Below are 61,075 nucleotides of genomic sequence, written 5' to 3'. Positions count from 1 at the left end.
CTTTTTTTTTTTTTTTTTTTTGGTTTTTGCCAGGCAATGGGGTTAAGTGACTTGCCCAAAGCTACACAGCTAGGTAATTATTAAGTGTCTGAGGATGGATTTGAACTCAGGCACTCCTGACTCCAGGGCTGGTGCTCTATCCACTGCACCACCTAGCCGCCCCAGTCATCTGACTGCTATTTTACTTGTATCTAATTTGACTTTTTTGGTGACAATAAGAAGTTCTGACTATTTTATTTTTATTTTTTAAATCTAAGTCACTTCTGACAAAGGACTCATTTCTAAAATATACAGAGAACTGAGTCATATTTAAAAAAAAAGCCATTCCCCAGTTGACAAATGGTCAAAGGATATGCAAAGGCAATTTACAGATGAGGAGATCAAAGCAATCCATAGTCATATGAAAAATTTCTCTAAATCATTACTTATTAGAGAAATGCAAATTAAATCTTCTCTGAGGTACCACCTCACACCTCTCAGACTGGTCAATATGACCAGAAAGGATAATGATCATTGTTGGAAGGGTTGTAGGAAATCTGGGACACTATTACATTGTTGGTGGAGCTGTGAACTCATCCAACCTTTCTGGAGAGCAATTTGGAACTAAGCCCAAAGGGCAACAAAAATGTGCATACCTACCCTTTGATCCAGCAATACCACTGCTGGGTCTATACCCTGAAGAGATGATGAAAAAGGGTAAAACCATCACTTGTACAAAAATATTCATAGCAGCCCTGTTTATGGTGGCAAAGAATTAGAAATCAAGTTTGGGGAATGGCTTAGCAAACTGTGGTATATGTATGTCATGGAACACTATTGTTCTTTTTTTTTTAAATTTATTTTTATTAAAGATATTATTTGAGTTTTACAATTTTCCCCCCAATCTTACTTCCTTCCCCCCACCCCCACCCACAGAAAGCAATCTGTCAGTCTTTACTTTGTTTCCATGTTGTACCTTGATCCAAATTGAGTGTGATGAGAGAGAAATCATATCCTTAAAGAAGAGACAAGAAATCTAAGAGGTAACAAGATGAGACAATAAGATACCTGTTTTTTTCTAAATTAAAGGAAATAGTCCTTGAACTTTGTTCAAACTCCACAGCTCCTTATCTGTATACAGATGGCACTCTCCTTTGCAGACAGCCCAAAATTGTTCCCGATTGTTGCACTGATGGAATGAGCGAGTCCTTCAGGGTTGATCATCACTCCCATGTTGCTGTTAGGGTGTATAGTGTTTTGCTTCTGTTCATTTCACTCAGCATCAGTCCATGAAAATCCCTCCAGGCTTCCCTGAATTCCCATCCCTCCTGGTTTCTAATAGAACAATAGTGTTCCATGACATACATATACCACAGTTTTCTAAGTCATTCCCCAATTGAAGGACATTTACTTGATTTCCAATTCTTTGTCACCACAAACAGGGCTGTTATGAATATTTTTGTACAAGTGAATTTTTTACCCTTTTTCATCATCTCTTCAGTGTATAGACCCAGTAGTAGTATTGCTGGATCAAAGGGTATGCACATTTTTGCTGCCCTTTGGGTGTAATTCCAAATAGCTCTCCAGAAAGGTTGGATGAGTTCACAGCTCCACCAACAATGTAATAGTATCCCAGATTTCCTACAACCCTTCCAACAATGATCATTATCCTTTCTGGTCATATTGACCAGTCTGAGAGGTGTGAGGTGGTACCTCAGAGAAGATTTAATTTGCATTTCTCTAATAAGTAATGATTTAGAGAAATTTTTCATATGACTATGGATTGCTTTGATCTCCTCATCTGTAAATTGCCTTTGCATATCCTTTGACCATTTGTCAACTGGGGAATGGCTTTTTTTTTAAATATGACTCAGTTCTCTGTATATTTTAGAAATGAGTTCTTTGTCAGAAACATTAGTTGTAAGGATTGTTCCAGTTTAATGTACATTAATTTCTACAAAAACAATATATGATACAGAATTAGAAGAGAACATACAAACTTAAAGGTTTACCTAGTAAAATATACAGATTCTTAGCATAGAGCATGTGATAGTTTTAAAAAAATGGCAATAGTTGTAAATCTTTTTTATTCTTTTTACATGTTGTTGGAACCTCACAAAATTTTTGATAAATAACTTACAAAATTGTATAAAAAGTAAAAAATGAATGATATATAAATTCTGCATTTTTCCAAAAAAGAATTTTACAACATGTAATTTTTGGGCGGAGCCAAGATGGCGGCATGAAGGCAGCATTTCCTGTTAACTCCTTCCCCCCAAAACTCCAACAAATTATGACTCTAGCCAAAATTTTAGAGGGTCAGAACTCACCGAATGACTGAGTGATACATTTTCCCAGTCCAAGATAACTCGGAGGTTCCGCAGGAAAGGTGTGTTTTACTGAGCAGCACAACCCCAGAACAGCTTAAAGGGGTGGGAAAAGAATTCTACTACATCAAAATGAGTGTAGAGTGAGGAACACAGGCTGCAGAATCTGCAGCAAGAATGCAGAAAGCAGCCTGCACCTCCAGAACAAAGCCCACACATGGTAAGGGGGTCAGGGAAGACTGCAGAGATTTCTCTGCTCTCCCTCAGGATAGGACTTTGCTGCTAGCCCACACTCAGATACAGGTTGTAGTTTGGGCTTCCATGCTAAGTAGCCAAGCAGGACTCCTCCTTACAGCTCCAGGGAAGAGGGAAGTGGGGGGGGGGTCATCTACATATCAAAGCACAGGCAAGAGAGCATAAGATCTTGGAGGAGTGAAGGTCCCAGTGGGGTGTCCCCCCAAAAAACAACCCCCCAAAGCCCAACATGCAATTCTTAAGGCAGCATTTTTTTTTCTTTTTAGGTTGTTTTGCAAGGCAGTGGGGTTAAGTGGCTTGCCCAAGGCCACACAACTAGATATTTATTAGGTGTCTGAGGCCGGATTTGAACTCAGGTACTGCTGACTCCAGGGTTGGTGTTCTTTCCACTACGCCACCTAGCTGCCCCCTATGCCACCTAGCTGCCCCAAGGCAGCATTTTTATTAAAAGAAAAAGTATCCTTTTTCACATCAAAAAATCTGCTGCTACAAATAGTCTAAGGAAGCCTGGTTTCTTCCATTAACACCTTTTGTCTTTACAGTCTGTTTTAAGGTCTCTTTCACTTCTTGAAAATCTTTTCTATGACCAACTACTTTCTGATATAGATTTTTTTCAGTCAGACTGTGAACTCTTATACTTTGATCCTTTTGTATCTCTACTATTACCATTTTAAGACTTGTGATTGTGATTTCTTTCTAGTCTTGGTGTATCCTCCACTTCTGATTCACACTCCTACTGGATTTTCTATCCCTGTTATGATGACTCCTACTCTCACTGTCACTACTGTTACTACTACTGTCTCTGCTGCTGTTCCATTAGTGTTAGTACTGCTCCTGAAATCATTCTGACTGCTACTGCTGCTACTACTGGAGCTGCTGCCACTACCACTATTGGTTGAACTTGAGATGCTACAGCTACTGCTATGACTTCTACTCTTGCTAGTTTTGTTTCTGGCTTGACTCCTACTTCTACTCTTTTTTTTTTTTTTTGTTTTGGTTTTCCTCTCTGAAGTCACTGTCATGACTGGCTCTAGTTGCACCTCAGGAAGTTTGACAGATTCCATGGCAAACTCTTTCCTTTTGGTTAGATGCCTTGGTTCCTGTGTGATCTGAGGTGGGGGCTTTATAAATGTAAGGGCTAAGTCTCAGACTGAGGGTAGAGTTGGAAGGAGGGCAGGGGAAGGGACTGGGACTGAGGTTGAATCACAAAATATTATTGGAACTCAGATTCTCTCTTGTTTCTCTTCAGATTCATTTTCATTTTCTGGAAAATTAACATTCTTCACAGGAGAAATAAGATTATAATCTTAGTTTGGCTGAGTCTCACCTTCTATCTCTGGTCCTATTTCTTTGCTATTCTCATTTTCTTAAGGCCTTACACTTTCAACTTTATAAGAATCTATTTCTTCTGGTTCTGTATTTACATTTTTGACATTTCATCCTTTGTTTTAACATTCATAACTTCTTCAGACTGGCTATCCTGTAACTTTTCTTTTTTCCTCACCTCATTCACCTCCTCCATTCTAACCTCCATTGCGTTTTTATGCTCCTCATCCTGTTATTTCTTGGTATCACTATGAACTGCACCTACTTCTTTTTCCTCTTCTTCTTTTGAATCCTCTATTCTACATCATTGGGTTGATTACCTGTCTGCTCCATCTCTTCCTCATGCTGACTTACCTTACTCTCTTATTATTCCATCTTCTGTTCTTTCATTATGTACTACCTGAGGTACTTTTTCTTTCACTGATTGTCTTCTAAACCTAGACTCCATTTTATTTATTTGTTCTGTCCCCTGGAAATAGTCTGTGGGCTCTTCAGTGACTTTTAGCTTTTGGAAGGAGGTGATTTCTGGGGGGGGGGGTCACTTTCACTACAATGACCTCTATGTTCTCCTTTCTGAGGTTTGTGGATCTTTTTTTTTTTGTCTTTCACCTTGTAAAATATATTTTACTTAGTAAAATATACAGATTCTTAGTGTAGAGCATGGGATATTTTTAAAAGATGACAAAGGTTGTAAATCTTTTTTATCTTTTTTGCTTGTTTTTAGAACTTGAATGCTGAAGTCAACTGTGGGAGATAGGATAGGGACCTTCGATTCCCAAAGACTTGCCTTTGGAATGGACTTTGAGCAAGTGGGTAAATTTGGAGCAGGTGAGTTCCAATAGAAGCACTTTTATCTTACCCTTATAATGCCACCTGACCTCAACATACCCTGAATGACCAGGAGAAACAGAAAAATTAAATAGGCCTCAAAATCAAACTATTATTCTAAAATTGACAATATTTGGCTTCCACAATAACCAGTAGACAGATATTGCTTACATTCTAATTTTTATAGTTCCTTCTCCCCCTTTCCCTTGGCAGAAGGCTCAGTATTAGGGAAGAGCAGCTCCGAGTGGGAAACTTCTTAGAAAATCCCACTCCCCTCTAGGTAGAAGCAGGGAACTACAAAAAAACCCTGAATTTAGCATCCTCCAACCCACACCTATTCTTTAGCTCATCCCAATGAACTTGAACTCTATCCCAAGAGTTGGAAGATACAAACATTCCAATCTCTATTTGCATTGCAGTACAACTGAATTCTTTTTGCCTAGCCTCAACACTATTTACAATTCCATGAGAGATTGTCAGTCCTGCAGGTATGCACATGATTGACAAAATCTAATACCTAAGCTGGCATAGGAGTCTTTTCAGTGCTGATTAAAAAAAGTCTCTGTATGTCTATGTGTGTTTCTTGAGTATGGATGACCACCTTCTCCTTACCCCAGCTTTTTCCCTCCAGTTTTACTTGTATAAAGTGGTTTTGGTGACAATGAGAAATTGCCACTTTCAAAGGGTAAGTCTGTCCTCTTTGAATCCTGTTACTGGAAATTTTCCTCCATCCCTCTTGTTCTTCCAACAATTTTTTTCTCAAAGAAAAAGAATCCAAAAGGCAGTTCAGATTCTGTGTAATCTAAAGCCCACTCCATTCTAGAATCATACCAGAAACCTTCTCAAGGTGATTTGAGAAAGGGGAAAAGGTATAATGATTAAGTTTCTTATTTTAAAGTCACTCAAATTAATACCAAACATTGATTACTGCAAATGTATTTTACTATAATTTATATAAGGTTTCTATTAATTTTCTATTAATATTAATCTTTTAATGTGAATTAAATTAACATGAAATTAATATGAATTTCTATGAATCTTAAAGAAAGATTTTGCTACTTATACAATTAAGAAAGTAGCTTGAATATGTTTTGTTGCTATTTTTGTAAGTTTCAGATTTGTAAGGTTAAAAACATCTGCAAAGAATTTATATTTGTTTATTTTTAAGAAATATTTGAATTGTGACAAATTAAGAAAAAGACTTGTGGTATGATAAGAAAAGTCATATATTAACAAAATGGTCGCTATATGTCTATATTATATAACCATGAAAATAAGGTTTTTAAAAAAGTCATTTGATCTGGTGAAGAATTTGAACTACATGTAGTAAAATAAGAAAAGGAAATATTCATTGGAATTAATATTGTCTGAAATATGGTTAAACAGTATACTAAGGGAAAGGACAATTGTATAGAATGAGTTAAGGGTTTGAGAAAAAAATTAAAAGGCTATGAGGTAAAATGAAAATGTATAAAAAGAGGCAGGTTTTTTTTGATCCATACGTGTGACCTATATAATATGAATTGAAACCTCCACCCACTAAAGGAATATGAGTAGATTTGACTTTTGTATAAGTAAAAGAATTGATCTTGGAAGTTTTGAAAATTGATTTGAAAATCAGTGTAAAAAGAGAAAAGAGTTTAGAGGGTTATTAATCAATTGGTGAACTATAGAATTTCTTCTGGGATTGCAGAACTCAGATTTGTAGCAAATTGAAATGGGCTCTTAAATATGATTGGTATAGTTTAAAAATTTAACTTTGGACTGCTGCTTTTGCAATCTCCATCAGTGAATTGGATAAAAATGAAATGTTTGGAATATATAGTACTTGTTTTAAACATAGCACTACATTATTAAATTAAAAATTGGAATTTTGTATAAAATCATTTGGAATATAGATTCAGGTGTAATTGAATTTAGTTTGGTCACAATTTAGGTTAAATAAGTCTCTCCTGATTTGATGTTTAATATGAATCAGAATGTATTGTACTATTTTACATTAAAAATTTAGAAGCTAAGACTGCAAAGAAAGTTTCCTCTATTTTAGTTTACTATTCTGTTTACTAATCTGAGAATGCATTTAACTAAATCATGAAATTTTCAGGCTTCTTGATGTTTGGGTAAGGACAAATTCTTTCATAAACTAGAACACTGGAAAATTAGAATTTTACTATTGAAAATAAGAATGGGGGCAACTAGGTGGAGCAGTGGATAGAGCACTGGCCCCGGAGTCAGGAGTACTTGGGTTCAAATCTGGCCTCAGACACTTACAGGTTTTGAAAGGAAAATCATTCAAGATTATTTGGGGTATGCTTTTTGGAATTTCTAATATTGTTAACTGAGTTACAGTGAAGATCTTGAAGGCAAAAGGGATTTTTAGAAACATTCAGTCATAGATTTTTATCAAGAATTTTCTATGCTGCAGAATTTCTATTGAATAAAAAAGGAAGATCTTTGCACAAGAATGGGGTGTAATTTACTTAATATTTGATATTTGACAACAAGACAAAATGGAAAGTGTACACTTGGATTTGAAATTTGTTAACTAGTGACTTGAAGCTAGTTATCTTAACTCTATGTGATGGTAAACTGCCTACCATTAGGCAAGCATTGTATTTTAACTGTTATTAGTTTTACCTTAATTAAGAATAAGTACTTCACACTTGAAAACTTTATATGATTTTTTAAAATGCGAACAATATATCATGATGCTAATGGACACAACAGCCCTAATTTTACATATATTTGATTATATTGGAGCCATCTTAAAAGTTTGTTTCAAGTTCAAGTTTAATAATTTTTGATTAGAATGTAAAAATCGACACTGTTGTCTAAGCATGTTCTTGCAACTTGGATATAATTTTAGACTGTGGGCTTTAAAAAAAACAAAAAAAAATCAGTGGAGAAAAATTTTAAATCGACTTGATTATTTTGTCAGCCCCCCCTTTTTTAAAAAAAGAATTGGATAATTTTTTCACCTTAGCATAAAATTATCTTAATTTTATAAGTTATATCTACAACTATTTGTTCTCACTTATGAATATGTAAATTGTTTTAACTGATTGTTAAAAATGTTGAAACCTATTGCAGGAGAGATGGATAGGCAGGCAGATTTAACAAACCGAGGTCCCTTCTCTGTTATACCTGTTGGTCTGGTCTGGGCAAAGTCAATCAGCCCTGAGAAATGGACCAACTTTTAGACATAGAATTTCTTAACAGTGAATCTGGCCAGCAATAGATCAGCAAGTTTCTGACAAATATAGAAATAATTTCTAATGATTTAGTTTTTACATCAGTACAAAATCAAATAGAAAAACAAGTGATGAATTCTAAGTGAAATCTGTTATTCATGTATGAACTAGTTCATTCTTTATTGCAAACTCATGAGAGAACAACTAGACCTAGCCCTAAGCTGTGATTAGTAAAACTGTTATTTAGGATGAAAGCCTTTGGAGCTATGATTGTTTTTTGCTCTGGGGTTTGACTGTAAGTATTCTTTTTTTTTATTTTTATTTATTTATTTTTTTTTTTAGTTTTTTTGTAAGGCAATGGGGTTGTCTGAGGCCAGATTTGAACTCAGGTACTCCTGACTCCAGGGCCGGTGCTCTATCCATTGTGCCACCTAGTCACCCTGACTGTAGGTATTCTTGTCTAATGAATCATTAAGTCAGTAATCCACTATTAGGAAGAACTGCCACATACTAATGCCACAAGTAAATAACTCAGAGATGAATGTGATTCTAAACTGTGACAGGTGGATGTCAGTTCAGGGAAAAAGGCCAGAGGGATGATCTTTGGTCTCAGTCTAAGGTAGATCCTGTCTGGCTCAATTTCTCCACTGTGTTCCTTTGAAAAGGAGTGTTTTCCACCTGATTATTCTTGAGCCTGGCTATGAGTTTGAATGATTGATTATGAATAATGACTGTTACATGAAGTCAAATAAACCTAAGGATGTTTGATCCTAAGATACACACATATGTGTGTATGTATATGTATATATATGTATATGTATAGCTATTAAGAACTAATTTGAAGTTGTTTTTATCATATCCCAGCTTTTTTTTCTCTTTAGCAATTTTCAACATTCAGAGAAAATAGTCAATACTGAAAAGACAAATGCTAACTGAATTGAACTGCCACAGGATATATACTAGATATAGTGACTCAACAACCAATTCCTAAGGTCATACAATACTATTTTGTTATCTACAATACCCTGTATTGCTGTTCTCCCATGTATTACTGTATGTATATTATCACCTCCTAAAAGGTTGAATAGTGGATTAATTATATCATGGAAAAATTGCAAGGGTGAAGAAGGTCCCATGAGAATCTTATCTCCCAAAGATTCTCTCCTATGTGGGAATCCTGGTTTTTCTCCTTTCTGATTCTGATATTCACACCATTCCTGATCATTCTTGTTTTCATAACCTGTCTTTTAAACCCTTTTTAGAGTCTTTCTCCTTTAGTCTACAAGGTCATACATTTTGAACTAGTGACTGGAGCTCGATACCCTCATCTGCACAATCCAGACATCGGTGACTACCTGTCGCTGCCTCAACCATCTCCTGAATGTATCTCAAGTCCCCAATAGCTTTATGTTTATTTTCAACCAGAAGCTGCTCCAGAAGCTGTATCTTTTCCTTGCTACTAGCAACTGGCTACTAGCCTCCAAATAAAAAGAAGTGGGGAATGATAGGGGTTGACAGAAATCCTTAACTTAGACTCTGAATTGAAAGGGTTAACTGTGACATTATAGCACATAACTTTGTGTGGAGAGAAGAGAGATGTAGTTACTGTTCTTCTTGTCTGTGTTCTAGTTTTTAGCCAGGAAGAGCCCCTTCTTCCTTGTAGCACCAAACCAAGCTCCATTTGGCCCTAGAACTGTGACAAAGGTCCTTACCTTGTGACTGACCAGAATGCCGCTCTCTGCCCTGAAATTCCAACCTAAAGCTGTTCATGGGCAGTAGAGCTGCAAGTCAGTGTCAGCTGTACCCAGGACTAGCAATATGTCTCCCGAAATATGTGTGACCCTTTGTCCAACCCTCTTACCATCTCTGGATTGAGAGTTCCCAAAGCTGCTGGCTGCTGCTGCCATTGGGTGTTTGTACCCTGGATAGATGTCCCACCCTGGAGTCACTGAAGTCATCTATTGATGTTCCAAGTTTTCTTATGTCAGAAAAATATCCATTCTGACCTTTTTTCTGGACGTGCCATTCCAAAATTTGATACGAAGTGTTATTTTAAAGTTGTTTGGGGGGGAATGCTAAGAGGGTTCATTAAGCTAGATACTTACTCCTAACCTGCCATTTTGGAGCCAACCTCTTGAATTCACAGAGGGGCTCCCAAGGCTTAAAATGTCCATCTCAGGATCATCATTTGGTCATCTATGTTTAGGAAAGAAATTCAAAGCAGAAGTGGCAATTTGAGATTCAATTTCAAGCTCATATAGGCCAATATTTGCACTAGCTGGTGTTTGAGCAATTTGTCATTCCTACTGGTTTGGAGAGACTATCCTTCCATTGAGAAGAATGAAGAATCCAGAGGAGAATTATTATTCTTGTTTTAAATATATATATGTATTTATATAGCTAATTGGATTGAGTATATATTATATATTGAGTATATATTATATATGATAAATAATATAGTATAAAACATAAAGCATAAAAAATTGTAGCTAGAATTTATATGTCTTAAGGTTTGCAAAGCATTTCTGAAAATTATCTTAATTTATCTTCACATCAATCCTGAGAAGCAGGTGCTATCATTATACTCATTTTATAGGTGTGGAAATGAGAAAGACAGAAGAAATTTTCAAAGGGTCGTACAGCTAGTTAGTCAGCATTTGAACTGAGGTCTTCTTTACTCCAGGTTTAATGTCCTATCAATCCATCTTAGCTAGGGGCATAGTGGATAGGGAAGTTTCTGGGCCTGGAGTAAGGAAGATTAAGTTCAAATATAGCCTCAGACACTGACAAGCATATGACCCTGGACAATTCAGTTAATCTCTTCCTGTCATATTTTCTTTAACTATAGAATGAGGATGATGATTATGATCTCATTTACTTCTCAGTCTTATTGTGAGGATCCAATGGGATAATATATGCAAAGATCTTAGCACGGTGCCTCACACACAGTGGGCTCCTAACCAATGCTCATTTCTCCTCCTTCCCTACTTTACCATCCAACTGACACAGAGAATGGGATAGTTTTCTTCAAAAACTGCTTCAATTTGCCTCCTACCAGGCAATTGGATAAAATCTCTTTTGTACTAAACCCTGACATTTCCTAAGAATTGACTCAAAACCTCAGCTGAGTCACTTATCCTTTTATCTGGGCTCTGACCCTCACTTGGGTAACCTCCTTGTTCAGTTCCATTCAGCTTCATGTCCTCTTTGCCTGACTGCTTGTCTTTCTGGCTTCATTTAGTCTGGTTTTAGTTGGGCAGCTTGCATTGGATTAGGTCTCCTCCTGGTGGTGAAGGTTTTGGATATTGTAAGATTTGTGTTTTTCTGGCCACAATTAAACTTGGAGTTCAGGAATTTTCCTTTATTCAGTCAGAAAAGTATGTATGAAGTGTCTACACAGTGTTAGGCACCAGGGATACCTTCAAGGCATCTGTTTAATAGTTTTCCTTTTTGTTCTCTTCTCTTCTAGAATCTCTTCTGGTTCCTCCTTCTCTTTCCTTCTCCTCATTCCCTTAACCAGCATCTCTCCTTTCTCCAAACATAAAATTTCTGCTCCCTTAAGGGTCAAGGGAATTAAAGAGTTCACTGGCTTCTGTTAGCAGTCATAGGATGGCCTATATTTTTATGGTGAATCAGCAGTGGAATTCTCCCAGTATTGGAGGCCTATAGTATTCCTGAGAATGAAGACAGAGCTGAAACCTACAGTCTCAGAGCAATTAACTGACCCCTCTTCTTCTCCCTAGCTCTTTAATTCATGCAGCTAAATCTGATGATCCTGGAATGTTCCTCAGGATGAAAGAAGGGCTCAATAAATCAAAGGCTGAACCTGATAATAGATTAAGAGTCAGAAGTATAGAACTTATCAGATAGGGGTACTGGGATTCTGAAACAAATTTTCAGAGTACCTAATCTCTCTCTCTCTCTCTCTCTCTTTTTAGTTTTTGCAAGGCATTGGGGTTAAGTGGCTTGCCCAAGGCCACACAGCTAGGTAATTATTAAGTGTCTGAGGTTGCATTTGAACTCAGGTCCTCCTGACTCCAGGGCTAGTGCTCTATCCACTATGCCACTAGCTGTCCCCCTAGTGTCAAGATAGTGGAAGGCTCAAGTTCTCCTCCTCCCCCTCCCCCTCCCCCTCCCCTCCCCCCTCCTCCCCCTTGGTCCATCCAAGTAGAATAATACAATTGTTCTGAAGAACTATGAAAATGGCTAAATTAATCATATTGGAGGTACCCTTCTATTCTACTTGGTACAGTTCAGGTTATACTGATTCACTTCACTTAACACAGGCAAGTACAGTTCATGGAAAGAATGTAGGACTTGTGGACTGATGGATGACTCCTGATACTTTGTTTTCACTGTTTTCCCAGGCTCAGAGTCTACTTGTGAAATAGATTTCTAGAAACTAAATGATTATTTATGAGGTTTGGAAGTGTTTCTTTGTGTGATATGTAGAGAATTACATGACTCAGAATGTCTCCAAAGCAAACAAGGGACATTTATTTGGGGATGGGGGGATGTAACACTTCCCAGAAGACTCTGCTCCCCAGGGAAAGTAGGGTGCTGAGTAGGGTAAAACTTGGGATTTTAATGGGGTAAAAAAAATTCTGTATTCTGACAGAATATATTTACAGGGAAGAGATTTGTTGCTATGAGGAAACACATAGCTTTGATGAAACTGTGCATGTGGTTACCCAGAATTCATAGAGAAAAGTCCAGCAAGGGGGTTACTAATGTAAGATAATAATATTATAATGAACTGATGCACTTTAAGGTAAACCAAAATGATTAGTGCACAGACTCTGCTCTAGTGAAAGTCCCTTTTGTAATTTCTGTTGCCAACATCCTATATTGGGGAGGGGAGCCTTTTATCTGGAAAGGCTATTTGAATATTTATAAAATCATTTGTGGGCCATACAACAACCTAAAAATTAGTCTGCTCCATTTGGTCAAACATTTAATTAATTCACCCCTAAAACCTCCTATATTTATTGAATTTTGAGTTCAGCCTGCAGTTGCTGTGGCACTACCAGATTAAATGATTTCACAGGTTTTATATGGCCCAACATAAGCCAGACATTCCCTACCTCTCTCCTATATGTATGATGCATTGATTGGTTAAAATATGTTTATCTAAGGGCAATAGATGGTTCTTCATTGTCTAACAATTACTGCTAACAAATGTTGCTAAACTAAATGATTGCTTAATGACATTGCTGCCCCATCAATTATTATTAAGTTCATTAATATTATTATTTATTACCATATTATATCATATTAATTAATATCAAAACCATCATACTCTTTACAGTGTAATGCCACTGGTTTAATGGTGACATGATCTCCTGAACTTTCCTTGTATAATTATTGTTTTCAATATATATTGACCTCAATATATATTCCAACACATAGCGAAGTGAAGGATAGAGGATGGAGGATGGAGAGGGTCATCTTTTATTCTTCTAAAGACTTGAGGGGATACTTCAAGTATCAGAGTGCTTAACTCTCTCCATTGTTATATTCAATTCTTAGATGAAAAATCTTCCCTTGAAAAGAACAATATTCTTTGTAGGCCTTACCATTCCTTAGGAGAGTGGTATTAAATTGATGACATTTAAAAATTTGTACTGGTCGAAAGAATTAAGACTCAAACCCTCTCTGGAACCAGGCAATGATATTTTTTTCTAAATTTTATTTTATTTTATTTTTCCTGGTACTATGCAAAAACAAGTTTCAACATTCACTTTTAAAATCTTGAATTCTGAATTCTCTCCCTTTCTCCTACTTTAATTCCCACTCATTGAGAAAGCAAGTTATTTGATATAGGTTAGAAATGTGCGGTCATGAAAAATAAAACCACAATAATCATATTGTAAGAGTAAACATAACCCCCCCCCCCAAAAAAAGAGAAACCTCAAGAAAAATACAATTAAAAAAAAGTATGAAAGTATGTATCTGAGTGGAAAATTCCCTCTTAAGAGTTAATATTCTGGGGCAGCTAGGTGGCACAGTGGGTATAGCACCGGCCCTGGAGTCAGGAGTACCTGAGTTCAAATCCGATCTCAGACACTTAATAATCACCTAGCTGTGTGGCCTTGGGCAAGTCACTTAACCCCATTTACCTTGCAAAAACCTTAAAAAGAAGAGTTCATATTCCTAGTGAAGTCCTCTCAGGGTTAAAAATCATTAAAACAAAGACAACTATTTCTCTTAGACTATTCTTAGAAGAAAGAGGGAAAGAGACCTTACATTCTAAGTCAGACACCCTCCTGATTCTGTTAGGTTGGAAGAGAGAGGGCTGGGGGGGGGGGGGGGATTGGGTTAGGCCATATAATCTTTTTTTTTTTTTTTTTTGCAAGGCAAATGGGGTTAAGTGGCTTGCCCAAGGCCACACAGCTAGATGATTATTAAGTGTCTGAGACCGGATTTGAACCCAGGTACTCCTGGACTCCAGGGCCGGTGCTCTATCCACTATGCCACCTAGCTGCCCCCAGGCCATATAATCTTGCTTGAATGTCAGTTCGGGGCAGCCCTTTGATCTTCACTACCTTTGTGAGACTTGGAGTGTGCCCTTTTCTTGAGAAAGGCCAAAATAAACTTTCTTTTTTGTTCAGAGGAATCTCTATAATTTTTTAAGTGAATTTTTTTTAGGTTTTTTTTGCAAGGCAAATGGGGTTAAGTGGCTTGCCCAAGGCCACACAGCTAGGTAATTATTAAGTGTCTGAGACCAGATTTGAACCCAGGTACTCCTGACTCCAAGGCTGGTGCTCTATCCACTATGCCACCTAGCTGCCCCCTTTTAAATGGATTTTTACCCCACACACATCCATTTGTTTCAGACACCATCAGCTCTGTCTTTGGGATAGTAAAATGCAGAGTTGTTTTTGTGTGTGATAAAAATACACTGAACAAAATCTTCAGGGACTACTCTGAGCAAAAGAAAGTTTTAAATTTACTTTTCTCAAGAGAAGGGTACACTTCAAGTCTCACAAAGGTAGTGAAGATCAAGGAACTGCCCCGAATTGACAGTCAAGTAAGATTATATTGCCTAAGGTGATCCCCTCCTCCTCCCTATCCTCTCTCTGTCGACCCATTGGTTAGTCTTCAGTTACATTCTACTCATGAAAATCTACCCCAGCCAGGAAGAAAAGAATGAAAAGTTTTCATAAAATATTACCTCACTATCCAGATGGTGAGAATAACCTTGTAACTTGTCTTGGAATGCAAGGTCTAGGGACAGTCTACTATCCTCCCAGGTCCTTATCGAGAAAACAGGTGACATTACTAGTCTCATTTGGAATGCAAGATCTTTCTTCTAAGAATAATCTTAAGAATAATGGTTTGGGGGCGGCTAGGTGGCATAGTCGATAGAGCACCGGCCCTGGAGTCAGGAGTACCTGAATTCAAATTTGGCCTCAGACACTTAATAATTACCTAGCTGTGTGGCCCTGGGCAAGCCACTTAATGCCATTGCCTTGCAAAAAAAAAGAATAATGTTTTTTGTTTTCTTAATATTTCTTATCCCTGAGAGGACTTCACTAGGAATATTAACCCTAAGAAGGTTTTATTGGGGAATATTCCATTCATTTTGTATCACAGCATTACTAAGGTAAGTCATTCACAGCTGCTCATGCTACAACATTGCTGTTACTTTGTATATAATACATTTCCCATTGCATCTGTTCATATAAGATTTTTACTGAAAGTATCCTGTTTACCACTTATTATTACAGAATAGCAAGCAATGATATTTATTAATGATCACTGGGCTAGACTCCTTCCATGAAAAGTTAGCAATTCAGTAAAGCAAGGGTTTTTAACTGGTCATCAGGTATTGTTTTCAACATGTAGCACAGAAGAGGTTTGTTTTTATGAGGGGACCTCATAGCCTTGGTGGAACTACCCCTGATTTTACCCATAATATGTGTAGGAAAGTCCACATACTGGATATTAATGTATGAAAATTATATTATATTTGGTTTGACTTTGTCATATTTTTACCAAAGGAGAGCAAAGAAGGTTAGAGCTGTTCTAGAGAAAGTCCTTTCTTTGATTTATGGTCCAAGGTTCTTGTGGTACTGATTTTATTATTGACTGGCCTAAATAGGAGTGAGGTAATGTTGTGCTTGCTGTTCTATTCTAATGGGTACTATTGAGGGGGTAGGGTATATATTCTTATAGATTGGTCTAAGCAGGAGTTAGGTCTTCTGTTCTAACGGAGTCCTGTGGGAGAGTAAGGGAATTGAGGGTACATCCCATCAAAATGGTTGGCCAGGCAAGATTCCAATCATTGATAGACCCTTTGGTCTCCTTTGCCTGGTTTGTACTTAGTTGGCACCAGGTCAGTTGAGATGCAGCTACTTCTGGAACTGGAAACTTATAAAGTTGATTACTACCCACCACATATATACTAAGATGTAGAAGGAGAGGTAAAGGTGTCTAGGTGGTAAAGTAGATAGAACACTGCACCTTGACTTAGGGAGACCTGAGTTCAAATCTAACCTCAGACTTTTACTAACTGTGTGATCCTAGACAAGTCATTCAAACTCTTTCTGTAAAGTGGGGATAATAACAGCACTTATTTTCCTCATGAGGATTAAATGAATAGCATTTGTGACACTCTTAGCACAGTGCCTGATCAGGGTTTAATAAATACTTATTTCCTTGTGGAGAGAAGACACCTATAAAGGACCTCCTTTAGACACTTCCTTTCCACATGAAGACATGGGGTCAAATCCTACCTTCGGTATAAACAAGACCCCCTTTGTCCAACCTTCAGTGATTTCCTCCCCCCGCCCCCAGCTCCAACAGTTCTCTCTTCTTGTCCTAGACCCAAGTGTGCTGAATAAATGGTGGAATGAGACCAGAGAAGCCTCCTAGACTGGGCCCTTTTCCTCCTCTAATGGGGTGAGATCTTTTTGGGAAGGGAATTGCTGCTGATCAGAAAAAAAAAAGTTTAGATGGACACCTTTGGTGGGGGAGGCAGGTTTGGTAGAGAGGCAAAGCAAGATCCCCACCCTTTAGATCATAAAACCTAATCACATCTGGGCCTTTCTTTGTTTAGCTGAGTAAAACAGATAGCATGACAATGGGAGCTCCTTTCCAGCGGGACCCTTGTTCTTTTCTCTTTCAGTCTACAACACTCCAGTTCCAAAAGAGGTTGCAGCAACACCTTTTTCAATGAAGAAGCTAGGTGATCAATCTTGTTAGATGGGGAGGGAGGGGCCTTCTCCTCCTCTCTCTATTACTCCCTCTTGTCACCTCCCCCCTTTTAATCTTCCTCCTCTTCTCCCTTCCTTTCCTTCTTCTCAGGCAGTAATATAAGACCCAGGAGAAAAGAACATAGGAGAGAGGCAGCTGAACCCAGCAAAGAGCTAACCCCCTACACTAATTCCATTTTTACTTTATCTCCTTCTTGCTCCCAACTTCCCATTTTAATAAAGTGAATACTTAAAGAAAATACAAGTAGGGGAGGGGTTGGGGGCAGGGGTGACAGAAGGAGATCACAATCTCCAAGGGAAAATGGCATGGCAGGGTACACTTAGCTCTGAGGATTAGGAAATCAGTAGAATTTTGAGAGGAACTGGGATTGAGAAGGGAACCCAGGTCTGAAACTCAACCAATAATCAGAGGTTGAGGTCGGGGGTCATTAATAGAGGACAGGGTGTTCTGGGTATAGAGGATCTTTATGATCCTATTGGAGGCCATGAGTCTGAGGGTCTTGCCATCTGTGGTCTGAGGAGGGAATAAGGAAGATGATATCAGGGGCTGAGGAAATGAGTAAAGAGAAAAAAAGGAACCTGATCATAGAAAATTACTTTGGTCCCATGGAGGATCAAAACACACACTCAGAAGATGACAAAGTCCAAGTTTCTGTGTCTAAAGCCTCCAAGAAAAATAGGAGTTGGACTCAGGCTATGGAAGAGCTCAAAAAAGATTTTGAAAATCAAGTAAGGGAGGTAGAGGAAAAATTGGGAAGAGAAATGAGAGAGATACAGGAAAAAAACATGAAAACCAGGTCAGCAGCTTAGTCAAAGAGATCCAAAAAATGCTGAAGAAAACAACATGTTAAAAACCAATTTAGGTCAAATGAAAAAAAAGCAGTCCAAAAAGTTAATGAGGAGAATGCCTTAAAAAGCAGAATTCACCAGATGGAAAAGGAGATGAGAAAGCTCTCTGAAGAAAACAACTCCTTCAAATGCAGAATGGAGCTAAAGGAAGCTTATGACTTTTAGAGGAATCAAGAAACAATAATACAATACCAAAAGAATGAAAAACTAGAAAAAAACGTGAAATATCTGATTGAAAAAACAACTGATCTGAAAAACAAATCCAGAAGAGAAAATTTAAAAATTATTGGGCCACCTGAAAATCAAGATCAGGAAAAGAGCCTTGACTTCATTTTTAAAGAATTTCTACAGGAAAATTGCCCTGATATTATAGAAGCAGAGGGCAAAATAGAAATTGAGAGAATGAAAGACAAACATTTATTCTGGTTAATTATCTCTGCATGTGGGGTAGCACCTTCCTTCCATTCTAAGATAGACAACAAAGTACAGATATTGTCTTTCCTCATCCCTACCCCTCAATCTCCCCCTCCTTCACTCAAGAAAAAGACCTTCTGACCATTTGACTCAGGTCCACTGTTTAACCTTTCTCTACTTTCCCTTAGACAATTAACTTGATCTGGCTAAATTGTCTCTGGCTTCATCTTTGTCAATAAAGAAGTTTGGCTGCAACAGAATCCTTTGGTTCTGTGTGTGCTCTCTTATGAGACCAACACTGGACCAAGGTAACCACAGACTTTCTGGGGAGACTGCCCAGAACCCCTGTGGGTCCTTCTTAAATATCTCTCTAGAAATTCTGCATCATTTGGTGACAAAACCTAGCTGACACTGGGGAACTGGAATTCCTTTTGTGTATCTGGGGATCTTCTAGTCAAAGGAAGTATATGCTTTCCCATGACTTTCCTCTCTTCCCTTCTTTGTCTCCTCTACCCATACAACTGGGGTCACTTGTAGACCCCAGGATTCTGTATTTCTGTTGTACTGGCTTCTTCCCCTTCCCATTCCCCAGTCTCTTCCTTTGACCAGTCTCACTCAGATATTAATCAAAATTATTTTTCTCTCACAGGTAATTACTCTGGAGGAGGAAAGACTTCACCTCATCCCTAGATCAATCATCCAACCTTTAATTCTGGCTTGGAAGCATCCTCCCTTTCCTTTCTCCTCCTCCTCCAGGGCAGAAGTGCTTCATGCCTGGTGAGAGTTTCCCCTCCAGGATGACTTGGTCCCCTGGACATACAATCTTTTATTCTCCAATGGCGAAGCATCTTTTGGGGAACTGATTGCTGTGGGGATCTTTTGCCACAATATCCTCTGTATAAAGGGGAACAATCCTTTCTGGGGTTCATGAGTTTTTTCCCACTTTCATCTGTTAACCATAATTTTCTGACAATAACCATAATTTTCATCTGTTAACCATAATTTTCTTAGGCTGAAAATGAAATAACAAAGTTAGTTTTATAAATGAAGTTTTATTCTTTAGGATCTTACCAAAACCCATGGGTAGATGGTATCCTTATGAATGTTAATACTGATACAAAATTCTGGGGGCATTTTATATAAAAAGGATAAAATAATGAAAATTGAGTTAAGTAACTAATGTGATTTCTTTTTTTTGCAAGACAATGGGATTCAGCGACTTGCCCAAGGTCACACATTTAATTATTAAGTCTCTGAGTCCAAAAGAAAGAAAGATGACCTTTTAACTTTACATTTCTTCAGAGGATATGAGGTGTAGTTCATTTAAATATTCCTCATTTGATCATGGAACTTACACATTTTCTATCCTATGCAATATGATTATAGATGTCATTATCTTATTTTCCACATTAGTACAATATTTAGGAATTTCATAAGTTTATTCTCTTTTATCCAATATACTTATATCAATTTTTTTTAATGGTTTTTTTGTAAGGCAAATGGGGTTAAGTGGCTTGCCCAAGGCCACACAGCTAGGTAATTATTAAGTGTCTGAGACCGGATTTGAACCCAGGTACTCCTGACTCCAGGGCTGGTGCTCTATCTACTCCACCACCTAGGTGCCCTTGATGTTAACATTCTTGATGTTAAAAAGGACAATACATTAATTATGAACTCATAAAATGATGGACAGCTCTTTTATTCAGTCTTAAATAAAAAAATTTGAAATTGAAATTTATCAAACCTAATTTGGTATAAAATTTATTTTTAGGTATTAAAAATTAATCCCACAAAGTTCTTTACAGGCAATAAATCCTAATTACCACAGAACTTCTAAGTACCACCTTCCTTGAACTCAAGGGTATGTACAAAAGGAAGGGTCTATTGGTTTAAGACATGGGGAAATATATCTAACTAAATTACTCTTACAAACAACCTTAAATCAAATTCCTTTCAAATATTGACTTTATGTGGTTTGTCAAATATTGACAAATATGTGACATCACATAGTTAACTCATTCATTGACTATTAATTTAATTAAAATTACTAAAATCAGGTGACTAAAATTGTTAAATGCTCATCAGACATCCTTACAGAAAATTTTTGATAAAGATTTATAACTTTATGGTTCTAAATATTCTTCTTCTTTACGATTACAAGATTTTCTTTGTATTAACAATCTTATGAAATTCATGAGTCAAATGTCAAAAATTGGTTATAATAAGCAACAATAATACATAAGAGATTTAGTTTTTCTTAATTCATTATTATGTTTGTTAATAGCAAATTTTAAACTCCCAATTATTGAGCAATATTTCTTAATATTAGAATATTCAGGAGCATCACAATATCATAAATCAAATTATGTATTTTTCAACTTAAAAAAACTTCTCAAGTTAAACAATGTATATACTTAGTAATGCACAGAAAATCAACCCATGAATGGTTAGCTCATTAAAAAGGTGATCAGATAGTTTTAAAACATTTCTTATTTTATACAGTTCTGTTCCCTTTCCCTTCAGAACTAAATTTTGGATTAAATCAAACCAAAATCTGGATTTATAAGTCCTTAATTTCTGCTACATACATTCTTCTTTTTTTAAAAAAAATTTGTTCATGTACACATACCAAGAAATATTAGAAACTATAGTCTTACTTGATTATAATAAGGAACTCTCCATATTGGTACTAATTGTTCTTCCTATTTTCATGGCATCTTTTCTCTATGACTTTTTCCTCTCTTTTCTTTTTTTTTATTGGAATCATTAAATAGTTATGGAAATTAGTAATAGGCAACTAGGTGGCATAGTAGATGAGCACTGGCCTTGAAATCAGGAAGACTCATCTTCTTGAGTTCAAATCTGGCCTCAGCTATTTAGTAGCTCTGTTTCCCTGGCTAAGTCAATTAATATAGTTTGCTCAGTTATCTGTAAAATGAACTGACAAAGGAAATGGCAAACTATTCCAGTGATGATTCAGTAACTCCCTTGGGAAGGAAGGACAGTCCAGGTGTATTGGCATCCTTCCCAAGTAAAAGCAAAAAAAAAAATGAGCTTTCAGTGATAACTCAGGATTGAAAAGAAAGTACTATAGTGATCAACCACCAGGAAATAAGTAGCCCAGGGTGGCTCAAGGTTAAACAGAGTGTAGAGATTTGGGAGTAGAGATGTTCAAGGCATTACAATAATATTATCTACTCTGAGTTCATGTACAAGGTTTATGGACTGGAAAAATGACCTTATTCACGGGGGAATTTCAGGGAATAATAATGCCCTTAGATAGACAGGCATTGATAAAGGGTTCAACTCCCTCAACAGCTTCAGAGTTGAGTGGGTTTTGAGATATAGATGGTGAGAGTAAGGCTGGATCCAGTTGCACAAGAAAAGATGAAGTGCTACTAAATGAACTGCTGTCAGTGGCATTTGAAGCCCATAAACTGGAGGGAATTTTCATGAGATATATATATTCAGAAAGGTCTAAGGAAAAGAATCTTTTTTTAAAATTTCAAAAATTTATTTATTTATTTACCTTTGGCAAGACAATGGGTTAAGTGACTTGCCTAAGAAAAAGAATCTTAAGAGAATTGGGGTACTTCCAAGGGTATCAAGGGCAAAAGACACAAGGAAGTTGTCTCCCAACCCAGGTCAAAAGAAATGGTGGGCTCTAATACATGAAGCAGGTTGCCTCCTAGTGAGTGTCTAGGGATCTCAGGAACCAGGACAAAATAATGAAAAACAGAGTGGTTCTGAGATATAGACCGACATAGTCTTTTTTAGCAATCCCACAACTGAGATTCTCTCTTGACTTCCAGGGTGGTGGTGGTGTTGGTGGTGGTGGGGTGGTGGAGTGGGAAAGGTAGACGTGTTTAAAACTGAGTGTGGCACCAGTGTCAACTAGAGCAGACACCTTTTGCCCCTGTATAAGCAGGGAACCATTTCCATTAGGAATCTTGGGGATATCAAGCAGTATATTCTCCTCTTTTTGCCATCCCTGAGGCCAGCTCTCCATTGAGCCTAATGATAAGTGATAGGGATTGCAGGGAGAGTCCTTCATTACCTCCTGGGGGGTGAGGGGGGGTTCTCTTTTTTTCTCTTACACTTCTACCATAGTTCCTTTTTTACAATCTTTCTTCCACTGGTCAGGTTTACTTCAAATAAAGCAAAATCTTGCCATGTTTGATTTTGGTGGTACAGGGGTAAGGGTTGCTTGGGTTGGTAAGGGATGGTTCTTTTAACTGCAGAAGGCTTGCAGGAAAAATTTCTTTTTTGCTTCTCTAAGTCCCCTTTAACTCATTCTCTGCAACTATGGCTGCTAGCCATGCTGCAATCTCAAGGAGGATCCCAATGTCTGAATGCTGCCAATCAGAAAAAGTTAACTAAATTTGTTTAGAGATTGGTGCTTGAAGATTATTATAAAATAGCAAATAAACTGGATTTACCCCTTACACTATCATACCAGAGGCCAGAATTGGCATCAGAAGCTTGGGCGTGTTAGTCATAAAACAGATTCCTCAGGTTTTGTTTAGTATAATGAACCTATGTTAAATCAATTGTTCTAGGGTACCCAAGGCATATGGGCTCAAGCGGCTTTCCATTCTTAGCTGGGGGGAGTTGATAATTCTCATTATTTCAGTTCTTCATGTCCCAATCAATCTTTAGGTGTTATTCTGGTTCTTCCCCACCAGCTCTCTGACACCAATTCTTAGACTCTCTCTTCCCTCCCAAGGCAACCGGGAATTGATATAGATCCAGTAACTTGGTCTGTATGAATATAGGGTGAGGTGAAACTGCTCAGCAAAGCCTATGGGATCCTCCCTGGGAAAGAGATACCTTTTGGTAATAGCTTCCAGTTTTTCACACTCCCAGGGCTTGAAATCATAAAGTGTGATTAAGTTGATATCCTCAGATTATTTTCTGGGAAACATTTGTCTTTTACTTTGAAAGGAAAAAGAAGCTGGGGAACTAATGATGTCTTTTAGTAAGGATTGGTATATTTTTAAATAGTTGGGGAGTTTGGGGCTTATTAAGAAGAAGGATTTCAAATGCTTTAAACTATTCCTTTACTGAATCTAATCCAGATCAACACTCTCTTTCCTTAGCCTCTAAGTACCATTTATTAAAACTGTTCCTTATCCATTAATTTCTACCTTAAATACTTTAACTTGGTCTGATCTAAACTAACCCAACAGGGCCAGCAAAGTTTAGAGTTACCATTAGTTAAACTAACTCAATTTGGCAGTATGAAGGATGCTCAGAACCAATTTCTCATACATTTGAAAGGTACATGTTCTTTCTGGGGACTTGCAAATAGAAACAAGTTGTATTTTCCCTTTCCCCTTTAAAATATCACTGTCCCATTTTGAAGGTGGACACTGAAAGATAATAAAACCACTAAACAATTACTCACAATAGAGGTCCACTATGAAGAATTATAATAATAAAACTGCACAAATATACAAATACACAATTACAATTAATCTAAGCATTGCTAACCATCCATATAAATGATGATTTAATATTCCACAATCCTAACCAAGCATGCAATTAAAGAATTAATTTGAACCTGTTCAAGCACATAAAAACCAACTGAGGAATGCCTTCAGCTTATAAAAAGAAAACAAACAAGAACAAGTCACTTAAAAAAACTTTCTCAATCCTTGTGCCAAATGCCAGAAGAAAGAAAAAGGCAGCCTTTACCCAGTGTGAAGCTGGTCAAGAACAGGAACCCTAGAATGGTCCTCACAGTGAAAGGGAGGTTTAATTAAAGATTGGGCCAGATAATCTAGCAGGAATCAGAAACATTGAACTTACTAGATAGGGGACTCTGGAATAAGTCTCAGTTGAGATATTGGACATGATGGATTTGACTGAAGTGCTTAAGTTGGACTCTGAAGTGAAAGGTTAACTGTGATATTATAACATTTATCTTTGTGTGGAAAGAGGCCCCAAATAGAGAATTAAAATTAGAAACCTGTTTTTGTAAACTGGTTCAAGCACAGGAAACACCAAGGACAGAACTCCTTATCTATAAAGCCCCTTATTCCCCCTTCCATTTCTGAGAAACTCCTGGCCTGAGGACCTTGCAAATAGAAAATTCCCTAGCCTATGGGTTCCTGGCTAAGGTAAAAAAATTTTCTTTTCCCCCCTAGTAAGTCAACTCTATCCTATCTTATTTGACTCTGCTTTGACTGTTTAGGTGATAATAAAAAGCTTTGGTTAAAACAGGTTTTTGTCTTTCTGAGTTTTTTCATAATTCTGTACAAATCAGGTAGAGGGTCCCTAGAATCTTTCTGGGTTCCTTTCCTCAATAGAAAGCTAAAGTTTCTCTTCCCAGCACCCACTCCCTTAGAGAACCCTGCTACCAATGAATGTTAACAAATTTTCATTGAGTCAATCTCTAACCTGGGCATAACAGAACAGACCAAAGACAGAATTCCAGTAAATAGGTAGAGATTTAATTATTTCCACTCATTGAAAGGTATCTATTTGCAAATGAAGATTACAAGGGAGAAGGGAGGGGGAAGGTGGATCATATAATAATCATTATGGAGGCCTGATCGATCTTCCCCGGACAGACCCAACACGCAGGACTATACAAGAATGACATCAGCCCTGTCCATCCAAGTGGGACAAGCACAGGTATTCTGAAGTACTTCAGGGGTGGCTAAGCTGATTGTAACATCTTGAGGGTATCCCATTATTCTGTTTGGGTATAGAATAGCTTATACTGATTCACTTCACTTAACACAGACAAGTATAGTTCAGGGAAAGAATGCAGGACTTATGACTGACAGATGACTTCTGGTGCTTTGTTTTCATTGTTTCCCAGGCCTAGAGTCTTCTTGTCAAATAGATCTCCAGAAAGTAAATGATTGTTATTAAATTCAGTGTATATATAACATAGTAATATAAAAATCATCATTCCCTTCACACTGTGATGCCATTGGTTTAAAGGAGACATGACTTTCTGAACATTCCAGGTGTAATTTCTGTTTTCAGACCCCAATATAAACTGGGATGGGTTGGGATATGAAGTAAGAGCCTTCTTATAAGAGACTAAGGGAATATCCCAAGTAACTGCATGCTTACCTCTCTCCACTCCTGCATTTGCATTTTAGGTAGCTAGCACTCTTCCCCTGAAAAGTCTGGTATTCTTGGCTGGCTTCACCATTCCTTAAGAAGATGGTGTTGAGGGGCAGCTAGGTAGCATAGTGGATAAAGCACTGGCCTTGGAGTCAGGAGTACCTGGGTTCAAATTCGGTCTCAGACACTTAATAATTACCTAGCTGTGTGGCCTTGGGCAAGCCACTTAACCCCATTTGCCTTGCAAAAAAAAACCACCCTAAAAAAAAAGAAGATGGTGTTGAATTACTGTCAGGCAGGATTCCAAAGATTCCAATCATTGACAGTCTCTTTGGGCCCCCTTTGCCTGATTTGTGCCTGGCTGGCACCAATGCCACCCAAGGTACTGCTATTTGTAGGAATGGAAACTTTTAGAGTTGATTACTGCCACCACATAAATCTTAGTACTTGTAGAGATAGAAGTAGAGGAGGCAAGGTGACACAACAGATAGTTTACTAAATCTATATCAGAGAGAGATCTAAGTTCAAATTTAGTCTCAAACTCTTACTAACTGACAAATTAACTAACTGACAAGTCATTCAACCCTGATTATTTCACATCCACTGCTAAGTGTGTATAGCATGGTACTATATATGGCAGGTATAGTTGGGGTGAAAGAAACAAATACCAGGCAGCGACAAAGGAAAACTTTGAAGGAAGCACAGAAAAGCAAGATAATTTTGTAAAATATATGTAGTATTTAGTACATAGTTTTCAAAAAATAATAAAAAAAGTGTGAAATGGAATTTCATGGTTTTATATTGAAGCTTCTTTTTATAGTGTACTATGTACAAGGAAATAATGTTCTATTTTTGTGTCTTTTTCAAATTAATTCAAAATGAATAAATATTTAAAAAACCCCACACATTCCATCTTCATTCCTAACCCAGGCTCTAGAATACTAGATTTGGAGGCAGGAAAATATGAGTTTCAAATTCTCAGACACTGACAAACTCTGTGACCCTAGTAAATCACTTAATGTTTCTCAACCTCAGGTTTCACTATCTCCCAGGTGAGGTTGTGAGGATGTGATGTAAGAATGAGAGATGGTACTTTGAAAGAAGTTTTCGAAATTTAAAGTGCTATTTAAATGCTAGCTAGTATTATTATTGTACTTTGGGAGAAACTGACTCTTATTTTTATAAATTTGACCCAGTTTTCTATGTGTGAGAAATCTTTAACAGAGAAACTGACTTCAAAATTTTTTTACCACATTTACAATTTCTAAGTATATTTCCCTCCATCCTGTTCACCCCATCCCAGTTTATTCTATTTTCTCTTTCTGTTTACCCTGTCTGTCGTCAAAAAATATTTTGTTTCTTTCTGGAGAACAATTTAGAACTATGCCCAAAGGGCAATAAAACTTTGCTTACCCTTTCTTTGATCCAGCAATACCAAAGAGATCATAAAAAAACCAGGAAGTTTCAGATGTTTGAAATATTTATAGCAGTTCTTTTGATAGTGACAAAGAATAGGAAATTGAGGAGTTGCCCATCAATTGGCTGAACAGGTAATGACATATGAATATTATGGAGTCCTGTTGTTCTGTAAGAAATCATGAACAACCATATTTTAGAGAAGCATGGAATGACTTGTATGGACTGATGCTGAGTGAAGTGAGCAGAAATAAGAGAAATTTGTTCACATTAATAACAACATTGTGAGATATTCAACAATGATTGATGAAACTCCTCTCAATAGTTCAGTGATCAAGGACAATCCTGAGAGATCTGTTATGGGACATGCCATCTATATCCAGAGAAAGAATTGTGGAATCTAAATTTAGAGCAAAGCATATTCTGTTCACTTTTTAAAACTCCTTTAGTGTTTTTTCTTTTTTACTTATGTTCCCCCCACTTAGTTTTAATTCATCTATTACAATAGGCCTAGTAAGGAACTATTTAAACATGATTGTACATGTACAACTTTTACTAGATTGCTTACTGATGTAGGGAGGGGGTAGAGAAGGGTGAATGGTAGAAAAATGTGGAACTCATAAACTAATGAATGAATGTTGAAAACTATCTTGACATGTAATTGGAAAAATTAAATATAATTCAAAAAAACATATTGTTTCTGATGAGCTCCTTCCTCAATTTGCCCTTTCTTCCATCACCCCCCTCCTTTTTTTTGTTCTCTTCCCCTTTCTACTTGTTGGAAGGATAAGATTTCTTTCTTTTTTTTTTTTTGCAAGGCATTGGGGTTAAGTGACTTGCCCAGGGTCACACAGCTAAGTAATTATTAAGTATCTAAGATCAAATTTGAACTCAGCTCCTACTGACTCCAGGGCTGGTGCTCTATTCACTGCACTACTTAGTTGTCCCAGATCTAAGCTCTTTTTTTTTTTTATAATCAATAAAGAAGCATTTGTTAAACACCTACTGATTTCCAGGTACTAGACTATGAAGTAGGGAACAAAGAAAAAAATGGAACTGTATTTCTCCACCATGAGTTCACATTATATTGGGGGGGATGTTGAGAAACAAGTATAACATTTACATATATATATATATATATACATGTATATATATATATATACATGTGTATATATATATATATATATATATATATATATATATATATATATATGTATTTTTAGTTTTTGCAAGGCAGTGGGGTTAAGTGGCTTGCCCAAGGCCATACAGCTAGGTAATTATTAAGTGTCTGAGGTCAAATTTGAACTCAGGTACTCCTGACTCCAAGGCCAGAGCTCTATCCACTGTACCACCTAGCTGCCCCACAACATTTTTTTTGTTGTTTCTGTTGTTATTGGCATTTTTAATTTAATTTTTCCAATTACATGCAAAAGTAGTTTTTAACACCCAATCATTTACAAGTTTATGAGTTTCATATTTTTCTACTACTCTCCCTCCCCTCCTCATTTCCCCATGGTGGCAAACAGTCTAGTAAAAGTTGTATACATATAATAGTGTGTAATATATTTCCCTATTAGTCATGTTGTGAAAGATGAATTAGAACAATGATAACTAAAGGAAATGCATAAAAGAAATTTTAAAAAATAAACAGAATGCATTGCTCTGCATTCAGAATCCATAGATTTTTTAAATTTTTTAAAGATTTTATTTATTTTGAGTTATACAATTTTTCCCCAATCTTACTTCCCTCCCTCTACCCCAACAGAAGGCAATTTGTCAGTCTTTACATTGTCTCTATGGTATACATTGATCTAAATTGAATGTGATGAGAGGGAAATCATATCCTTAGAGAAGAGACAAGAATTCTAAGAAGTAACAAGATCAGACAATAAGATATCTGTTTTTTTCTAAATTAAAGGGAATAGTCCTTGCACAGCTCCTTAACTGGATACAGATGGCACTCTCCTTTGCAGACAGCCCAAAATTGCCCCTGATTGTTGCACTGATGGAATGAGCAAGTCCTTCAAGGTTGATCATCACTCCCATGTTACTGTTAGGGTATACAGTGTTTTTCTGGTTCTGTTCATCTCACTCAGCATCAGTTCATGCAAATCTCTTCAGGCTTCCCTGAATTCCCATCCCTCCTGGTTTCTAATAGAACAATAGCGTTCTATGACATACATACCACAGTTTGCTAAGCTATTCCTCAATTGAAGGCCATTTACTTGATTTCCAATTCTTTGCCACCACAAACAGGGCTGCTATGAATATTTTTGTACAAGTGATGTTTTTACCCTTTTTCATCATCTCTTCAGGGTATAGACCCAGTAGTGGTATTGCTGGATCAAAGGGTATGTGCATTTTTGTTGCCCTTTGGGTGTAGTTCCAAATTGCTCTCTAGAAAGGTTGAATGAGTTCACAGCTCCACCAACAATGCCAGATTCCCCACAACCCTTCCAACAATGATCATTATCCTTTCTGGTCATATTGACCAGTCTGAGAGGGTGTGAGGTGGTACCTCAGAGAAACTTTAGTTTGCATTTCTCTAATAAGTAATGATTTAGAGCAATTTTTCATATGACTATGGATTGATTTGATCTCCTCATCTGTATCTACATATCCTTTGACCACTTGTCAATTGGGGATGGCTTTTTAAAGAAATTTGACTCAGTTCTCTGTATATCAGATCTAAACTCTTGAACTCAGGAAGTGACCACCAAGTATTGAAATTTTCATTTTGAGATTATCATTAGGTCATCTTTTGTTGAGGAAAGACCTTGGACACCTAACTGCCCCAAGACAGATTTCTATTGTCAATTGAGTATGCATGTCATCTATTTTTTGAGCTGATTCTGTTAACAGTAAGGTTCATTTAGTTGCCCTTAGTTCCCCCCGTCTTCTACTCCACCATAAAAGCTTTTTCTTGCCTCTTTTCCATGAGATAATACACCTTATTCTACTACATTCCTACTTCTACCTTTATTTTATTTTTTTGAATAACATCCCTTCATATTCAACTCACTCCTGTGCCCTCTGTCTATATATAATTCTTTTAACTGCCTTGATACTGAGATAGTTTGTATGTTATCAATATTGTCTTTGCATGTTGCAATATAATTTTTTTTTTTTTTTTTTTTAGGTTTTTGCAAGGCAAATGGGGTTAAGTGGCTTGCCCAAGGCCACACAGCTAGGTAATTATCAAGTGTCTGAGACTGGATTTGAACTCAGGTACTCCTGACTCCAGGGCCGGTGCTCTATCCACTGCGCCACCTAGCTGCCCCCTGTTTATTTTTTTTTATAATTCCCTTGTGACTCTTATTTGAAGGTCAAATTTTCTGTTCAATTATGGTTTTTTCATCAGGAAAGTTTGAAAGACCCCTATTTCATGAATGTCCATCTTTTCCCCTGAAGGAGTTGGCTCAATTTTGTAGGATAATAGATTCTTGTTTGTAATTCCAGACCATTACCTTCTGAAATATAATCTATTCAATTCAATTCTATTTTTTTAGTTTTTAAAATTAAATTTTGTATGTATTATTTTCAACAAAACTATCATTTCTTGGGTATTTTAACTCCTGGTGAGGAAATACTCTTTACCAATATAGACTAACAAATATATTATGACTTATCTTAGAAAGCTACTGGGGAAACTGATAGATTAAGTTTTGCCCTGGGTCACATAACTAGTGTGAGTCAGAGTCATTTCTTCCTGACTCCAAAGCAGGTATTCTATTATTAATACATACTGCTCCTCTAAAATTTCCATCAAAGATTAAAAATACAATCCTACAACAGGTTAACTAAGGTAAAATGATTAGTAACAAATATTCTGTGTACTACAATCACTTTCCAAGCTGAAAATGAAAATTGTTTATCCTTTTGTAAGCACACTGCCTTCTGTGAGAATAACATTAAATTTCTTACTCAGCTTCAGGAAGGTCAAAGAAAAGAGAATTTGCTTGATACAAATAAATAAACAAAACCTTTCTCTATCAATTGGATTCTGCTCCAAGTGAGATGAGTTTCATTAGAAAATGTTGAATTCCCTCACCTTTTTTTTTTTTTTTTTTTTTAGATTTTTGCAAGGAAATGGGGTTAAGTGGCTTGCCCAAGGCCACACAGCTAGCTAATTATTGTCTGAGGCAGGATTTGAACTCAGGTACTCCTGACTCCAAGGCCAGTGCTCTATCTACTGCGCCACCTAGCCACTCCCAAATTCCCTCACTTTCAAACAAAGGTTGGATGGTCATTTGTTGTTTCTGTTGTTCTCGACTGTGAGTGAGAGCCAGGAAAAGGGGGAAAGGTATGAATTGGATAGGCTGGTCATAAAGGTTCTTTATGATTTCTACTTTCATCAAAATCTCCCTTGAGAAGGTCACCAAACTGGTTCCTTATTCATAATGTGCTTCTAGCAATGTGTGAAACTGAACTTTTAGCAACTAGATCAAAACTAGAAATTTTAAAGTAAAGATATTTGCTTTCATGTGTACAACAGGAAGTATCTACTCCTCTAGTGAGAACATGCATCCGAGGTTGTTTAAGTACTTCTATATTTTTTTTGTACTATATTATAAAAACTGCAGTGTTTTATAAAATGTTCTTGATTTTGCAGTACTGATAAAAATGCTTTTTTCAAAAAACATCTTTCATAGCAGTTTCTTCTTTTCCTAGTTAAAATCAAAAAAATCATTCTGTTGCAACTATTATTTGGGAATGTTTTCATTATTGTCCTTAAGAAGTCAGACTTTTGTTAAATTACTTTTCTTTATAAACTCTTTGAAAGTTAATATCTGGGGTGGCTAGGTGGCACAGTGGATAAAGCACTGGCCCTGGAGTCAGGAGTACCTGGGTTCAAATCTGGTCTCAGACATTTAATAATTACCTAGCTGTGTGGCCTTGGGCAAGCCACTTAACCCCATTTGCCTTGCAAAAACCTAAAAAAAAAGTTAATATCTGTGTAAAATGGATTCTGAAAAAAAAAAGACCACAGACAGTTAAGAATGACAAATGACCTCTTCTGCCAACTAGAATGAGTAAATTTGACATGTTTGCTTCAAATACAAGCTGCAGGCACATACTTTCTTCTTGGAGAAGTCCTAGAATGCTGCTGAACCAAAAAAACTTTTACATAAGCATTAAACTCAAACAAAGTCTTTGAGACTTAAAATAACTACAACCTTCAAAATAGTCTTATTTTAATGAATGAAACAGTTTAAAAATATTTATCTCTGATTTGAATTTCAAGTTAATTTTATCATAAGCTTTTCCCTCTCATAAAGTTTCAGGAAACCATTTCAGATTTATGAGCAAACAGGGCTCCAAACCAGATATTGGCAGATTTTAGGAAACTTGCATACTTCCTTTCACATTTCTGACATCTGGCAAGATGCTTTTTTTTTTTACAAACTTCAATATATTGCTAGCTTTTAGAGAATGTCATAAAAAATAATCTACATTCTTGATACCATCAAGTGACAAGATACAATTTCATTTCCAAAAAGAAATGTCTTATAGCTTATAGTTTACAATAGTTGTTGAGAGTGGGGTTTGTTCCTTTATTTTGAATTTGTATCTCTAGCACACAGAAAGTGCTTGATATCTGTTGTCTGATTAATTGAACCCCTAACACTGGTAGTTGGATAATCATTTTATCACCTTTTTGAGCAATCAATGTCTTTTTTTTTTTTTTGTGAGGCAATGGGGTTTAGTGACTTGCTCAGGATCACACAGCTAGTAAGTACCAAGTTTAAAGCTGGATTTGAGCCCAGGTTCTCCTGGCTCCAGCATTAGTGCTATATCTACAGCACCACCTAGCTGTCCTCAATTGGGTTAAACAAGGGAGAAGCTGCTCATTTACAAATAGGAATTTTAGAATTAAATTACATAATAGGGATATGTCTTTTGATGCATAAACACATACTTGGGTGCATGTATGTGCTTGGATAGTTTTTAGATTACTGTTTAATCATGCAATGATAAATTAATAGTCTGTCCAATAACAGTGATTTTCAAATCCTCCTTTTTATCAACTGTCAGAAAAGCTAAATAAGACCTAATTGTCTGATTTCACTTAAAAAAAACCTTCAAGTATTTCCATTATAAATACATATTGAGTGTCGTGCGCGTGAGCCCCGTCGGGCCGGGGAGGCACCAGCTGCCACGCGGGGAGGAGGCCGAGGCCGCAGCTCGAGGGAGGCCCCGGCCCCTCTGTGCCTGTGTCGGGCAGAGCTGGCGAGAGAAGAGCGATGCCCTCCCCCCACCCCACCCCTGGGCAGGACCCGCTGCCCACCGCTGCCCACCGAGAGCTCCGCGTCGGGCGGGAAGAAGCACGCACCATGGCGCTGAAACGGATCAATAAGGAACTTAGCGATTTGGCCCGTGACCCTCCGGCACAGTGTTCTGCAGGTCCAGTTGGGGATGATATGTTTCACTGGCAAGCCACAATGATGGGACCTAATGACAGCCCATATCAAGGCGGTGTATTCTTTTTGACAATTCATTTCCCTACAGACTACCCCTTCAAACCACCTAAGGTTGCATTTACAGCAAGAATTTATCATCTAAACATTAACAGTAATGGCAGCATTTGTCTCGATATTCTAAGATCACAGTGGTTTCCTGCTTTAACCATTTCTAAAGTTCTTTTATCCATTTGTTCGCTGCTATGTGATCCAAACCCGGATGACCCCTTAGTGCCAGAGATTGCACGGATCTATAAAACAGACAGAGACAAGTACAAGAGAATATCTCGAGAATGGACTCAGAAGTATGCCATGTGATGCTACCTTAAAGTCAGAATAACCTGCATTACAGCTGGAATAAACTTTAAATGACTGTTCCTTTTTTGATTTTCTTATCCGACTGCTCCCCTATCAGACCTCATCTTTTTTAATTTTATTTTTTGTTTACCTCCCTCCATTCATGCACATGCTCGTCTGAGAAGACTTAAGTTCTTCCAGCTTTGGACAATAACTGCTTTTAGAAACTGTAAAGTAGTTACAAGAGAACAATTGCCCAAGATTCAGAATTTTTTTTTAAAAAAATGGAGCATGTGTATTATGTGGCCAATGTCTTCACTCTAACTTGGTTATGAGACTAAAATTATTCCTCACTGCTCTAACAGATGCTTGAAGATACCATCTGAGGGGGAGGGAGATGGATGCTTAATTGTCATATCAAAGGAAACAGCATTACTGTAGTAGCATCCATCTTGTTTAAGCCTTCCATTGTTAGAGATTTGAGGTGTCATGATATACTTTATGCTCATAACTGATATGGTTGGAGAATTGGTACTGAATTTATAGCATCAGCAGAACAGAAAACGTGATGTATTTTATGCATGTCAATAAAGGAATGACCTGTTCTTGTTCTACAGAGAATGGAAATTGGAAGTCAAACACCCCTTGTATTACAAAATAGGGTCTTGAACTCTTTTGTAATTTTCATTTAAATTTTGTTAGGAGGCTTGGAACTATTAGTTAATCTATCTTCCAATACACTGTTTAATATAGCACTGAATAAATGATGCAAGTTATCAATGGATGAGTGATCAACTAATAGCTCTGCTAGTAATTGATTTATTTTTCTTCAATAAAGTTGCATAAACCAATGAAAAAAATAAATAGATATTGAGTCAAATAAGATCTATGGTAGCCTAAAAATATGCCTGTTACAGAAAAGGGAAAGTATTCTAGTAAATATATTATTTACATGGTCAATACTGAAAATTTTTCCCATGTTCCACTGAAGCCTGAAAATATGGCCAAGTAATTACAAGGGTGGGTACTTGGTCTAGTTGGTTGATTTTTGTCCTTTTAGTGTTCTTTTTGTATAAATGCTGATATTTGCAAAGGAATGATGGAATTTGATGTCTAGTTCCCATGTTCCGCCTACATACTCCTTCCTTCCTTTCCCCCCCCTTTTCTTTCTCTTTCTTTCCTTGTGTTCCTTCCTTCCTTCCTTCCTTCCTTCCTTCCTTCCTTCCTTCCTTCCTTCCTTCCTTCCTTCCTTCCTTCCTATATTTTTCTTTCTCTTTTTCTTTCTTTCTTTCTCTTTCTTTTCTTCCTCCCTCCCTCCCTCTCCCTCTCTCCCTCCCTCCTTCCCTCCTTCCTTTCTTCTCTCTCTCTCTCTCCTTTCTTTTCTTTCTTCTTTCTTCTTTCCCTAAATTGTGATTTTCTTGGTACCAACAGTGTGGAGATTCCCTCCACAGATGCAGATGGATATTTCACCTGTAACTTAGAGTAAGTGCTGCCTTAGTTTCTGATAAAGAAAGCATTTGCCTGGTCTCTTGCCAAGACCAGGTTTCCACAACACTTCTGCAGTGTCTTCATAAAGACCCTACTTTCAGACTCTCTGCTCCACAGGAAACTTGGCCTCCACCCCAGGCATCTGATAGATGAGTCTTTTTGTCTTACAGGGAATTGGGCTTCTGGACTGCTTCTGCAGTCTCCTCACTATGTGGAGGTGCCCTTACTCTCTCACCTTTTTATTTATTTATTTATTGTCTTTTATTAGAATTGAAGTTTCCTGAAGGAAAGGATTATCTTAAATGCTTCTATTTGTATAGTAAATCTTAGTATAGCCCCTGGACTATACAGTTTAATGAAGGCTCTGTTTATGTGTCCTGACAAGACTGTTAAGTAATAATCCTAGTGAACACATATATGTCAAAAATGGGAGTGAGGTCTTCATGCTAAAAGGCCAACAACTTTCTTTAGAGGCAGTGAAGTGAGGAGTGGCTAGAGAGATGGACTTAGAGTAAGGAAGATCTGATTTTGAATTCTACCTAACACACTTACTGTCTAGTGACTTACTAGTTTTCTCTTTCTTTCCTTGTTTTCCTTCTTCTCTTCTTTCTTTGCTTCTTTCTTTCTTTCTTTCTTTCTTTCTTTCTTTCTTTCTTTCTTTCTTTCTTTCTTTCTTTCTCTCTTTCTTTCTCTCTGTCTTTCCTTCCTTCTTTCTATCTCTGTTTCTCTCTTTCCTTCCTTCTCTCTTTCTCTCTTTCTTTTTTCTCTTTTCTCTCTTCTTCCTTCTGTCTTTCCTCCCTTCCTTTTCTTTATTTCAATATTTATGCTGAATTTAATACATTTTATTAATTTTATATTAAATGTTATTTAATATTTTATTAAGGTGAAACTAGGACCAAGGTGCATTTTTCAAGCTCATAGCAGGCAAAAAGTATGTGAGAATCCAGTTTATAGCACTTTAACTAGACATCAAATTCAATCATTCCTTTGCAAATATCAGTATTTATACAAAAGGAACAGTAAAGGGACAAAATCAGTCAACCAGACCAAGTACCCATCCGTGTAATTACTTGACCATATTTTCAGGCTTCAGTGTTCTTGGGATGCATCACACAGTACATTGCTAAGACTCCAGGGCTATTGCTGTAGGTTTCATTCCATCTTTCTTTTTTCTTTCTTTTTTTATTTACACATTACTAAGATATTCCTGTTTAAAAGTACACATATTGCCCTCTCCCCCACAAAAATATAAAACCTCATGTGAAATAAAGTAAAAGAAAGAGAAAAAAATGTGTTTCAGTCTGTGTTCTGATATCAGCTCTGTCTTGGGTGGATCATGTTCTTTATAAGTCCATCACAGAAGTTACTTCCATATTTTTCCACAGTTGCTGTTGCTAATTGTAATCCCCACCCTCCATTCCTCCCCACTACCATCTATTATATTTTCCTCTTTCCTTTCACTCTGTCCCTCTTCTAACATGTGCTGTAGGGTAGCTGAGTGGTGCAGCAGACAGAGCACCAGCCCTGGGGCTAAGAAGCCCCAAGCCCAACAACCACCTGGCCCCATGGTCCCAGACAAGCCACCCAATGCCAGCACCTTGAAAAAAGTAAAAAAGAAAATATGTTACATCTGACTATTCTTTCCTATGATCTACCCTCTCCTCTATCATCCACATCCCCCCTTCCCCTGTCCCCCTTCTCTTTTTTCTGTAGATGGCTATACCCTATTGAGTGTGTATGCTGTTTTCTCTCTGAGCCATTTCTGATGAGAATGAAGGTTCCCTCATTTTCCCTTGCCTTCCCTCCTTTTGTATCATTGCAAAAAATATCTTTTATATGAAATATCTTAGTCTATTCCACCTCTCCTTTCTTACTCCCAGTATATTTCCCTTTTAGCCATTGACTCCATTTTTACAATATATTACATCTTCAAATTCAGCTCTCTCCTATGCTTCATCTATAAAAACTCCTACTTGCTCTATTAAATGAGAAGGTTCATAGGAGTATTATTGTCAGGGACTGTTGTATGTGGGAGCACTGTAAACTATCATCACCTGGTGTCCTTGAGCACCAGAGCTTTATTTTTACTAAGTGCCACGGGAGTGGAGTGGATTAGAGATTGGGAGGGATATTTAAACACTTGTGTTTTGGTGAATAAATGGAAACCTTGGAGATCTTGCTGTTCAAAGGGAGAACTTGCCATCCTTGTCTTCCTTGTCTCCTGCCCCTGCAATGCTCACCTGGGGAAGATTGAGGGAGTCTGAGAGGGACTCAACATATGATGTCTGAACAGGGCTCAACATATGGCACCCATACAGGGACAGGAAGGCAGAGTTCTCTGAGTGAAGTCTGGAATAAAGACACAGCAGATACAAGCAAGAGAACCAGGTGACAGCCTAGAACAGAAAACTCTGGAGAAAGTAACAGGTTGATTTGTTACTAGGGGGTTGATTTTAGTCAAGCCGATGTAAAGTGAAAGTGAAAAGACAAACGGTATTTAACATTGAGGAGTCAGTGGGAAGTAGAGTCTCCAAGGCAGTGTCCCAGGGGACAGAGCTTCTTCCTCAAGCAGAACTCTGCCCCTGATTTCCAGCACCATGAACGGGATGCAGAGAACCTACTTGCTGTTCTTTTTGGCCTGGTTGCCTGCCTGACCTTGCTGTGCTCTCTGGGTGACCCAGGTGCCTGGACCTGCCACAGGCTGCAGAGACCTTTCCTGTCTGATGCGGACCCTGATGCAAACTCTGACATGGACCTTGATGCCAATGACTAATTTCACTCTCCATAATGGTGTTGACTTGCTGTTCATGGGGTGCAACAACTCCAGATTGTACTGTCAACATCTTAAGTAATTTCAAATGCTTTCTTTCATTCTTTGCCTCTGCAGAGGGAAGTGGGAGGGAGAAAGGAAAGCTTTCTTTTTGGAACTTGGAAACTCAAACCCATGTCTCAAAAAACTTATTTTAGAAATCAATGGACCCCCATGCCTTCTTCCTGGTTTGGGGAGGGGGGGTGGGCAATGACTATGTTTTTCTTTTCTTTTTTTTCATTCTTTTTTTAAATTTATTCTCATTTTGACCAAGTAATGTTTTTTATACATTAATAAAATATTCTTGTTTAAGAGTAAACAAAATACCCCCTCCCCCAAAAAATATAGACTTGCTTGCGTAATAAAGTAAATGGGAGAGAAAAAAATTAAAAATAAAATTAAAAAATAATAGTAATAATTGTAGGTATGTCCAGGTGGTGCAGTGGACAGAGCACCAACCCTGGATCCAGGAGCACCCGAGCCCAAGTCTGGCCCCATACACCCAACAATCACCCAGCTGTGTGACATGCAAGCCACCCCAACCCCACTGCCCTGCAAAAACCAAAAAGAAGAAAAAAAAGACCCAAAATAAAATAAAATAGTAATAATAGTAGGGGTGGCCGGGTGGAGGACAGAACACTGGCCCTTGAACCAGGAGCACCCTGGTCCAAATCTGGCCTCAGACACCCAACGATCACCCTGCTATGTGGCCCCAGGCAGGCTACCCAGCCCCATTTGCCCTGCACCCCCTAAATAATAATAATAATAATAATAATAATAATAATAATAATAATAATAATAATAAATGTGCTTCAGTCTGTGTTCCAACACCACCAACTCTGTCGTGGGTGGATCACATTCTTTATGATAAGTCCATCACAAAAGTTACTTCCATATTTTTCCACTATTGTCATTGCTGATCGCAACTCCCTCCTTTCATATTTCTTCACTACCATGTACTATATTTTCTCTCTCCTTTCACTCTGACTCTGCTGTAGGGTAGCTAAGTGACCCAGCAGACAGATCCCTGGCCCTGGGGCCAAGAGGCCCTGAGCCCCCATACTACCCCTTAGGCACAGAATCTACCTGGTCCTATGGTCTCGAACAGGCCATCCAATCCCAGCCCCTTGCAAGATGTAAAAAAGACAATGTGTTATATCTGACCACTCTCTCCCTATGGTCCATCTTCTCCTCCTTCATTCACATCCCCACCCCTTCCCCTGTCCCCCCCTCTCCTTACTCCAGATGTCTATACCCCATTGAGTATATATGCTGTTTCCTCTCTTAGCCACCTCTGATGAGAGTGAAGATTCCCTCATTCCCCCTTGCCTTCCCCCCTTCTATATCATTGCAATAGTTCATTGTAATAAAGAAAAATATTATTATATGAAATATCTTGGCCTATTCCCCCTCTCCTTTTTCTTTCTCCCATTACATTTCCCTTTTTTTCTATTGACTCCATTTTTATACCACATTTTATCTTCAAATTCAGCTTTCTTCTGTGCTTCATCTATAAAAGTTCCTTCTACCTGCTCTGTTACCTGAGAAGGTTCATATGAGTATTATCAGTGCCATTTTTCGATACAGGAATACATGCAGTTCATCATCATTAAGTCCCTCATATTTTCCCCTTCTCCTCTAATCTCTATGCTTAACCTGAGTCCTGTATTTGATGTTCAAACCTTCTGTTCAGCTCTGGCCATTCCAAGAGGAACATTTGAAATTCCTCTGGTTCATTGAAAGTCCATCTTTTTCCCTGGAAGAGGACATTCAGTTTTTCTGGATAGTTGATTCTCAGCTTCATTCTATGCTCTTTTGGCTTCTGGTATATGAGATGTTTCATATTTTCTTCTAATTTTTTCATTCTTTTGATTTTGAAGTATTGAGTCCTGATTTCTTGTAAAATCTGCAATCTCCCTGAGTTCTATTCTTTGTCTGAAGGATTTATTTTCCTCAGAGAGCTTTCTTATCTCCTTTTTCCATCTGGCCAATTCTGCTTTTTAAAGCATTCTTCTCCTCAATAACTTTTTGAACTGTTTTATCCATTTGACCTAAGCTGGTTTTTAACATGTTATTTTCTTCAGAATTTTTTGGATCTCCTTGACTAAGCTGCTGATTTCATTTTCATGTTTTTCTTGCATCTCTCTCATTTCTTTTCCCAATTTTCCTTCTATCTCCCTCACTTGATTTTTAAAATCTTTTTTGAGCTCTGTCATAGCCTGAGCCCAACTTCTGTATTTGTTGTAGTCTTTAGATGTAGAAGCTTGTACTTTCTCATCTTCAGATTGAGTGTTTTGATCCTCCATGGGATCATAGACAAAGTAATTGTCAGTGGTCTGGTTCCTCTTTTTTTTTTTTTCCTGTTTACTCATTTCCCCAGCCTGTGCCTGGTTTTGTGGTGCTTCCCTAGCTTTTGAGTTTTATTGGGACACCCCCACAAGGACTTAGTGCATGAGGCTCTGACTGCTCTCCTGGTCTGTGAATGACCACAAGTGCACCCTTCTGCCACGGGACTGGGGGGGGGGTCCCTGCTCTATGGGGGGCCTAGACTGCAACCAGGATGTGAATGTGGTCAGAGCCCCAGAGACCTTGGAAGTCTCCTTCCTCTCCCTTACATTCAGTGGGCTTAGAGCTCAGGGCTCAGCTGCCTGGAAGCTCCTACTGGGTCACTCCACAGGCCTGCTTCTGTTTCCTGGATCTGGGCTGCCATGACTTCACTGAGGGCCTGGGCTTTGCATTCACTCTGGCAGAGTTCTCCCTGCTGATCTTTCAAGTTGTACTTGGTGCTCCCTGGGGTGCAGGTCAGGAAACTGCTTCTACTGCTGGGAGCCATGGCTCCCAGGCACCCTGGGGCTGTTCCTTCACTCTGGCAGGCTACCACTCTAACCCTGTGGAACAGAGTTTTCCCACTATTTTCCAGGTTAACTTGGGCTGGAGAATTGCCTCACTGGATCTTTCTCTGGGTTCTGTCTCTTAAAAATTTAGTTAGAGTCATACTTTTAAGATTTTTGAAATATTTTAGAGAGAGCACCTAGGAGAGAGCCTCTTCTCCTGTCACCATCTTGGCTCCAACCCTCATTCCATCTTTCATTGTAATCCTTGGGATCCCAAGGAGGAAGATACTCCAGATGATGGAACAAAGTGATCTTTACTGCTTCAATCAACTGAGCTGAAATGTGTTGATGTATATTGTCTTCCCTTCATTGTACTTCCCCCTTGGAAAAATACAACGTTGCAGGGGAAGCTAGGTGGCACAGTGGATAGAACATCAGCCCCAGAGTCAGGAGGACCTGATACAGATCCAGCCTCAGACACTTAATAATTGCCTAGCATGTGACCTTAGGCAAGTCACTTAACCCCATTGCCTTAAAAATAAAATAAAAATAGAAAACTACAGCATTGGGTGGGTGTCATAGTTGACCCTGATGAAGGGAATCAGAGATATATAAAAAACACATTGGGAGCCCCACTATGTGAGTCCTCATTATAGCATCAGATCTCCAAGTCACAAATGCAGTCAAGCCATCTTGGAAATATCCACTCTTAGGCTGCTACAGTCATTCAGTCCTGAGCAGTCTCATTGTCTTGGCCAGGGCTCTCTGGCCCCCCACTACCCCATTTTCACTTCATGGTGACCAGAGCATTGGGTGGGGGAAGCTCATTTCCTGTGAAGCCCCTCAGTCCCTGGTACTGCATGGATGTGTGCCAGGAAGATCTTGGTCTGTGATTCTCTAATGCCAGGTTCAGGTGGGAGGCCCTCTGATCCTTTAATGTAGAAGTTGCTAAATCTTGTGCTATTCTGACTGTGACTCACTGATATATGAATTGATTCTTTTTTGACTATTTGCAATATTTTCTCCTGACCTGGGAACTCTGGAATCTGGCTATATTATTCTTGGAAGTTTTCATTTTGGAATCAATTTTGGATCAGTCTGTTCTTTCACTTTCTATTTTACCCTCTGGTTCTAGAAATCAGGACAATTTTCATTGATAATTTCATTTTTTGATCTTGGCTTTCAGGTAGTCCAGTAGATTTAAAATGATCTCTTCTGGATCTATTTTCCAGGTCAGTTATTTTTCCAGTGAGATATTTCACATTGTCTTCTATTTTTTCATTTTTTTTGGTTTTGTTTTAGTGTTTCTTGATTTCTCATAAAGTCCTTAGTTTCCATTAGCTCAATTGTATTTTTTTGAGGAATTATTTTCTTCAGTGAACTTTTGTACCTCTTTTTCCATTTGAGCAATTTTACTTCTTTTTGAAAGATTTTATTTATTTTGAATCTTGCTTCCCTCCACCCCCCCAGAAAGCAGTCTGTTAGTCTTTACATTGTTTCCATGGTATGCACTGATCTAAGTTGAATGTGATGAGAGAGAAATCATATCCTTAAGGAAGGAAAATAAAGTATAAGAGATAGCAAAATTACATAATAAGATAATGGTTTTTTGTTTTTAAATTAAAGGTAATAGTCTTTAGTTTTTGTTCAAACTCCACAATTCTTTTTCTGGATACAGATGGTATTCTCCGTTGCGGATACCCCAGAATGGTGTCTGATTGTTGCACTGATGAAATGAGCAAGTCCATTAAGGTTGACTATCACCCCCATGTTGCTGTTAGGGTGTACAATGTTCTTCTTCCAGTTCTGCTCATCTCACTCAGCATCAGTTCATGCAAATCCTTCCAGGCTTCCCTGAATTTCTATCCCTCCTGGTTTCTAATAAAACAATAGTGTTCATCACATATAAATATCACAATTTGTTAAACCATTTCCCAATTGAAGGACATTCATGTAATTTACAGTTCTTTGCCATTACAAACAGGGCTGCTATGAATATTTTTGTACTAGTAATATCTTTACCCCTTTTCATAATCTCTTCAGGGTATAGACCCAGTAGTGGTATTGCTGTATCAAGGGGTATGCACATTTTTGTTGACCTTTGGGTGTAATTCCAAATTGCTCTCCAGAGCTCACAGCTCCACCAACAATATATTAGTGTCCCAGATTTCCTATAACCCTTCCAACATTGATCATTGTCGTTTCTGGTCTTATTGGCCAATCTGAGAGATGTGAGATGATACCTCAGAGATGTTTTAATTTGCATTTCTCTAATAAGTAATGATTTAGAGGATTTTTTTCATATGACTATGGATTGTTTGATTTCCTCATCTCTAAATTGCCTTTGCATATCCTTTGACCATTTGTCAATTGGGGAATGGCTTGTCTTTTAAAAATCTGAAGTTCTCTGTATATTTTAGAAGTGAGTCCTTTGTCAGAAATACTAGTTGTAAAAATTGTTTCCCAATTTACTACATTTTTTTTTGATTTTGGTTACAGTAGTTTTTTCTGTGCAAAAGCCTTTAATTTAATGCAATCAAAATTTTATAGTTTATTGTATTTAGTTTTTGCAAGGCAAATGAGGTTAAGTGGCTTGCCCAAGACCACATAGCTATGTAATTATTAAGTGTCTGAGGCCAGATTTGAACTCAGGTACTCCTGACTCCAGGGTCAGTGCTCTAGCCACTGCACTACCTAGCCACCCTGTGTATAGTTTATTTTTAATGATGTTCTCCATCGCTTCCTTGGTCATAAACTGCTTCCCTTTCCATAGATCTGACAGGTAAACTATTTCTTGCTCTCCTAAGTTTGTTTATAATATTGTTTTTTTATGTTTAAACCCTATATCCATTTTGATCTTATCTTGGTATAAGATGTGAGGTGTTGGTTTAATCCAAGTTTCTGCCATAGTAACTTCCAATTCTCTCAACAGTTTTTATCAAAGAGAGAGTTTTTATCCCAATAGATGGACTCTTTAGGTTTATCAAACAGCAGATTACTATAACCAATTCCTGCTATTGCACCTAGTGTATCCCACTGATCCACCCCTCTATTTCTTAGCCAATACCAGATGGTTTTGATGACTGATGCTTTATAATATAATTTTAAATCTGGTAGGGTTAAGCCACCTTCTTTTGCACTTTTTTCCCATTAGCAATTTTACTTTTTAAGAAAGGCTGAGGGAGTAAGGACAGGGCTCCAGTAAGAGAAAGTTTAGATTGCTGTTAAGCTGTTGATCAGCCACACTGAATATCCCCTATGTGCAGAGTTGACTCTTCAAAAAGAAAGGAGGGAGAAAAAAAATCTGTGTAAAAGTGAGATAGATCTATCTCTATTATATGATTAGATACTATCACTTTTTCCTGCCCCCCAAACTCCCACTTCAGTGGGCACAAACACTACTTCGACCCAATGGTACATATACAGACCTTATGCTCAGCAAACTCATAGTTTGACAGAGAAGACATACACCCAGATCTCAAGAAATGAGAGAAAAGGATACACTCTCAAGTAAAAGAAAATTCTGTAGATAAGGGCTGAGTAGAAGGGAAGGTGATTGAGGGTAAGCAAATGGAGGCAAATATATTGAATCACAAAACCTTTATGGAAGTGGAGGAGCATGAAAGGGAGAAATAAGAGTGCCTAAGCCTATAGGGAAAGAATTTTATGAAGACTTAGAGGGGATGGGGAATGGGGAATAGAGTGATTCATTAAAGAAGAAAAGTGGGAAGATCTATGGAATAAGAGACTATGGGACTTGGAGGAGGAAACATAGCAGCAGCAAATTCCTTGGAGTTTAGGGGAGGGGGAGAAGATTTATTCAAAATCAAATATTTTCAATAATGAAGTTCCCTTCTACCGCCATCTTCAAACACAGGAGGAATAATATATCAGAGCTGTTTTCTACTTAAGTGAGCCTGATCCCCCCACCCCTATTTTCCCCTTTACTGTAAAAGTCCTTTTATGCATGCTTCTTTTGTGTAAGAGAAATTTAACTACTCTACTTCTCCCTGATCCATTTTTCTCAATGCATTTCTCTGGGTCACCTCTTCATTTTTTTTTTTTTTTGGAGATCTGACTCACACCAATGCCCTCTTTCTCTCTAGATTTCTTTTTTGTTTTAAGGTTTTTTGCAAGTCAAATGGGGTTAAGTGGCTTGCCCGAGGCCACACAGCTAGGTAATTATTAAATGTCTGAGGAGGATTTGAACCCAGGTACTCCTGACTCCAGGACCAGTGCTTTATCCACTGTGCCACCTAGCCGCCCCTCTTTAGATTCCTTTTAACTGTTTTAATAATGATAATTTTCTTAGGAATTACATGAATCATCTTTGCACATAGGATTGTAAATAGTTTCAGCTCAATGAATCCTTTCTTATTTCTGATTTCTCTTTCATATTTACCTTATGATTCTCTTGAGACATGTTTGAATATCAAATTTTCCATTCAACTCTGTTTTTTTCATAAAGAATACTTGAAAGTCCTCTAATTCATTAAATATGCAAATTTTCCCCTGAAGGAATTATGCTGAATTTTGCTGGGTATAATATTCTAGGTAGTAATGCTAGCTCCTTTGCCTTTTGGAATATCATAATCTAAACTCTCTGCTCCTTTAATGTGGAAGTTGCTAAATCTGTGATTTTAGGATATTTGAATTGTTTCTTTTTGTCTGCTTGCAACATTTTCTCTTTGACCTGGGAGCTCTAGAATTTAGCTATAACATTCCTGTGATATTTCATTTTGTGATCTCATTCAGGAAAGATAGATTTTTTAAAATTTCTATTTTATCCTCTGGACTTTAGATATCAGGACATTTTTCCTTGATAATTTCTTGAAATATGAATTCTAGTATCTTTTAAAAAAGTCATGACTTTCTGGAAATTCAGTAATTCTTTAAATGATCTCTCCTTGATCTTTTTTCCTAGATCAGTTGTTTTTCTGATGAAATATTACATCTGTCTCTCCTCCATGTTCCTGCCATGATGTTGCTTCTTCCTTCTGTAAAACCTAAAACTATAAAAACTTAAAATATAAAGTAAAAAAAAAAATTGACTGAAAATATAGCTTGGATATTCAAGTTTTCTTCTTTAAGGTCTTGCTAAACTTTATAGTATAGATATTAGCATCAAGGATATCAACCCTAATACAAAGTTCTGAGGGTATATTTTATGGAAGAACCAGAGAGACATATAATTTTGGCAGCCAGCAAATCAGGTTTCACATTAGTACTTAAAGGTGTCATTAATTTGATTTATAGTTTCTTTGACCTGGTCACATGGCCTCTTCTATCATAACTAAACAATGATGATTCCATTAGAAGGAAGACTTTTTTTCCCTCCTATTCTGGGACAACTAGACCAGGTCCTCCTTCCTCAGGATAGTCTTTAAAGCTGATTGTTTATACAGCTGTGAAAGGTAAGTTTACAAATTTGCATATGCAATCAGGGAAACATTGTATGAAAGAGACAGAGCCTACCTTCAGATTTATATCTATAGAGAAACAGACCTTGAGATGTCCAAAAGTTAACATTCAGACTTACAAACCTTAAAGACTGAGAAACCAATTTTTGTTAAAATAATATAGGATTAAAGACATTAGACTTACACACTTCATAGCTAGCTTTCTTCTTGATTCACAAGGGATGATCTCCCTCAGGATATGATCTTCTTTCTTAAGTTTACATGAAAAATTAAAGGAGAAATGAACCAAACTGTAAACAAGAATACTATAAACAAAATTAGATCCTTTTTTGGGAAAAAAGCCAAATAAGCAAACTAATAAAACTTTCTCTAATCTGATTGAAAAGAAGAATGCCAGATGGCCAATATCTAAAATGGAAATGGAACATTCACAACAAATGAAAAAAAAAAGTAAAGGTTATAGATAGAAACTATTTTGTCCAACTATATCCCATCAAAAACAATTTAAATGAAAAAATATATTTTTAAATATAAAATATTCAAATTAACAGAAAGAGAAATAGAGAATATGTTATCTAATAAATCTACCAAACCCTAGTTAAAAACAATCCAGGGCCAGATGAATTCAAAAGTGAATTGTAGCAAACAAAGAAAAATTAATTCTAATTTTAGACAAAATGTTTACCAGACTAGCAGAAGATAAGATACTACCAAATTCCTTCTGGGTCATAAATATGATCTTGATAAATAAAACAAGTAAAGTCAAATCAGAAAAAGGAAATTATAGACTCATATTACAAATTAACATAGATGAAAATATCTTATATAAAATATTTACAAATAGAGTTAAATATCATATTACAAATATTACATCCTATTTCCAAGTTGGATTTATAAGAGTAACTCAGGGTTAGTTTAGTATTAGGAAAACTATAAATTTAATTAGCCATACTAACAACAAAGCCATAGGATTATATCAATAGATGCAGAAAAAAACAACTTGACAAAATATTTCTGTTAAAAACATTGGAACATATAGGGTAAAATCAATCTTTCCTTAAAATAATAATATCTATTCAAAGCAAAAAACTACCATTAGATGCCATGGCGATAAAGCAAAATCTTTTCTAATAAAAAAGGAGATGAAAAGCACAAGTCTACTGTTACCACTTCTACTTGACATTATATTATAAATGCTGGCAATAAGAGAAGAAAAATAATTTGAGAGAATAACAATAGGTAAATAAAAAAGCCTAATAACAACTTTTTAATAGAAGATTTGATGGGAGTATATAAGGAACCCTAAGGAGTCAACTAATAATTGATTGAAAACAACTAGACCCTATACATTTTCAGGATATAGAATAAATCCAAAGAAATTCCCAGCATTTCTGTATAATATCAATAAAAGTTGATAAGAAGTGACAGAAAGAGTAATTCTGTTTAAAATTTCTATAGGACTTCTGGGGAAAAGCCAAGGTGCTGGAATGAAGTTAGCACACTCCTAGAGCTTTTTCCTCTATATAGTCATCAAAGCTACAGATCTCACCAAAAAGAAATTGAAATAAATTTTCTTTTTTTTTTTCATTTATTTATGGCACTGGAGTTTAACTTGCCCAAGGTCACACAGCTAGGCAATTATTAAGTATCTGAGGCTGGATTTGAATTCAGGTCCTCCTGACTTCAGGGCCAGGACTCTATCCACTGTATTACCTAGCTGACCCTGAAATAAAATTTTAACTGTAGACATCATGGAGGATCATTAGTGAATGTCTGTCTCTTCAGGGAAAAAAAGGAGAAATAAAGCCCAACTAGATGAGAGAGAGCAAAACCCAGTTGGAGACTTTTAGCCACAGTACAGCATAGAACCTGGCAGCTAGTTAGCGGAACAGGTCCTGGAAGCTAGATAGCAAGCCAGCAAGGAGGGTCCCAATGCCAGACAAAGTCTGAACTCTGGAAACACTGGGGCAAAAGACAGGATTTGGTTGGGAACAAAACACTGCATAGACAGAGACTAGACTTAAAGGAGGAAACAAGTTTTACATACATGAAGGCTGCATGGGCAACATCTAGGTCAGTGATATGCCAGGAAAATAAAGGGTAGGAAAATATTTACTTTACCTGTGGAGAAGACTTCAATAATCAAAATGAGCAAAAATAACTAAAAAAGTACTAACCATAAAAAGCTACTATACAGATAAAGATGATAAAAATACCATCTCAGAAGAAGAAAGCAGTGATAAATTACCCACCTGGGAAGTCTCAAAGGAGACCATGAATTGAACTTAAATCCAAAACCTCATAGAAGAGCTTATAAAAGAATTTAAAAACCAAAGAAATTAGGGAGAAGAAAAATGGAAAAAAGGAATGCAAACCATGAAGGAAAAATTATGAAAAATTGATCAAAGAAATCAACTCCTTTAAATAAAAGTAACCAATTGGAAAAAGAATGTAATTCTTCAAAAAATAAAATTGACCTACAGGAAAAGGAATACAACTCACCTAAAACTAAAATTGACCAACTGGAAAGGAAATGTAGCTCAGCAAAAAATAAAATTAATCAACTAGAAAAGGAAATACAAAAGCTTTTGACAAAATACAGCATCTATTCCTATTAAAACGCTAGAGAGTGTAGGAATAAATGGACTGTTCCTTAAAATAATTAGCAGTATCTATCTGAAACCATCAACAAGCATTATATTCAATGGGGAGAGGCTAGAGGCATTCCCAATAAGATTGGGGTGAAACAAGGGGCCCATTATCATTACTACTATTCAATATTGTATTAGAAATGTTAATCAGCAATTAGAGAAGAAAAAGAAATAGAAGGAATTAGAATTGGGAAGGAAGAGACAAAACTCTCACCCTTTGCAGATGACCTGATGGTCTACCTAGAGAATCCCAAGAAATCATCCAAAAAACTACTGGAAACAATTAGCAATTTTAGCAAAGTTGCAGGTTATAAAATAAACCCTCATAAATCCTCAACTTTTCTATCTATGTCTAGCAAGATACAGCAGGAAGAGCTAGAAAGAGAAATCCCATTCAAAGTAACCTCAGACAATACAAAATACTTGGGAGTCTATTTGCCAAGACAAGACTCAGAATCTTTTTGAAAACAATTATAAAACACTTCTCACACAAATTAAATCAGATTTACTGCTCATGGATAGGTAGAGCTAATATAATAAAAATGACAATTCTACCAAAACTAAACTATCTGTTTAGTGCCCTACCAATCAAAATTCCAAAAAATTACTTTAATGAGTTAGAAAAAATTGTAAGTAAATTCTTATGGAGAAATAAAAAGTCAAGAATTGCCAGGAGCTTAATGAAAAAAAGTGCAGAAGAAGGTGGCTTAGCCCTATGTGATCTAAAATTATATTATAAAGCATCAGTCATCAAAACTGTTTGGTATTGGCTAAGAAATAGAGTGATGGACCAGTGGAATAGACTAGCTGCAAAAGCAGGAGATGATTATAGTAATATGCTGTTCAATAAACCTAAAGAGTCCAGCCATTGGGATAAAAACTCCCTCTTTGATAAAAATTGCTGGGATAATTGGAAGTTAGGAAGAAACTTAGATTAGACCAACACCTAACACCCTTTACCAAGATAAGATCCAAATGGTTACAGGACTTAGACATAAAAAACAATACTATAAACAAATTAGAAGATCAAGGACTAGTTTACCTGTCAGATCCATGGAAAGGGGAGCAGTTTATGACTAAGGAAGAGTCGGAGAACATCACCAAAAACCAATTAGATGATTTTGATTACATTAAATTAAGAAGCTTTTGCACAGATAAAACCACTGTAACCAAGATCAAAAGAAATGTAGTAAATTGGGAAACAATTTTTACAACTAATGATTCTGACAAAGGACTCTTTTCTAAAATATATGGAGAACTGAGTCATATTTTTAAAACAAAAAACCATTCCCCAATTGACAAATGGTCAAAGGATATGCAAAGGCAATTTACAGATGAGATCAAAGCAATCCATAGCCATATGAAAAAATGCTCTAAATCATTAATTATTACAGAAATGCAAATTAAAGCTTCTCTGAGGTACCACCTCACACCTCTCAGACTGGCTAATATGACCAGAAAGGATAATGATCATTGTTGGAAGGGATGTGGTAAATCTGGGACACTATTATACTGTTGGTGGAGCTGTGAACTCATCCAACCTTTCTGGAGAGATATTTGGAACTACGTCCAAAGGGCAACAAAAATGTACATACCCTTTGACCCAGCAATACCACTACTGGGTCTATATCCTGAAGAGATGAAGAAAAAAGGTAAAAACATTACTTGTTCAAAAATATTCATAGCAGCCCTGTTTGTGGTGGCAAAGAATTGGAAATCAAGTAAATGTCCTTCAATTGGGGAATGGCTTAGCAAACTGTGGTATATGTATGTCATGGAATACTATTGTTCTATTAGAAACCAGGAAGGACAGGATTTCTGGGAAGCCTGGAGGGATTTGCATGAAATGATGCTGAGTGAGATGAGCAGAACCAGAAAAACACTGTATACCCTAACAGCAACATGGGAGTAATGATCAACCTTGAAAGACTTGCTCATTCCATCAGTGCAACAATCAGGGGCAATTTTGGGCTGTCTGCAAAGGAGAGTGCCATCTGTATCCAGTTAAGTTGCTGTGGAGTTTGAACAAAGTTCAAGGACTATTCCATTTAATTTAGAAAAAAACAGTTATCTTATTGTCTGATCTTGTTACCTCTTAGAATTCTTGTCTCTTTAAGAATATGATTTCTCTTTCATCACACCCAATTTGGATCAGGGTACAACATGGAAACAAAGTAAAGACTGACAGATTGCTTTCTGTGGGGGTGGGGTGGGGGGAGGGTGTTGGGGGCGGGGGGAAGAGGCTTGGCGGTCGCTTAGCGGGGGAAACATAATCACCTTATAAGGGAATGTTACAGAACTCGGCCCCTCATTGGGTAAGAGTTCATGGGAGGGAGGACAGAAGGGATAAAAGTGTCTGCTGAGAGGTTGGGAGAGAGCGGGATGTGATCACAGAAGAATAAAGACTCATTATCCACCTCAGGCGCTCTGTCTGGTTCTTCCCCCATCAAAGAGTGGGGGCCGGAGGTACCCCGAAGACTCATCACGCGTTGGACTGGTGAGTAAGAGGACGGACTAGCATAAAGAAGCCGGCGTTGTAAATCAAACCCCAGCAAGTGGCGCCCGGAACAGGGACCTGATTTTGTTAGGGAACGTCTGAATCCGCTGGTCGGATTCTCCAGACAGCCTCGGTCGTTTCCGACCGGGAGGAAGGAGAGGGCGTTTACTCTCAGATATTGCCTGAAGGACATATCCCTACTGTGTTGACTATGCTTCCTTTCTCTTCCCTTTCTCCTTCCGCTCTAATCACGCTCCTTGCCGTGCTGGCCTGTCTGATTGTGCTCTGCTGCCTCCTTCTCTTTTGCCGAACGGGAATTTTCCAGTTCTGCCACCTGTTAGGATTGCAGCCTCGGCTAGTAGACAGCATGGGGGGCCGGAATAGTATTCCCGCCTTTCAGCCGGAGGAGAAAGGGGTCGTTGCAGCGCAGCTTTATAAACTCTGCGCTAAGCATGGCTGTAAATTACCTATCAAGACGTGCCGTGCTTTTGTTGAGAATATCTGGAACATCTGCCCTTGGGTGCAACATAGTGGGATCCAACCAGGTAAATGGAAGGTGGTAGGGCAGCAGATGGCCTCCTATGATGACACCTGCCCGGGAAAACTGACCCCTGAGGATTTTACAGTGTATAAGATAGTGGATGCAGCCCTGCATCCCCAGAAGGTGACTTTGGCACGACCAATCAGCACTCAGGTGGGTAGCTCGTTGGCGGGATCGGATTCAGAGAGCTCAGAGGAAGAGGGAAGGCCACCCCCTCCCCTGTATCCATGGGAGGAATTTAGAAGAAACAATGGGGGAACAAGGGGCCCCCAGGGAGAAGAAAATGCCGCATGCCCCTCCTTACCGAGACAGAAAGGAAAGGGGGAGGGCGATGAATGTGGCGCACTTAGAGATTCAGGGCCGGAAGTTTCCGAGCGCGGGAAGGGAGGGGTGCAAACAGTCCTCAGGGGTGGCAGGAAGAGGAGCGTGAGTAGGTGGGACCGGGAGGCTGCTGACGAGGAGGGAGGGGTCCGCGCTGATTGGACAGCTGCCGCGCCCCAGACTTGGCGGCCCAGCCAGGAAACAGAGGCAAAAAATCCCCTGTGTTCCTTGTCCGCCCTTCAGAGATCCCCTCAAGGGCTCCGCCCATCCGGCCTACTTGCCGCGAGTGCCTCCATAGCAATAGAGAAAGGGGAGGAGGTGGACTGGGATGACTGGGGCCTCTACCCGGTATTTATGGACCCCCTTACCGGAGCCCGAGACTACCGCCCTGTCCCTTTTAAGATGCTTAAGGAACTTAAGGAGGCCGTGACTAAATACGGCCCAAGCTCCCCTTATGTAAAAAGACTGATGCAAAACCTCTTCGCTACACACCCTTGGACCCCTGCTGACTTTGACGAAATTGCAGCCGCGTGCCTGGATGCCTCCTCATATTTAGCTTTTAAGGCTCAGGCCCGCAGAGAGGCCTCTAAGCTGGCAAAATCCCGGGGTTATACTCCCCTGGATTTAGCCATTGACCTCCTGTGTGGAACTGGAGCCTATACTGACCCTGCTGTTCAGGCCCGGTATGGCCAGTTTGAGCTAGAGACTGTTAAAGAAACACATGTTGCAGCTTGGGATAAGATTGGAGCCATGAAAGGGGGGAGAGCCACACAGAAGTTGGTTGGGCTGAAGCAGAGAGCAGATCAGACACCCCTCTCATTTGTGAACGAGGTTAAAGAGACAGTGACTCATATAATGGGAGACACCCCGGGATCTGATCTACTTATGAGACAATTGATTAAAGAGGGACTTCGCCCCAAAGGGATCGCAGCCATTAGCAGCCTTCCCCCCGACGCTTCATTAGAAGAAATTGTTGACAAATTGCTGGACATGCCCAGCGAGGATTCAATTCAAGCCTTAGTGACTGCCATGGAGAACCGGGAGGATAGCCTCCTGACCGCCCTTCGCGGTATGCAGGTGAGACCCACCTGTTTTGGGTGCGGAAAGCCAGGGCACCTCAAAGCACAGTGCAGGCAGTGGCCCCCCTCCACTTCAGTTCCGACCTGTTATTCCTGTGGAAAGCCAGGTCACATAGCCAGGTTCTGCCGATCCAAAGGGAAGTCGGGAAAAGGGAAAGGGAGGGGCCCGGCCGCGGGGGCCCCCCCGTGCTCGAAGACAGCGGCCCCATCACTGTGACTATCCCCGTGAGGGTTGACTATAGAGAAGGGACACAGCAGAGAGAGATCGGGCCTTGGGAAACCTCGATGATTCCCATCGAGCTAACTACTTTCCCAGCGCTCATCACAGGGGCTGAGAGATGTGTGGACTTAGTCACCCATACCCAGGTCATTTTTGGTCCCGGAAGTCCCACATCCGTAAGGGTCACAAACCCCCACCCCTTTCCCACCTTGGTAAAACAGGGCCAAGAGGTGGGAAAAGCGCTGCCCTTGCGGACCCCTCCCGCTCATGTGAACTGGGTCCACCAGGTCAGCTCTGGGCGACCACTGTTAACCGTCACGGTGGAAAATCAGAAGCTCGAAGGGATAATTGACACTGGAGCCGATTGCTCTGTCATAAATAGGGGACAGTGGAGGCCCGAGTGGCCACTCCTACAGAGCCCTCAAGCAGTGACGGGGGTGGGGGGCAATAGATCTGCCATGAAAGCAGCACACGCCTTACGGTGGTCAGCTTTGGAAGAATCTGGACTCTTCACCCCACTGTGCCTACCCGACCTCCCTTATGCATTATGGGGTAGAGACATCTTGAGCCAGCTTAACCTGACACTTGCCACCCCTGATAGCCTGCGGGGAAATTAATTGGGGCCACTCTAGAGATGAGCTTTCCCCCCAGAATAACATGGATTAATAAGAAACCTATTTGGGTTGAGCAGTGGCCCCTGACAAAAGAAAAGTTCATCTCCCTCACAGACATAGTAATGACCCTCCTGCACGAGAACAAAGTGGAACCGTCCCTTAGCCCGTATAACTCCCCCGTCTTTGTCATAAAAAAGAAAGGGGGGAGTTGGAGAATGTTGATTGATCTTCGGGCAGTAAATGCCAACATGGTACCCATGGGGACCCTCCAACCTGGTCTCCCTATGCCCACTGCAGTCCCGCAAGGGTGGACTATTATAGTGATTGATGTTAAAGACTGCTTCTATAGCATTCCCCTCCACCCGGAGGACAAAGAAAAATTTGCCTTTTCCCTCCCCGCGATCAATTTCCAAGCCCCCAGTAAACGTTATCAGTTCACCGTCCTACCGCAGGGAATGGCCAATAGCCCCACCCTGTGCCAGCTTTACATGGATACTCTGCTACATCCTATCAGAAAAGAATTGCCGAATTGCATGCTCATACATTACATGGATGATATCTTGATTGCAGCACCTTCTGTGACGGGGGCTCGGGCTTGCTTGCAACGCACCACCCATGTCCTCCGCAAGAAGGGGCTTCACATAGCCCCGGAAAAGGTACAGATGGATTTCCCCTATGATTACTTGGGGCATAGGATTTTTCTGGGAAAGATTAGTAGGGCACTTCCTCCGATCAACGTCGAGGGATACACTACTCTTAATGATTTTCAGAGGCTTGTTGGCGCCATACAGTGGCTGCGTCCCGCTATGCCCCTCCCATCCTCCTTAATGCAACCTCTATATGATGTCCTTAAAGGCGACTCCCATCTGTCATCCCCTAGAAGTTGGACCCCCCAGGCAAGACAGGCGCTCTCGGAAATTTTCCGCAGAACCTCTTCCTTCTTGGTTCAATACGACCCGGAGTCGCCTGTCCTCTTCCACACACTGGGGGACAGTTCCCTTGGCTGGGGATGTTTATTCCAGAGACATGGATGCCTTGAATGGCTATACCCCCGGACCACTAAGAGCATCATCCGGGACCAGTGGGAGGCCCTGGCCTTATTTTGCCTTCAGGCCTCAGAGCGATGCCAGCGTCTCTTTGGCCTCTTGCCTGTCCTCAACTTTGCCCTCCCAGAGGAGGTGACCCACTCGCTAGTTGATAGATCTATCGCTTGGGCCACTGTCCTGACTACCCTCTCTCAGACCAGACTCACACCACCTCCCGTGGTTAGAGTGTTCGCTGAACTGCACCTTTCCCGCCCGCGCCCTCTAGTGTCCCCAGAACCAGTGACCGGCCCTAATGTCTTCACTGACGCTACCAGGTTGGGCCGTGCTGTGGTCCATGACCCTGCTAGACCCGCCACCTGGATTTTTGATACCCCCTTTGACTCCACTCAGAAGAATGAACTATATGCTATACTTCAGGCTTTCCGTCTCTACAGAGACACCCCTTTTAATCTTATTACTGACAGTATGTATTGTGCCATGCTAATCCCTCGTTTAGAAGATGCCTTCATTTCCTCGACTTCTTCCATTAGCCCACTCCTTATACAGCTGCAATCCTCCCTCCGTGATAGAAACCACCCCCTGTTTGTTCTTCACGTGCGCTCTCACGTTTCTTCCACCGGCCCCATATTCCAGGGCAATGCGGAGGCAGATAGGGCTCTCTTGTTAAACCTGTCCACACCTGCCCAGCTGGCACATGGTAAGTATCACTTGTCATCCAGGTCGCTCCGGCGCCTATACAGCATTCCCCGGAAGGAGGCTCGCCAAATTGTGCGCTCCTGCACTTCTTGTGCTCCCTTTAGACAAGCCCTCCCCGCGGAGGGGTCTAACCCACGTGGGGATGGCCCCAATGCTCTTTGGCAGATGGACATTACTCACCTGGGTCGTAAGTACATCCATGTCTCGGTGGACACCTTCTCCTCCTTCACCTTCGCCTCTCTACAGCCAGGAGAAGCGGTTAAACACGTTCTCTCACATCTATATGCCCAGATGGCTGTCTTAGGCGTCCCCTCGGCTATCAAAACCGATAATGGGCCCGCCTACACCTCGAGAGCCTTTGCTTCCTTTTGCAAAGAATTTTCCATTTCCCATTCCACCGGGATCCCTTACAATCCCACTGGCCAAGCTTTGGTAGAAAGAGCAAATCGCACACTCAAAACTACGCTCTTTAAACAGAAAGGGGGAGTTGGCAGGTCACTGACCCATTCAGACCTGTCTCAGGTACTATTTACCATGAATTTCCTACAAGTCAGGGATGACGGCACTACAGCCTCCCAGAGATTTTTCTCCCCAAAAGGACATGCTAAGAAAGAACCAACGCTCCTGCCCTCTCCCACCAAGGCCCTACCAGGCTCTAAAGTCATGTGGAGAGATGAAGAGGGAGGTTGGCATGGCCCTGTAACGGTAAAGAACAGAAGACAGGGCCACCTGTCATTTCATCCCGAGGATAAGATAGAAGAGCCAGAAAGATGGCTCCCTGTTTACAAGATAAGAGACCTTGATTAATGCCCAACCCTACGGGGTGAGAGGAATTTCTTCCTTTTTCAGGCCTTCTGATCGTCGTAGGGATCCTTGGAGGTGCTCCATCTGAAGGAAATCCGACATGGGGAATACTCCGAGTTATTCCCTCTCCCCTTCCGGTAGCACGGAACTCCCCGATCTACCCTCGGCTGCTAGTGACCAATACATCGATGGGGCTCCCTTCTGCATATATGGACCCCGCTGAAGCACCGGTCCAGAACTCCTTCTGCTGGGACCTGAACAACTCCCTATGTTTCGACATCGGGGAAGAAAATCGGTCCTGGAACTTCAACTCCACAGGGCAGAACGATTTTAACTATAGCACTGCCCCGACTGACCCCTGCGTCGGCCTTTTCCCGCAGACGACTGTCAGCCCAGCAGGGACAAAAAAGGGGACCCAGCTCTGAGGCCTTCTGGGTTGGCGACCCCTGGTGAATCAAACTCAACGGGACTTCACGATTCCTCGGTGGGGCCCCTCATGTGTGGCCACAGGGGAAGACATCGAGGATCCCATACCATGGAGGGATTGCCAGATGGCGGGAGGGTACCCCCTTGAGGGTGAACAAGGACGCTGATTCTGGGAATCACCCTACTTGTTGTCTGTTTCTGCCGCCTAGCTAGGCGACAGAGGGGCTATATGCTTCTTACTCAGAAAGCCTTCATGGCCATGGAGACGGGGGAGGATCCCCAAGTCTGGCTAGCTGCCATGCATGACATGTGACACCTAGGGGTAAGACGAGGTAAACCCCAAGACGGGCAACCTCTCCTAACCCAGCCACCTAAGACAGGCCCTGAGGGTGTCGGGCGCCTAGGACGGGCAAGGTCCTGGGTTGAAGGAGATGACCTAAGACAGGGTTCCTTGCCCCCGGCTATCAGAGGCCAGTAGAAATGACACCGCTTAAGGCTAACCTCAGCACCGCTTAAGGTCACACCAAGTGATAACCTTGTAAAACAGAAAGGGGGAGATGTTGGGGGCGGGGGGAAGAGGCTTGGCGGTCGCTTAGCGGGGGAAACATAATCACCTTATAAGGAAATGTTACAGAACTCGGCCCCTCATTGGGTAAGAGTTCATGGGAGGGAGGACAGAAGGGATAAAAGTGTCTGCTGAGAGGTTGGGAGAGAGCGGGATGTGATCACAGAAGAATAAAGATTCATTATCCACCTCAGGCGCTCTGTCTGGTTCTTCCCCCATCAAAGAGTGGGGGCCGGAGGTACCCCGAAGACTCATCATGCGTTGGACTGGTGAGTAAGAGGACGGACTAGCATAAAGAAGCCGGCGTTGTAAATAAAACCCCGGCAGGAGGGAAGTAAGATTGGGGGAAATTATAAAACTCAAATAATATTTTTCATAAAAATTAATAAAAAAGGAAAGGTAATACAAACATTAACTGAAGAAAATAAAACCCTAAAAATTAGAATTGGACAAATAGAAACTATTAAATCTATGACACACCAAGACACCATTAAACAAAATCAAAAAAGCTGAAAAAATTGAAGAAAATGTAAATTACTTTTTAGGAAAAGCAAATGAACCTGGAAAAATAGGTCCAGAAGAGATATTGGTCTACCAGAAAGCCTATATCAAAAAAAGAACCTGGAAAATATCTTTTAGGAAATCATCAGGGAAATCTGTCCCAATATATTAGATCAAGTAGATAAAATAGGCCTTGAAAAGCTATCACCAGGATAAAAACTCTAAGGACTATCATAGCCAAATTCCAGAATTTCAAATAAAGGAGAAAATACAGCAAGCAAAGAGAAGCAATTTAAATACAAAGGAAGCACAATCAAAATTACCCAGTTCTTATCAGCTTCACTTTAAAGGATTGGAGGGCCTGGAATACAATGTTTTGGAGACCTGGGATTACAACCAAGAATTTACTACTCTGCTAAATTCAGCATATTCTATTAGGAGAAAAGATGGATTCTCAATGAAATAGAGGATTTCCAAAATTTTCTGGTTAAAAAAAAACAGTACTGAATAGAGAATTCAGTCTTTGAATATAAAACTCAAGAGATGTATAAACAGATAAACTGAAAGGGGGAAAATCCCACACATTAGTCAAAAACATTAAATTTTATAAACCCTACTAGGGAAGATAATACTGGTAACCCTTGAGAATTATGCTTCTCTTAAGATAGTTAAAGGGTTGAATATAGTTGAGGGGATTGATCTTAGAGGATATGGGTATAGCTGGTTCTTGTCCTTTGCTATTGAAGAAGATCAATGACATCACTATGCATTTCACATTTCCTTTGAGCTACTTTAATTCTGCCTTGTTCATAGAACTCAGCATTTTCTCTGAAGAGGGCACCCTAATGCTAGGTTGCCCTGTGCCAGTGTTTCCCACATCTTTCAATCAATTCTAAAGTTCTTAAGAGATCTTCAGGGTGTCCTAGTAGTTAGTGTACCTAGAGGTTCTGTACATAATTAAATCATAAGTGACTTGACTTTATTAGATACTTAGAGGGTAGTAGTACAAGGGGGTAGAGGGTGGGAATGTACTTAGAAGGGTTGGACATAAAAGATTAGGAAGTGATCTTATCTTTTTCTTAAATTTATTTTTAGGTTTTTGCAAGGCAAATGAGGTTAAGTGGCTTGCCCAAGGCCACACAGCTAGGTAATTATTAAGTGTCTGAGGCCAGATTTGAACCCAGATACTCCAGACTCCAGGGCTGGTGCTTTATCCACTAAGCCATCTAGCCACCCCATATCCACTGCTATCTTAATCCATACTTTAGTTAACAAGGATTTTTAATACTGTGGTTGGGGGTGCTAAAGGGAGATTGGGAGAGAATATAACTGATACTTTTGTTGAGGAGGTCAGTAGGGCTATGTCTGGAGTACTATAGAGATGGAGGGAAAGAGTATCCTTAAAGGGAGTGGACATGAAAACATCATGAAACGATTTTGTTTTGCTTGACAGTTTGGCTACAATTGAAGGGCTTATGCTTGTGTGTGGCAGTGAGGGTTATAAATGGTTCATGAAATGATTTGACTTTACATGATGCTTTGGCTCATGAGCATTGTGTATATTCCTGGAGAGTACTTGAGAAGGGGGTAAGGTATAAAGTGATTGATTTGATTTAATGCATGACTCTTGAGAAGTATATTTCTAATGAGATAGAAGAGGGGGGGTACTTAATGACTATGAGGCAATGTTGCTTATCAATCAATTAAGCAATCAATCAATCAGTCTTTGAGAATAGTGCTTCTATCAGTCAGATAAAAGGAGCTTGTTCTTTCTTAAAGAAGACCATGAAATCATGGAGGTAATACCATAACAAATTCATGAGTTGGATTTTAAATGAGGGAGTGCTGTGCTAAGTCGCCAGCCTCACTTTCTCCTCTGGAACCAGATATGAATCAGGAAGACTGAAGATGGCCCTGGATGGAAAGTAATTAGGGTTAAGTGATTTGCCCAGGGTCATACAACTAGTTAGTGTCAAGCTTTTGAGGTAATATTCAAACTCCTGTTCTCCTGACTTTAAGGTCAGTGCTCTATTCAGTGCACCACCTAACTGCCCATATAAAAAGAGTATATTTTGACAAAAGGGGATGTAAGTAGAAGACAGGGTTAACACAATTAAAACATAAAAAGAAGGAGGAAGTCTAGGCATTAGTGGGTAAAATAACATCAGGTGAAAAGATACAAAGACCTATTATAATAGAGGGAAAGAAGAGAAGGTGAAAACACTGAGGAAATCCTACTTAATAGATTTGACCCAGAGAGGGAATAACATACATTCCCAAATGAGTTTAAATATCTATACTACCCTACAGAAAAGTAGGGGGGTGGGAGAGATAAAGAAAAGGGAAGAAGGGACTGATGAAAGGGAAGGGGAAGATATAAATGAAATCAAACTTAAAGTTGAAAAATTAAAGGGGAGAGGGAGTAAAACATTGGAGAAAGGATAAGAGGAAAGAAAAGAGAAAAGTACAAACTGGAAAAGAAAACATGGAAGGAAATACAGAATTAGCAATTTTAATTGTAAACGTGAATGGGATGAATTCTCCCATAAAAAGGAAACATAGCAAAATGAATTAAAAAACCAGAATTCTACAATATGTTGTTTACAAGAAACACATTTGAAGCAAAAGAGTAAAGGTAAAAAACTTGAGCTAAATATAATACGCTTCAGCAGAAATAAAAATATCAGGAGTAGTGATCCTAATATCAGACAAAGTAACAGCAAAAATAGTACTTATTAAAAGGGATAAATGCCACACAGGCAATGAAGTTATATCACTTTTAAACATATATGCACCTAGTGGTATAGCATCCAAAATCTTAGAGGAGAAGCTGAATGAATTAGGAGACTGAGACAGCAAAATTATTAGTGAGGGGACCTCAACTTCCCTCTCTCAGAACTCTCAGATAAATCTAACCAC

The 61,075-nt window shown here is 39.0% G+C and overlaps 2 pseudogenes; one reads left to right on the top strand and one right to left on the bottom strand.

The window, feature by feature from the left end:
• Positions 1 to 3,081: 3,081 nt before the first annotated feature.
• On the bottom strand, positions 3,082 to 33,223 carry LOC141512064 (pinin-like; annotated as a pseudogene).
• LOC141511385 (ubiquitin-conjugating enzyme E2 D3 pseudogene) lies at positions 33,181 to 34,040 on the top strand (annotated as a pseudogene).
• The last annotated feature ends 27,035 nt before the right edge of the window (positions 34,041 to 61,075 follow it).

The sequence above is a fragment of the Macrotis lagotis genome, chromosome 2 (assembly GCF_037893015.1).
Source record: "Macrotis lagotis isolate mMagLag1 chromosome 2, bilby.v1.9.chrom.fasta, whole genome shotgun sequence".
Taxonomy (NCBI): Eukaryota; Metazoa; Chordata; class Mammalia; order Peramelemorphia; family Peramelidae; genus Macrotis; species Macrotis lagotis.
Note: the sequence above shows the minus strand (reverse complement) of the source record. Positions and strands in the feature narration are given on the sequence as shown.